Source organism: Peromyscus leucopus, chromosome 4, assembly GCF_004664715.2.
Source record: "Peromyscus leucopus breed LL Stock chromosome 4, UCI_PerLeu_2.1, whole genome shotgun sequence".
NCBI lineage: Eukaryota > Metazoa > Chordata > Mammalia > Rodentia > Cricetidae > Peromyscus > Peromyscus leucopus.
Window position 1 is genome coordinate 70,421,445 of NC_051066.1, and position 72,089 is coordinate 70,493,533.

Here is a 72,089-nt window from a genome sequence, read left to right on the forward strand (position 1 = left end):
CAATCTTGGCTATTGTTCCTCAGGTACCATCTACCTTTTTTTTTTTTTTTTGAGATAGTCTCTCACTGTCCTAAAACATGCTAAGGAGTCTAAGGAGTCTAGGCTGGCTGGATAAGGAGCCCCAGAAGCCTGTCTCTCTCACTTCTCAGATCCGGGTTTAAAACACATGACATCTTACCCAGCACCTTTTTCCCCCAACATAATAATGTTATTGATTATTTGGGAATTTGACATAGTGCACCATAATCATACTGACTTCTTAGTCTTCCCAGGTCTGCCCCCAAACCTTGTTACCCTCCAACCCTCCAACCCCAATAAATCCAATTTGTGTAGCCCATATACTCTTTGGAGCATGGTCAAACTCCTAGTAGCCAGACCCTTAAAGAAAACCAAGTCCTTCCCCACCAATACCCCCTCTAGAAGCCATATACTTCTATGTGGAGAAGTGGAGAGATATAATGCTTCAGCATCCATATCACAATTTTAAAGAGTTCTCTTCAATGGCTTTCTGTTTAGGCTGTTACTTTTTTGGGGGGTGGGGTGGGGTGGAGTAGGGGTTGTCACAGAAGCTTTCTATGTCTCTCTTTCTCAACTGCAGTCATCCACACCACTTTAAAAGGCACTTCCTTGCCCTTTACAGTCAGCAGGAACAAGGATCATAGACTTCCACATGATTTCTGGTGACAGCATGTGGACCATTAACATCCACATGACCTCCGGCATCAGCATGTGCCACAGACCTCAGCATGGTCTCCAGTGGCGGTACAGACCACAGACATTGACATGACCCTCTGCCTCAGCATGGGGTATGACATCAACATGGCCTCTAGGGCAACATGGATGAGATACCAATGTGGTCCTCAGTGCTAGCCTGGACTATGGACATCAACATAGCTTCAGGTGGCAGCACAGACCACAAACATCCACATGGCCTTCAGTGGTAACGTGGACCTCAACATGACCTCTGCTGCAGCAGAACCATGGGCCCCAACATGGCCCTCAGCAGCAGCGTGTACCACACACACCATCAACATGACCTAAGGTGGCAGTACAGGCCACACACATCAACATAGTCTCTGGTGGTAACTTAGGCCTTATACATCGACATGACTTCCAGGAGCAGCCCAGACCATGGAGATCAACACAAACCTAGGGCTTCAACTCGGCCTAAGCTATCAGCACAGAGCACAATTACCAACATGGCTCTGAGGGCAGCACAGACCATGGAGGTCTTTTAAGGAAGTCCAATCCAGAAAATGAACCATTCTTCATCTTGGACATATTGTCATTGTTCAGAGCCAGGGTCATTGGCTGGGCAGTGTGTTTGAAGGCTGTCTTCACAAGTTGCAGGCTGCTGCCCACCACCCTGATGGCCCAACTTAGCACCAAAATGGTCCCCTGTCCACCACAACCTTCCCTTGTACCTGTCACCACTGTCACATCTCTAGTTCCACCTGTCTCCACTGAGCATGCACCTCTCCATTTTTCAATATTTCCCAATTCCCCATCACTTATTCATTTGTCTTAGTGGCATTGGAAATTGCAGTGTGTCACACAATATATTTTCCCCCAAACACCTTTACATGCAAACATTCATTGAAATGATTCATTGGTCTGGTTCGAGGTTTCTGGTTTCTGAAGCACCATAAATATTGGACCATCACTGAGACTCATCTCAGATATCCCGCTGTTCTCCAGAGTGTGAGCTCTGGGCTCCTGCACACCTCCCTGCCCTTGAAGTCAGCTGCCCCGGAGGCTTGAGGCACGTGACCTTTGTCCCTGTTTCCCCATCCACACTGCTGCCCTACACTCCCTGTCTCTCAGCAGGGTGCAGCGGCTCCATGCTTCATGGCCAGACAGCTGGCCTTGAACTGGCTCTATTCAGTAATGACATGTTTCCTTGGGAGCTCCAGGCCACCACCCACCCCCACCCTATCCTTGACCTGGCAGGACTGTGGTGCTCTTTGCCTGTGGGTAGTGCTGCTGACCCCTGTTCTCCATCTCCCAGGCCCTATTCAGCAATGACCTGTTTCTGCAAGAGCTCCAGGCTGCTGAACATCACATGGGCGACTCTCTTCTGCCATCTTTCCTTCCAATTTTGCGAATCCACTTTTTAAAAACATCACCTGCAGCCACCCTTACCCAAGCCTTTTTCTGTGGGTTCTTGGGAGATCAAATTCAGACCTGTGTGCATGCAGGGTAAGTACCTTATCCACTGTACCATCACCCCAGTCCCATAGCTGTATTTCTTAAAAGGCTATCTGAAATCCTAAGTCTGGCCTGTGTGTCAGAGTAAGTGTAGCTCAGGAGGGAGTTGCCCTTTCTTTAGACAGGTTAGTCTTTGAGATGTCAGGAGTAGACTGGAACGGCAGCTGTGGGCACAGTGGGCCATGGACCACTGCAGTGGGAGGTAGGAAAGGGGCCTCTCTGGCCACTCTCATTCTGAACCTCGCAAGAGGCAAGGCAAGAACTTTGTGGCTTCCTGAAGGCTTCACTAAGCTTTCTTAGAGTTTAATTTACAGCCAGCCAGTGAGTGGAGCTCAAGTTTCATGCGACAGAGGCTCATCCAGTGTACCTGCTCAGGAGTTCCTGCCTTGTGTCTTATGTGAGTCCAGCTTCTCCCTCACCTCACAGAAACAGCTCATGGAGGAGCTTATCTCAGCCTGGTGGAGCAGAGGGTCACGCTTCCAGACTGTCTCTTTGTGCTATACCTCACCCCCCTTCCTCCTCCACCTTGTTCTGCTTTCACAGTCATGGCCCCTGGCATGCTTAGGGCTAAATCCACACAGTGTTAGCTGGGTTTTATTAAACTCCCTAGCCTGGAGATAACGGGGCTGCAGACATCTTTCATTCTTTGGTGCAAAGAATGAGCACATACAGGCATTTTGACTCTATAAACCAAGCAGTTTGTTTAAAGCAAGCATTGAAAACTCAAGTGTCTATAGGGCCAGGTGGGAAGGATCCTAGAAGAGATGAGCTGGCTGAAGACAATAGAAACCAGGGTCCTCCACACTGGAGAGCACAGGGCTTTCTCACTGTGGACCAAAGCTGTGGAGCTGCAGCTTGGTGGGAATGCAGGCTGATAGTGGCCCGATTCCTTGATATATCAAGGAAAAATGTACAGATGAATTTTTGGGTGGAATTTTCCAAATTTTCAAATATTTTCTGGGTCTAAAGCCACATCTTTGTTTTGTTTGCTTCCTCAGTTTGAAGGTGGAAAGGCAAGAGAGAATGAACCTGATTCTGCAGCCCCTTTTTAAAATAACATTGATCCACACCTGAGATACCTGAGATGGAGACCGAAACATATCCTCAAAGACTGATCTCGAATAGCACTTCACTGGCGATTAAGTTTTCAATGTGAGTTTGGGGTAGGGGAACATATTCAGACTGTACAAGACTGGTCCTGTCAACAATCAGTCATGGATGGGGAAGGGCTTATGGGGCTGAACTACTGGCTATTGATAGGTCCTGGGGGATAGGGATCGCTATTGTTGGTTGGATTACTATTAATGCACACATGGATGAGCCTGCCGGGTGCTAATGGATAGCACCTATCCCAAGGTCATCCCCAGTTATCAGTTGGCCATAAAACAAAAAAAAAGAGACAAGAATGTGAGAGATATTTATAGGGAAAGGGAGGTGTAGATAAGGGTGGGGGGAGGTAAGAGAGGGTAGAGAATAAGAGGGTAATCAGCATGCATTTTTATATATGTGAAATTTTCAGAAAAACATCTGATTTTGAAGAAAAGTAATCAATAAATAACTTGTGTTTATCACATGCAGGAGCCTGGGATTTGAAGTCAAATGGCTTTGTGAGTTTAAATCCTGTCCAAAGTATCATTAGGTACAGCATATTGGACACATTCTTCTGGGACTTTATGCTGGACAGAGGTAAAACAGAGGAGTGAGTTAGTTCTCCAACTGCTTCTCCAAACTGTCTCCTTGCACTTATTTTTATTACATTTATGTATAGGTGTGTGCATGTTCGGTGTGTGTGTGTGTGTGTGTGTGTGTGTGTGTGTGTGTGTGTGTGCATGTTTATGGAGCTCAGCACACAACTTTTGGGAGCTAGTTCTCACCTACCATGTGGGTCCTGTGTTCCAAGCCAGGTCATCAGACTTGGTGGCAAACACCTTTACTCACCGATGTACTCTACTGCTTCCCCATACAAGATTGTTGATGCTTTCTTTAAAAACAATGTTTTAGGAGTGGCTTACAGTTTACAAGAATTTCAAGAAATAGGGCTTGTTTCTGTGTACTTCACACCCAGACTCCCTAATCTGCAATGTCCCATGTCACTAAAACTCCCTCTTTTCCTCTTCTTTCTCATCCCCTCCTGCTGCCCTTTCTTCTTTTGAACGTCCACTGCTGTGATTTCCCCTTCTTCTCCTTTAACACTAACAGTCTACTCACTTTTTATTACTGTAAGTTAATAGCCAAGGTATATTTCAATGTCTCTCCTGTATGTCACTCTAATTGGACTAGTTTCATTGCTACTGGCTGGCGAACATATTCCAGCTTTGTGTGCCTTGTGCTGTCGTCACTGGAGTATTATGAGTATTTCTAGATGCAGGTTCATTTCCTGAGGCTAGATTACTGAGAATGAGCTTGCTGGATGGGAGGATCTGAATGGGTGAAAGGCTTTGGGTTGCTGTATTTGCACAGCAGTTGCTGAAGGAGAGAGTGAATGAATAAAGCTGGTGTTCTAGAAGCTGATGGTAGGTCCAGGAAGGACTCTGTAGCAGAAAAGGCTCAGACTGCTGCTGCATGTCTGCACATGAGACTTGCCTGGAGCCAGGTGCCTGCAGAGACTCAATCCTGTGAGAGGCTCACTCAGCTTCTGGACAATAGTGCAGGGCCCAGGGCTGTGGGTGTTTCTGAGCAGACTGCCCACTCACTAGCACCTGCGTCATACACCCCTCCCTTCTGTACCCAAGCTTGGGGTTCTTGTTTTTTTTCTTTTAGGCCATTTCACTGAAATCTGAGAAAATGATTGATGATTTTAGAACAAGAGGCAAATGGACGTGCTGGGCAATCAGACCTCCTTCCAGCCAGTGTGCATTGATGCAGCCCATCATGGTTACAGTGCCATCAGCATGCAATGCTTGGCATATTCTGTGTTGTGACATACAGGCAGAATGAGCCAGGAGTTTATCAGAGGTGCAGCTAAGGGGAGGACAGGAGCACCTTCAGACTCGGGGCCGGATGTTTAGCTCCTTTCCAGCAAACAGAAAGAAGGCTGTGGAGTGGCTGGTGCTGAAGTTGGGCGAGCAGGAGTGGACCAAAGTGGTGTTTGGTTTCCCTGACCCAGGTTAGAACCTGCAACTTGCTTGTTCTTAGAGAATTATAGGCAGATTGGGTGCCAGGGTTGGATTACAGGTCTGTTTTTGTTCTTTTGATTTAAGTTTGTTACTGCATACAACACACCGTTCCACAAATGCACTTATAAAAACCCAACTTTCACTGGGCATTAAATTCTAGCACTAGAGATGCAGAAGAAGGTGTATCTTGATCAATTTGAGGTCAGCTGGTCTACATAGCAAGTTCCAGGTCAGCTAGAGTTACACAATGAGACTATTCATTAAAAGAAAAAATCCAACTTTTCATCAACAGCTGCTGTTTGTCAATCCCCATTTCTCTCTCTCTCTCTCTCTCTCTCTCTCTCTCTCTCTCTCTCTCTCTCTCTCTCTTTCTCTCTCTGTTCCTCCTCTTTTACACATGACTGGACTACATTTCCCAAAGTTCCTTGTGGTTAGAAATTGACAAGTGAGCAGAAGTGATGCCCATCACTTCTTAGAGCTCTTTGCCTTGTGCTTGACTAGAATCAAGTTTCCCCGGAGTGATGAAATCACACCTGGAAGTGGCAGCATCTCTGGCCCTGAGGTATGGAGCAAAAACACTGTTAATATAGTCCTCTACTTCTCTTGATGTCTCCCCATGGACAGTAGTTGTAATCCCCAGCCCTGTCCTTTGCCCTGAAGGGACTCCAGAGGACGTGGTTGTGGATATTTACAATGTGCCTTTCCTAGAAGATGGTGTGTTTCTGGTGTGTCTGGCTTGCTTGCTTGTCCTGGCAGATGCCCTAGTTGCTCTTGCCTCACTTGTACCTGTCCCCCCAACCCCCACCAAAATAGACACTTTTCTAGCTTTGCACAGCAGAGAAGGTTCTGGTGTGTTGGTGCAGTGCAGTGGGACAGAGCATCTGAACACTTGACACAGCAGGGGTGGTCTCTTGACCCATGGATTCCAGGAAGAAGAATGAACTTCAACAGGCTGTGGGAAGGGATAGCCCTCTTGGATCAGCACGGTGGGGATCAAGAGACAGTGAGAGCAATGGGTCTGTGGGCCGAATCCCTTATTGTGATCCACGTGGATTTCCAAGAGGAGCTCTTATTGGTGCGTTTATGAATTCTATGGAATCATGTTATGGCAGGGAGGTGGTTACCATAGTGTATCTGCACAATGCATAAGTAGTGTGGGGACAGTAGGCAATTTAAATAGGCTGTATCAAGCTGTCCCACAACGAGTCAGTTGAATAAGGCAAATATCTGGCCCAGTCGTCTTGAGGAAATGGAGGACTGTGCAAGGTTGAATAAGCCCTGCCTCTGCTAACAGAATGGTAAATATGCTTAAAACGAAGTCTGAGACAATGTAAACTTGTGAGAAGCCACTAAAATCCTGCACACTCCCTCATCCATGCTCTGCAGTCCTGTGTATATACAGTTCTATAAATAGCACGTAGACTTCATTTGTATTCAGCCACCATATTTTTTAAGACTTTTGTTTTTTCTTTCTGATATTCGGTCATCCAAATGATGTAGAATGACAATATTCTTACTTTAAGAAAACACAAGTGGATCCAGCAGGGCTGTTTCAGTTGCACTGGGAGTTGGTCAAGGAATCTGCAGTTGAAAGAGAGCAGTTTCCCCAGGTCTGCACACAAAGCAGGTCGTGGGCACCCTCCCAGAGGTGCTAATGTTTCTAGGTACCCATAGCCTAATGAACTCAAAGCTGCAAAACAACTATGGAGCTCCTGACCCTTAGCCCTACATCTGGAATTAGCTTGTCCCTTTTCACCTTAGAAACATTCCCTAGCAGCAACAGTCAGATTTCTATTCCCATTTAGGAATTTAGTCTATTCCCATTGACTTTGATGTTGGCAGACACTTAGGTTATGGTAATTCATAATTGTTATAGGATTCGCAGGACTTTATGTGACTGTGTACTTTGAAAAATGTTCTGCACTATTCAAATGGAACCAGAAGGCCATTTTGTATCTCTGGGAATCCTACTGTGTGGCATATAGTAGTTTAAGAGGTCCAGGAGGAGATGGTCTTAAAGAGAGCATAGGTTCCAATGATAAGATTGGTTCTAGAGCCAATTTCCACGAAGCAATGGAGGGTGCAACCAGATATTGGACTGGAATTCCTTCTACGTAGCTTAGCTACTAGCTACATGACTTACCTACTTAGCCTGCAGAGGGGCTAGCAGTTGGAGGCCCTTTTCTCCATCTAAAGATGTCAGAAAGACCACTTCCTGCCTTTGTTTCTGCTTATTCTCTAGTGTACAGATGGCATTGGAAGGTATGGTCATGGTGGTGGGAATGTTAGTGAAATGAGGAGAGGAACAGAGGCCAAGTCATGTTATATGGATGTGAAATTCTTTGGAGTAGATTTTTAAAACTTTTATTTTATGGTGTGTGTGTAATAAATGTGTGCACATGTTTGTGTGTGTACAGGTGCATTTGTACATGTATGTGGGTGCCTGCTGAGGCCAGAAGTTGATGCTGAGTATTGTCTACTGCTGTTCTGTTCTCCACCTTGTCTTCTGAGACCAGGTCTCTCACTAAGTCCACAATTAACGACTGTCTTCTTCCCAGTTCCTGGGATCCTCCTATCTGCATTTCCACAGCACTAGACTTACAGATGCATGTGAGCATGCCAAGCCTTTATGTGGATACTGGGGGATCTGAACTCAGGTCCTCATGCTTGTGTGACAGACACTGGACCCACTGAACCATCTCCCCGGGCCCTGAAGTATATTTTAAGAATCACAATTCTAATTAAGTAATTGTGGTTTAAATCTCTATAATTAGAAGATGCCCAATTTTCTCAGGAATTTGCTCTTCATCATTACTTCTAGGATTTCCTGATAGCTCCCCGTCCTTCACAAGAAGCCTATTGTACCCTGTGGTATGCCTGAACCACAACCAGGAGCACACTTAGAGCAGCACATAGCCAACTAATTATTGCCTTCACTTATTTAATTTATTAGTCTGCCAAAAGTTTGTTGAATACCCACTCTCCATTAGGCAAAGTAGAGGACACCAGGGATACACCAGTGAATAATATATAAGTAGCTCACAGTTGGTAAGGAAGACAGATTGGATCATTTGAGAGAGAGCATGGTGATGGGTCACATGGCTGAATAGTGTCCAGGATGGATTGGGAGTTTGCAGAAGCCATCACTGTTTGGGTTTGAGAACATTTCTGGGGAAGTGATGACTCCTGTAAGAGTTTAATAAATCCACAGACAGAAAAGTCTGTTTAAGAGAGAGGTACCCAGGATGGGAAAAGTCATAGATGAGAGAGATAAAGAAAGAGCAAAATAAAATAAAACAGAAAACTTCAAAAAAAAAAAAAAAACACCTTAAATAACTCTGGAGGAGCTGAGGGCAGCAGAAAGACATGCGGCATGCCTGGCTTTCCTGTTTTCTTTTCTTATGTGACTTATGAATTCTGGGATCATGCTTTGTATTTCTCTGTGTTTCTTGGTGTTATCTGGGGATGGTGAGCTTCGACTGTCAACTTATTGGAGTGCCTAGGAGACTGGTAACCTGCACCTCTGAGTGTCTTTCCCAAGAGGGAACTAAGTGAGGAAGATACTCCCTGAATGTGGGAGCACCATCCAACAGGATGGTGCCCAAGTGGAATAAAACAGGAAAAGGAGAAGTCCCAGCAAGGTTCTCTCCTCCAACTGTCACTCCTGCTTCCTGGTTGCCATGACACCACCTTTTTGGCTCTATCTACCTCACCCTGCTCACAGAGTCAGAGTGAAATTTCTGCAACTATGAGCCAAGATAAACACCCCCTCCTTTAAGTTTTCCTCAAGTATTTTGTCTCATCAATGAAAAGTCTGACTGATACATGCATCAAAAATGACAATAATGTTCTCTTGAATGAATGAAAGCTGACTCTTACCCAGTTACAGATATGTCTGCTGGTCTCATCTTAGAGCTGCTGGGCCCCTGAGACAAAATGGGTGACATGGATTCTTTTTGCTTTCAAAGAGCTGGAAGCTTCTTTGCAAATGGCAAGAAAGGAGCACTAAATATTTAATGCTCCAAAGTTAAATATTATTACAAAAGTAATTTAATATAAATGTTTCAGTGACTCCTTATCCATATTTCATGTCAGCAATGGGTATCTGATTGCTAATGTTTGTGTGCAATTAATTTTAATGGTTACATACTCTCAATTTCTCTCAAGTTTTCTCTTTAGAAGACTTCAGGGTCTGCTGGGGAAAATGAAAGGCTAGACATTAGATGTCACCATGGACAGAAAAAAAAGACACAGACTCCTCCTGAGTGGAGGTCTCCAAATGACAAGTTAATAGCCACTCGGGAATTGCTCAGTGATATTAGGCAGGGATGCTGTAAATCTCTGCTGCACAGTGCTCACCACTGTCATGATGCCTTCACATCTCCACAATGGTAGGGCTTTTTCTCTGTGGTTTCATCATGCTTTCATTGCATTGCTTCATGGCAACCACCACAGTGACAGTACTGGGTGCCCACAATGTGCCAGGTATTACCATGAGATCATTATATCTCTCTTTCTTTTTTTGAGACTCTTATCACACTAACCATGAAAAGTTGGCATATATTCTGTTTTCCAGACATATAAACAGGCTCAGAAAATGGAATTGCTCAAAAGCCAGGAGGATTTTGTTTTCTGACTCTGGTTTGTGAGTCCCCAAACAACACAGGTATCATCATGTTTTTCTTCTGTAATTCCAGGAGCTCAGTGAAGGGATAGGGCACCCAGTCTGTGAATCATAAATGCTTGTGGAATGAATGAGCAGAGACAAGAATCAGTACTATAAAATTATTAATAGATGAAGGACTTGCCATCTCACTTTTTTTTAAACAAAAATCTCTCTGTGGTTGAGGGATGGTTGATTTTTCTGTAATGCAAATATTTTTAAACTGAAGTTTAAGAACACTTTGCATGACACTTTGTGGGGTTTGATGTATAAAAGAAAGCCTGTATCTTCTTGCCTGTAGCCATCAAGACTCACAGAGTGTGAGGGTGCTGTGGGCATAGTGATGCTAAGTCTTCACTTCTGCAGCCCCATTCTCTTTTCATGCTGACAAATGTCACCTTGTGACAATCATGGATTTTTTTTACATCTGTAAAATCCATAATACACCATGTGGAAATACTCTCAATGCTTGGTAGTCCACATCCATCTTTTTTCATTGAATGAATATATTATAAATTGATATGCATAGTTATTCAAATATAGTTGTATCACCTAAATGAATTACTAGAGTCATATGGACAGATTTTTTTTCCAGTTTTCCATTTAATGCCCATGATTTTGTTATATAAGACTTTAATAAGGATCAGTATGGCTCTTATGGGGTGTTTAACCCAACACCAGAGAACATGACCCAAATTCCCAAATCAGGTGTCATATCACATGGGGAGATCATAACATTCAGTCTGTAGACATTGGTTGTTTACTTTGGGCCAAGCTATGAGCTGGGGTCCTTGGCTAAAACCTGAAGGCCATGATGAGATAACAATGACAGATAGAGGCCAAACTGGGTAGCAGCAAGTAACAGTGCTTCCAAGAACTAAGAATTCTTAGCTGAAAAAGCATGGGTCAGAAACCTGATTATAGAAAAGGACTTGGGTTTCTGAGAGGTTAATTGCACATCCAAAGTCACATGGCTTCTAAGGAGCAGGGCTAGGACTGAACCCGTGGCTTTCTCTAAGAGACAGTTTTAGAATAGTTCAGTAATAAAGAATGTGGGCTTTGGAGCCATTAGACCTGGGCATGGAGTTAGCTTGTCTGATTACATATATGTCCCTAACAATGTTTCATAACTTATCCGAGCTGGAATTTTTCAGCCTGTCTTGATACTCATCTTCAGAGAGAGAGGCTGAGGATAAATAAGGCATAGATTGACACTTGCTGTGACCATCAGCTAAGTGGCAACTGTTGGAATCTGCTGACACATATTCCTCTGTCAAAGCCAAGTGTAGGATTGAAGGCTGGAAAGAAGGTTGTACAAGGCCCTACGTGATCAAGAGCCCGTGACATTCAAACTGCTGCCCATTAACAGTACCCAGTAACTTCTGAACTCTATGTTCATACTCTATTTTCTCTGCAATGTTTTCCAAAAGTTAATAGTGATTCTCACTGAGAATCACTGGATTGGATGGTCCTAGGAAGCAAATGGTGAAGCCTTGTCCTTCTCACCTGTGTTTCTCAATGTAACCAGGCCCCCATCCAATGAGCTATCAGCAATGGTCCTTATAGAGTAGTATAGATCACTTCAGAGTATCTACAGTGGGGTCAGATTTTAACTAACTCAGCAGCCACAAAAATGTCATTGCTGAGGTCAGGTTCAAGGTTGATATGTGGTATCAAGCAATGGGAAATCAACCATAGACCAGGAAGAGGCATCCAAGCAGTCATGGTCACAAGACCACCAGTGTACACATATAAGCTCCTGGGCCTTTTCCTACCTGACCAACCAGAATTAATTCTCCAGAACAACAGTTCCCAGACATTACATCACAGCACATTGCATGCTCAAATCTTTGTGATTTACACTTTGTTACAAAAATGAAGACACGTCTTTGCAAATTGTTAAATCTTTACTAAAAATAAATCTTAGAATAAGATGAGATTTTTTGTCTTCACCTTTGCAACCAGCTGAGGACAAGACATGAGTAACCATCTCTTGCTCAGGTATCTGAAAGGACCCCTTCCTACTTTTTCACATGGATCCTGACCCTCTTTTCATCTCCCAACAGCAGCTACTAGAAAATTTTCTTTTCTCTTCCTTCCTTCCTTTTTTCTTCCTTTTTCTTCTTCTTTTTCTTCTTTTTTTTTTTTTTTTTTCTTTCTTTCTTTTCTTTCTTTCTCGCTTATCTCTATTTCTTCTCTTTTCTTTTCTTTTTCTTGCTTCTACCTTCTTCTTATCTTTCTTGGGTCTTCTTCTTTCTTTTCTTTTCCTTTCACTCTCCTTCAACTTGCCTGGCCTTCTTCACCTCCTTCTCTTCGTCGCTTCCGGCTCCGAGTCTTCATCCTGTCGCAGTCTTCCTTGCTTGGTGATTAGTGTATTATGTTCAGAGTCGGCAGCTACGTGGATTGGCTCAGGGAGGCCAGAAGTTGAGTTTTATTTCCAGCCTGATTCTTTTTACTGTGTCTTGTTCGACATTTATATATATGTTCTCATCACGTACTAAGAGATCCATTCAGTATGGATGTGTCGCATGTATTAGACTGGAGTACGCAACACGATTAGTCCTGGAAAATCTCTCCACACATCTCTTCTTGTATATTACTTCGCGGACATAAGATCTATTTGATGTTTAGGGTACAACTTGAGCAACCGTACTCGGACTGGCTTGAGCCTATCACATAATTATCAATTATTACAAATTAGCTGACTAGCAAACTGAGGTATAGTCTGGGAAAGCTCAAGATGTCTTACAATAGAGGCATAATTTGTATTCGATTTCAAAATTCAACTATCTACATGAGCAAGTGAATAACTAGAGCTATCCATCTGCGGCAATTATGATTCGTACTCTTAATTCATAATGCATGTACAAATGGCTCAAGAAGTCTTCGGGATCGGATGTAGTATGTTAACTTCGTTTTGGGATGAGCCACTCCTCTGTGTTACAATATGTGAGTGTCACAACCAAACATTACTGCTCAAGATGGCATCCATCTCTCATTAGTCCTCATATTCTTGCTTTTTAGAATATTTTGAATAACTGGGTAGTACTCTGGGATTCCTTGCCATACCTCGAGGTTGTCAGTTGTTGGCATGCTGTCTTAATGCCTTTTTACCGAATTCCATATCTTATGTCATCCCTTATGAACTCAGGCTTCATTTTATAGTGGTGTGCTTTTCCTCTCTCACTACTGGCCAGCTAGAGTGGAATCGCGGTGGGCCGCCCTCCTCACTGTCCCTGAGATACTTTCATATTATCACTCAGTCCCTGGCTTGCCTTCATAGGGCAATGATAGGACGCATTCACTCATGACATCCAGATATTATCTGTTTAAATATTGTCAGTGCTACCGTAACGCTATTGGCTCATTCGTCCTAATACTATGGAGACTGACACAAAGTAGAAGACCGGTTAGTCTGACCGAGTTCGGTTGACAGATTTTTTAGCTGTCTTGTAGGTATAGCTATGGTATGCCGTGGAGCAGTGGTTGCAGATACCAGTCTGAGTGTAAGGAGTATTGAGCGGATTGAGAGATGAATGGAATGTTCAGACGTGTATAGGTGTCTAATCACTCTCCTAGAGGGTCTTACATACCTAAAATGAAGAGAGAGACAGAAAGACAGATTCGACACGGACAGCGGCCAGTACCGAGGGGCGGATCAGACTATTGAGTATTGATCAGACACACACCACACACAAACAAGAGAGGCGTGTGGGATGGATTAATGGAGGGAGGGAGGGGAGAGGAGGATAGGGAGCATAAAATTAGCTTTGGTATACGGTATACTATTAAGATAATCTCACACATTGAACTGGGTCTATCTGTGAAATGGTCGCCTTATTGCATATGGTGATATTTGCTCTTGTCCAGGTGCTGCAATAGGACATGGGAGCAATACTTAGTATATTAGCATCGTTGTGTTCTGATCTTAGGATCGTCACTTAGATGAAGAGTATCAGAGATTATTTTATAGCGAGGCAGGAGATACTTGAGGTTTAGATAGTAACTTTCTCAGTAAAAAAATGATGTACCATTTCAGAATGGAAGACTAGTTGGATCTATTTGAAAGAGGTAGCGTACCGCTATTACATTTCATTCTGTTTACCTATTGATAAAAACTACTGACAATTGAATCAATTCTCGGAGTAATTAAGAGTTTTTTTAGAGTTTACACAATCCACTCAATACCGAGTGAAGGGTTAATTCCCAGTGGCAAAGGAACTTGAGGCAGACCATAATCACGCGCAACGGATTGCTGCTCTGCCTCTCTGCATACACACTCTCATCAGCTTAGGCTAGCTTTGAACTCACCTAATGCCAGTGTGCGCACACTGGTACCGGAGATAAATTATGTAGAGCGCACTACAATGGGTTGGGCCCTCCTATACCTCAACAGACAATCCATCAGTCGAAGAACTGGTTGTAAAACTTAGTCTAGGATTTCTACTGGGGGGTGCTCTTCGTGAAGTAGACACACATGACCATACGGCGAAAGCCTTAAAGGAAAACATTTAGTTGGGGTAAATTACATATTGCTCAGAGGTTTAGTGCCATTATAATTAATGGCGGGCTGAGTGCATTTTGCCAGGTGTATCAGTAGTGCAGGACTATGGTGACTGTGAGAAGGGGGCTCTGAGGACCGCTTCGACATCTGATCCAACAGGGCATATAGGTATATTTTGATAGCGTGGTGTAGGCCTCACCATGTCATGGCCGAGCATATGCTTGAGCACTAGAGACCCATGCCAAAGCCCAAACCCACACATCTCGACTGATATTTGCCTCCATGAGCAAGTAAGGCATATACCATATACTCCAAACAAAAATGCCACATTCTAACATAGATAATGTTGCACATCTAATATAATCCCTTAATGACTTGATAAGATTGGCACATTATATTTCTCAAATATAAAAAACCCAGAACACAATTGATACTAGGCATTTAATAAAAAATTACGTGCTTTTCTCAGGCAGGTTGAGAGTGTTGCGCTGAGGTATGTTTAATATTATTCAAATTGACATCAGTGATGCAACCATCCAAATAGGAATCTCCTGGGAAGTAGAAGAAGCCTCCACAATCGAATTGTCTCAGTGCAGGTTGGCAGATTATTGGGTTTTTATTCGATAGTATTAGTAGCTGAGTAGCGCCAGGCCAGTGAAGAGCCATCGTGGCAATCATCGCTTCTGGGAAGTCATGTTTGGAAACTGGTTCTAGCTTCATGTGAGTGGGGAGGATAAGACAAATTTACTTAAATGATATTAGATATATGATATATAGCGTATATAGAATTTAGATAATGATTGTGATGATGATGGGAGTGATATGACCATATGAAAAGCATGGACGGCATAAAGAAGAGAGGTATAACATAGTTAAACTCGTTAGCTGTATCTGTGGAATAGTTTCTGTATGTCCAATTGGTCTGATTCGTAGATACCAATGGAACATAAAAACACGATCTGGCCAGCTGAGCTAGAGCAGATATTATAGTATAGGGCAGACAGAGGCAGAGAGGAGAAAGAAAGAAACAGGAAGGCAGAAGGAAGGTCGACTAGCCAGCTGCCACGCCTATTAATGAGATGTAGACCGGTAAGGTTCACACAAGCCACGGACCGGGTTTTGGAGGAGCAAAGCGTATCAAGATTTATAGAGAGATGGATTAATTTAAGCTATAAGAATAGTTACTTAAGGAAGCCTGCCACGGCCCTTAGTGGTGGGATCATCTTTATTACCAGTTTTGTAGCACATTATAAGTCCTCTGGTGTGTGTTATCTTGGGTTGGGTCATGTGATGGCTGGTGGAGCATAGGCGGAAGATGACAGAGACTTGTCCGTAAATGTGGGCAAGGACAGGAAAACTACTCAGTTAGTAACCTGCTTGCTCTCCTCCAGAGAGGTGATATCGGTCACATTGTGTTTATCACCAGCAACAGAATAGTGAACTTAGAATAAATCTCTTTTTGCGGGTAGCAGTGTGGCTAGAGGCTATGTGTCCCATATTGACAGGTCAAGTGTTGGAACCATTCGTTAGGATCGAGAGCTGGCTCTAAGGTGATAGCACCTGTGAAGAGAGGGGACTTGTTGTTAGGGGGGTGCGCCAGGAGGAGTTTATTGTATATTATTTCCAGAAAAGGAAACAAAACCAAAGAACATGCCACTTGTAAGATCCTTGTTGTATCAAAGGACAAAAACTTTGCAATGTCACTGTTTAGCAGACCACTGTTCAAGATTTTAAATTAGACCACACTTAAGTCAGAGCGTCTATTTGTTCCTTTATTTAGTGATTTAAACACAGTTGTGTATCTTAGCGCTATTAACGAGCTTCTTTAGATTTTGAGAGGAAGTAATTATATGTCTGACTTGGAATGCTGGGTTAACAGAGATGAAAGGTTCTGGGATTTTACTTGTGAAATAACCGATGTGTGAAAGGCTATGAGCCTACGGATCTACCTATGAGGTTCAGGAAGAGTACCTCATGATTTCATGCACTAGCAATGCTCTTCCAATTAGGTGCTGTTCTCGGTGTCTAGGAAACATGAGAGGTACCGATGGGGGACTAGCAGTGCTTGAACATCGGCTTTGACTGTGTCTCCTGTGTTATCTCATGATGGAGAACTTGTTCTGAATGGTGGCAGGAAGCTGAGACTGGTAAAGTAGTAGAAACCTCAATGAGGTAAGTGCAATAACTTGTACGGAAGTAATAGGTCCATGAAGGAGCTGTCTTTAGAAGGAAACGGATGTATTTTTTTTCATGGTATCCTTTGCTACAGGATCTCCACTAAGGCAAATGGAATAAGTCTAATATAACAGGTCCTGTGGGTGAGATGGCTGGGGTCTTCGCCTCATAAACTGCGTGTGCTCTTGCTTTGCAATGTCCCCGTGTGTGATGATGTTCGCCTGTACATAGTTCTTGTGGGGTGAACTGCCATGGATAGCCAGTAGACTTTCTGCCAAGTATTTTGCCTCATAATGAGAGGGACGCATTTATTAGAGAAAGGAGCCCAACTCTCCACCATGGTGTTTGTTGCATTCTCCTTCCAATAACTACCTGCTGGATCTGATATAAAGCTCTGTTTAAAAACACAATGGTGACCATAAGTTATATATTAGTTGTACTACTCATATAGGCAAAACTGTTTGTTACGAAAATTAGTACTCGAGAGTCATGGTGGCTGAGTAAAGAAAGTATCTGACAATAAAGTGGTGAGTTTAGGAAAACTTTGGTCATTGACACCGTAATAGAAAGTTTTGAGAGAAACTGGCCAGAAAAATACACTAGAATGCTAGCCAACTGGAGCATTGATGGGAAAATTTAAATGAGGTATGCAGATGGCACTAAGGCTAAGGGAAAGACAATCTATGCAGATCGTGTAGAGAATTAGCTAAACTTACGCTGTGAAGACTCAGACTTTAGTTGCAAATGAATGCATATGTAATTGGAACTGGGGTCACCAAACCCAATCCACTACATGGAACTAAAACCCAGATGAACCATTCACATGTTCTAATAAGCATTATCGAAGCAGAATTACAGGAAATGAAATTGGAATGCATAAGGGAGAATGGCATTAATATGGGTAAATGTTTGGATATTCTGGGGCCTTGAGCATGGCACACTAGCTACTGTCACTTCTATATCTTCAGCATGACTAATACAGTATCAACTGGAATTGAGCAGGATATGGGAGCTATATAATGTTGGAATCACAAAGAAGGTATTGATATAGATACTACAATTAAGAGAATGCAGATGGAGTGGTAAAGATTTGACAATTTTCTTGGCTTGCCGTTCAGAGGAGTAAAGAAAGACATAGGCATGTAAAGGCGGGTGGCTCTAGTAACAACCCTGTGGAAGAAGAGGATTTGCTGCTTATCAGTGTGCGAGAGTTGGAGGGGAAGCCATCAGGCAGCCCGAGTGCTGAGGTGCATGCCCTACGCCTGGGAAATTCCTTCGCTTGAGAGACTGTATATACTCAGATCCCCATCACTCGGGAGGCTGAAGAAAGTCTGGTCTAATCTCAGGAAAGGAATGACAGCGAGGCTCAGAGGACAGAAATTAGATTAAATTCCATAAAGGCAAGGAGTGAAGGGGCAGAGGCCATGAATCATTAAGACATAACCCTCTCCTGAAGACCTCTTGCACATAGTGGGTCTGAATGCTAGGAAGGTGCTGATCTCCCCCTCTAAGGGAGAGTCTGTCCTACCCTAAAGTGTGAGAGTGCTCCTCTTCTAGAGAAACGTTTGCTCTTTCTATATCTATACTTGCGCTCGAAGGCATTGTCATATCGAGTATAGACTCGTGCCAAGTCTTCTGAATTCTAATGTCTTTTTGAGATATTCGGGAGGTGTGCATTTAAAATTTTCTAATATTATGATTTAACGCCCAAATTTTATGAGTGCGATCCACTATACTACTCCTACAGATTCCCCGCAGCCTGTGGTTGTTCCTCACTCTCTATAGCCACCGGTCCAGCCTACCCGCTCATAGCTCCACCTTGCCACATCACGTTTCAATCACTACTAATTGAGGAATATATCCCATGAGGAGGTCAGCAGACCCAGGCACACTGAGCTAGGCAGAAATACAAGCCCAGTTCGCATCACTTTAGACTTCCTTGTTCTTAGACATCAGAAGCTGTGCAAGGTGTCACATACAGGAACACCGAGGGCCCGAGCAATGCCCATAAGATAGTGAGGGACAGATATCGTTGAATACCCCCTGCCTGGGTGGACCCCCCCCAACTAGACACAGATTTTTGAGCCACAACAACTGTCATCTGTATCCTAAGGCCTAGTCCAGCAACGGCATGGGGAGCTCCACAGCCACTGTCACAGTTCCATATGAGCTTTCACTTAAGGTTAAGCACAGTCAGTACTTATACAATGGTCACGCTCCTCAGGGTCTGTGCTGAGTCATAATGACCATCAATGATAACATTCTAATATCTCCTCCCTGCAACTAGTCTCTCCTCTGCTCACCATCAATTGGATTTCCCAGTAGCTCTCATAAGTGCGCGTATGGCTGTGAACGACTCATCTGTATCTGCCTCCTATCAGTCACACTTGGACGAAGGAGGCTGCGTATGATGACATGTAGGGGTATTTGCTGGGACTGAAGTGCACTCCAGAAGTACGACCGGATCACAGGCACCCTCTGGACACGGGCAGCACAAAAGATCACCGAGCGAGTGGTGGTCAACCTTTGGTTCGAGTTTTCTGAGGAGCCGTCCCCAGCACAATACGACCGTCTTATTTCGTGAATCTGTACCCTATTCGTCTCTCATTGAGTGTAACCCTCATAAACACGCAGTACATAGGTCTTCGATTCTCCAAGTCAATCAAGCTTACAATCAAGAGTAACCATCATGCTTCCTCTTACTGTACAATACTTAGTTCTGCCTCAAGAGTCTGCTAATGAAGCTGTCATCAGATGAGCTCTCTTAACCAGGTATCACTCAAACTGTGAGCCTGAATGAACTGCTTTCATTTAAATGTTCCTAGCTGGAGATATTGCATCATTATCCACAGAAAATGGACTAAATGCTTTTGTGTCTTGACCTAGCCTATCCTCTACATGCTATCACTGTGTTTGGTTGCTTCATGCCCACCCAGTATTCAGAGACAGGATAGGAAATGCACTGTAGCTGAGCCCTCCTTTCTTTTCTTTTTTTTTTGGTGGTTGCCCAATTTTATTTTTAATGTTTGTGTCTGTTTCACTGCATTCTTTTCTTTTTTAAAATAATTTATTTTTCTTTATTAAGATTTTTTTTATTCATTTTACATACCAACCACAGATTCCCCCTCTCATCTCTCCTCCCACTCCCGCCCAGCCTTCCTCCCGACCCACCCACCCAATCCCCTCCTCTAAAAAGGTAAGGCCTCCCATGGGGAGTCAGCAAAGCTGGGTGCATTTAGTTGAGCAGGTCCAGCCCCCCTCCCCTGCATCAAGGCTGTGCAAGTTGTCCCACCATAGGTAATGGAGCCCTCTTTTTTTTCACCTTCTCTGCCTAAGGCAAGCTTGGGCTTGGTTGGTCACTTCCTAAGCTGAAAAGTCTCTTTCTAGTAGGAGTGAGACCCTCTTCACACTCATCAGTTTCTTCTTATCAGTCTCCTCACAGCTACAGACAGACTGGAAAGTTGTAGATGAAGGAGAATGGATTTTATTCAGTCTTAAGATTTTTAAATATCTTTCCCTCTGAATTCCACAGCCCCCTGACATTCTTCCCTTTCCCTTCCACTTCCATCCTTGTAGACTTTCAGATCAGCTTTTGATTCTCTTTCAGTAGATTTAAAAAAAATTATCCCAAAGCCACACTGAGAGGAGACCAGTTCAGAGACTCCATGTGGCTTTGGTCACATCTGCAGATCATGTAGGTATAATCTCTATGGCAACTGACCCATGTTGGATAGGAGCAAATAAGCTCAGAACCAAAGGTTAATTGCTGTTTCATTTCTGCTTTTCCCCCTTTGCAATTTCAGCTTTGTGGAAAGAAGTTTTAATTAGAATCAAATTATCAGCAGATTGAACATCTTTATAATTTTGGTGGTTAAAAATTACACCAACTGCTTGAATAGTAATAGATGGTTTTCCTTGGTGTTACTGTTCTCTGTCTTTGTCTTTCTGTCTCTGTCTCTGACACACACACACACACACACACACACACACACACACACACACACACAAGTTTAGATGATTCAGCTAGATGGGCTGGATCTTTTCAGCTCCAAGGAGCAGCATGGAACCTTGTTCTCATTTAATTTTGACATTAGTATGCTTCTAATATGTTGACCAAATTGGGAATTCACTTTGTGCCAGGTAGGTACTCTGCCAAACATATATGTGCATGACTTCATTTGCTCTGCAAAGCAATGTATGAGTTAGAGAGCTGAACAGATTTTAGAGATGAGAATTCAACTTCAGATATATTAATTCACATGCCCAAGTTCATATAGTCATTAAATCACATAGTGTTTGAACCAATTTATCTCACTCTAATGTTCTTAATTATTAGCTAGATCCTAAAAATATGTCCTTTAAGAAACCAAGGGAGATTAGGTGAGAGTGTATCTTGGATATTCTGTTACCTGGTTCAAGTTAGATACACTCAGGGATTTGACTAAATTTGTTCTCTTTTCAATGTTCCTGAAATAGGAATTACAGAATTAGGGTACTGTTCTAGTTTTGATCTTCTTTTTGTGATAAACAGTGTGTTCAAAAACAACTGAGAGAGAGGAAAAGGTTTATTTCATTTTCTATTATAGTCCATCATTGAGGGAAGCCAATGCAAAAACTCAAGGCAGGAACTTGAAGCAGAAACCTTGGAGAGATGTTGTTATCTGGCTTGTTCCTTGGCCAATATTCAGTTCTTCAGCTACTTTTCTTGTATATCTCAGGCCCACCTGCCTAGGGATGGTACTGTCTACAGGAGGCCAGGCCTTTCATATCAATTAGCAATTAGGAAAACACCCACTGATATGCCCAAAGGCCAATCTGATGGATGGAATCCCTCAACTAATGTTGCATTTTTTGAAGTGTGTCAACTTGGCAACCAAGATTAATAAGCCCAGATACCATGTGTAAGAATATAGTATTAGAATCCAGCTTCTGATCAAGCCACAATATCTACCTGCACAGTTTTTCTCCTCTCAGATGCAGACAGTCAGACTTTTGAGACATTGTCTATGAATCTCTAGCTAACAAACTTTCAGGTGCCAGAGGTTTCCCACCTGGGGAAGCGAGTTTACACCATAAGGGGTATTGGTGACCACAGGTCCTGTTCTCACCTCCTTCCCTGCCCCCCTGCCTGGGAATCAGAGGGTCTGGCTTCAGGGTTGTGCAGTGAAACCACCCCATCCTCAGAAAGGTGTAAGAAGAGATTCTTCCTTCTTTCACATGGGCCCTAACCTCCTCTCCTCAGAGCCCCAGCCACGCTGTCTTTATCTGGTGCTAGGGTTTAAACTCTCCAGCTGAGTACCTGTCATAGTGTTGTCTCTCTGTTTATGGCATGCATACATCTTCTAATAAACTCCACGCCCCTGAGTCCATTTCAGTGTGTCTCTTGAATCCCATCTGAGACCTTTCACCATGGAACATATTAAATATTAGAAAGTATATCTCTATGTTCTTAGAATTAAAAACAAATCCACAAGACAGATGGGCATGGTGGTTCACAGCTGTAATCCTAGCACTCCTGTGGCCTAGCAGTAGGACTGTGAGTTTAAGGCCAGCCTGAGATGCAGAGCAAGATTTTGTCTCATAACAAATGAATCAGTCCAAGGTCTTCAGTCATGCTCTGAAAGTACAGAGCTATTCTACCCATTTCCTGCCTTTCTTTGCTTATAGTTTTTTATTTCCTTGAAGTATCCTCTTTCTCTTTCCAACACTTTGGTTTCTCATACTTTAAAGCACAGTTAAGTAAAGAACACCCATTATTGGATGCTTTTTTCATTTGACAACTATGGCTCAAGTTTTCCTTTTTTAGCAAATATCTATGAACCATTTTACTTCCCATATTATCCAGTAGGAGTTAACAGTATAGACTCCAGTCCAGATTTCCAGGATGTAGATCTCACCTCTGCCTTTAATATTTCAGTTTCTGGGTAAAGGGTACTTCTATGCTTCCTTCTTTATAAACTGAGCATCCCAGCCATGAACTTTGGATGGTCCTTGTAAGAATTGAGTTTCCACAAGTAAAATATGCAGAAGAAAGCAGGGCTCAGAGTATATACTCTAGTTGTGTTTTCTTTTGTGTCCTGCCTTGCTCATCCAAAGTTTTGCCTTGTATTATTCATGACATAATTTTGATTCAAGCAGATTTAAGTATGATAATAAAGGGAAGAGACAGCCTCTTTGACTCGCAGTCCTGAGACACTCCTAATGGCAACATCAATGGGCCTTGAGTGTTGTAGGAGACCAGCTCCCACATTCACAACAGGGTGCTCTTGAGAAACAAGGGATAAGAGATATTAGACAGAAGGACAGAGGGGAGAGAAACAGTTAGAAACACAGGATAGCCTTTCGAGGGCCTGGATAATTACCCACCAGCCCCTTCTGTCTCTTCTAAAAAGCTTTTTATAGGAATGCCAAGGGGTGGAGCAAAATACCTTCCCCTAGCACAGCCAAGTGCATACCCTTCCAATCGTCTGATAACCACACACATGGTCAAACAATCTTCTAATGCAGCCCTGCTGGGTAAAGCAGGCTCAGATCTCACTAGGAAATCTCTGTGGGCCTCCACTGAGTGTCATTGATTACTCATCAGTTGCCTGATGCCTCTGGCATGACCACAAGCCGGTGTTCTGCTTTTGGTGTCTCCACTTTTCTACATGTTCCCACTTAGTGGCTCCAGAAGTTGGACAGTAAGTCTTTCTTGCAGCTTCAGTAAAATGTCTGGGGTTGTTGGAATTGGCCCAGTTCAAGTCATAGAAGCCAGTGCGAGTCAATTACATCACTGTTCAGGCCCTAGAGAGAGAGGTCAGAGTTGGTTCTACCCACTGAATTGTGTGGTCAGGAAATTATCAGTGCAAATGTCTTTCTGATGTCAGCCACCTCACTTTTAAAACATACTTTTACAGGGAGGTTGAACACAACCTTCCTATTTAGCACTGGGTAGAAGCTTAAAAAAGAAATCTTGGTAATGAACTTGTATGTGGCTTCTTCCCTGAAGTAGCCTGGACACTTAGACTTGGAGAGGGAAGGGGTGATGGTAGATGGAGAAAAGGGGAAGCATGAGATGGATGACAAATGAAGGTGTCATCTGCATTTGTAATGTTCCTTTCCCCTGAATGAATGGATGGAAAACAAGCATGGATATTCATATCGTTTACATTTGCACATGTTTGATGTATTTCATTTAAAGTCAACACAATGACAATTAAACAGCAAAAAAATCAAATTAAAACAAACAAAAACCAAACTAAAACTTCAAATAAACAACCACCCTGAAGCATGACCCTAATTAGTCTTAACAGTAAAAACCCAGAGTCAGATATTGAGGGTGAAAGCTGAAAGATCAGAGAAGCAGAGCAGAAGCTACTAGAAACTTCTTACCTCTACAAATCTTCAAACCAAATGGGACCAAGATCCTGTCTCCATCTCCCTAGTGCTGGGATTAAAGGCATACACCACCACCACCAAGATCTGTTTCTCTTTTAGACTGGTTCAATCTCATGTAGTCCATCATGGCCTTGAACTCCTGATCTATCTGCTTCCTCCTCTCAAGTGCTGGGATTAAAGGTGTGTGCCACCACTGCCTGGCCTCTATGGTTAACTGCCCTTTGATCTCTAGGCAAGCTTTATTTGTCAGAACACAAACAAAATATCATACAACACTTCCCCAACTCCTTAAGTCCAAACTAGAGTGGCTAAGGCAGTTCCTTCCTCTTCTCTTCTCTTCTCTTCTCTTCTCTTCTCTTCTCTTCTCTTCTCTTCTCTTCTCTTCTCTTCTCTTCTCTTCTCTTCTCTTCTCTTCTCTTCTCCTCTCCTCTCCTCTCCTCTCCTCTCCTCTCCTCTCTTCTCCTCTTCCCTCCCCTCTCCTTTCCCCCTCTTTTATCTTTTTCCTTTTTTTCTTTCTGTCCATTTCCCTTCCATGTCAATGCCATTCTTTTGTATATAATGATTTTTTTGCATGTGGATGTTCATGTGTGTGAGTGTAGGTGTATATGAGAAATCAGAGAAAAACCTGAGGTGTCAATCCTTGCCTTCCACTTTGAGGCAGGATCTCTTATTCACCATTGCTAGCTATCCCAAGAGCTTTTAGGGTTTCTCTTGTCTCTGTCTGCCATCTCAGAGGCTTGTGCTACCATGTCTGTCTTTATACACATTCTAAGATGCAAACTCAGGTCTCCAGGCTTTCATGGCAAGTGTTTTATCCACAGAGAGGGCTCTCTAGCACCATAGGAAGCCTTTTTTTCCTTTAGAATTCTTGGCCAACAATGGAGAGCAGCATGGAAATCATAGAATCCTTTGGGGTTTTCTGACTAATGACATAAAGTCATCTGTCCCTGCTCATTCACCTAAAGGCAGGTGTTAGGTTCAGAGTCATATCAAAAGAAAGTTCAGCAGCCTCTGGACATATATAGAAGAAAGAGCTTCATCTAAACCCTGTAATAGGAAATAACAATGCTAAAATTTACAATAACCATATGGCTCACAATAACAATAGTGACCCCACATTTAAGGTTATTTTTTAAAAGATATCATGATAAGCACTTAATATACATGGTCTCATTTAATTATCTCTGCATTCCTTGAGGCAAGTGGTGCTATTATTTCTATAATACAGACCAAGAGGCAGAGGCTCACTGATTAAGTCATTCACCCAAATGCACACAATGATTGTGTAACTTGGTCTCAAATCAAGACTGTCTGATTGCAATGGTCCCATCTAAGTTTATCTTTTCTGTTTATTCAAGAGTAGGTCTGTCTGGATACTAAGAAGTTTTTGCAGCAATTTTTCTTCCATGAGAAGTGCCATTAAGACAATGCAGGAAGCTATGTGGTTCTTGTCTTTTTTAATTATTTTTTTATTAAGAAAATTTTTTCATTCATTTTACACACCAATCAAAGTTTCCCCTCTTCCCTCCCCCCAATGCATCCCCTCACAAGAAGGCAAGGCCTCCTATGGGGAGGCACATCCAGTAGAGGCAAGTCCAAGCTCTTTGCCCTGCCTTGTCTTTTTGTGTCTGTGAGATTTCACATTTCTAATGATGCTGATCTGAATGTAAATCAGTGATTATGAGCATCTGGGGAAGGTAAAAGGCAGGAGGGAAGGAGACTGAATGAGAAACACTAAGGAAAAGTTGGTGAGATTAAGTTCTAGTGTTCTACCCCATAATGAGTAACTATAGGCTAATATATTTTATCATACACTCTATAAATCATAAAAGGGAGAGGCTCAAAGCCTCCAAACACAAACTTGTGATCAGCAAATGGAAGCATTAGTTACACTGAATTGATCAGGGCATAAAGTACTAAAATATCACACTGGGTCCTGTAAGTACATAGAATTATTATGCATTAATCAAAAAAGTTAAAAAATGTGATGAGTTGGACATGCTAATTAACACAAATTGATCATTATATAATTGCTTAGTTATAAAATTACACTGTCCCCCATAAAATGTACAATAAAAACCATGGATTGTAAATCCCCAATGCCTGTGTTATTAGCTATGTGGCTTTTGGGGACCCCTTAGAATTCTCTGAACTTCAAGTGTCCATGAGGAAACTGGAGGGAAAGAGTACTTACTTCAGATATTATCCTCCTGAGAGTTACATGAAGATGCGCATGTCAACTGTTAAGCACAGGGTTTGGAAGGAGCATGTGCTCAATCAGTATTAGCATGTCCCTCCTTCCACTTGTTACAACAGAGGTGGCCTGAAGAACAGAAGATTAAATTCTTCCTCGAATCCCTTATATGAAGACTCTAAGGTTGTCAAATCTAGAGCAGATACTGGGACAGTAGGTGCCAGGGGCCATAGGGTGGGGGACAAGTAGATTTGGGTCTAAGAGTGGGGGATTTCAGTAATGGAAGAGGAGTAAGTCGTACAGATCTAGGACAGTGACGATCCCACAATCAATAGCACCATATCACATGCTTAAAGATTTGCTAAAATTCTGTTCACAGTGCCGCACATCCACAGCCTTAACTACTTAGGATTTGAAGTGGAAGGATTACTTGAACCCAGAACTGACACCCATAGCAAGGCAAGGCTCTCTCTCTCTCTCTCTCTCTCTCTCTCTCTCTCTCTCTCTCTCTCTCTCTCTCTCTCACACACACACACACACACACACACACACAGGAAAGGCCAAAAAAGAGGATCTAGGTTAAATGTACTTAACATAAATAATAAAGAGCTTAATAGTGAGACAGGAAGACACTTCTAGAAGAAATGAATATACTCATACAGAGATGGTGGTGGGTTCATAGTTGTGAACTTATCTCCATGCTTTATTAACTTGTATACATTAAATATATACAACTTTTTGCATGCCAAGCATATCTATAGTGGTTTAAAAAGGGTAAAGTAGTATTTTTGCCATTTAAATCTTTTTCATTGTCAAACTTAACACTTATTTTTTTCTACATGATTTAATATATTCTAATGACCTGGCAGTGAGTATAATGAAAGTGAGCCATCCTGATCTTGATTCTTTGTTATCTTTGACTCTTGCTAACATTGAGTCTATTTAGCTGTTTTTTGGATTGTGGACTCTGCCTTCTACACATAACACAATTGCTGCTGTCCTATAAGGAGAGCAGCTGAGGTTGTCTATACAAGAGTTTCATAGGACTGTGCCCACTAACTTCCCCTCATGGAAGTGAGGAGGGCACAGAAAGTACATAAGGCCATTTCCCTCCTGGAGGGTCAATAAGCCATTTACAATTGCTTAGGGTGGTCCTGGGGGACGTTAATCATATGTTGCTCATGCTTCTATAAGTTACCCGTCTCCCATGCTTCTTAAAGTAAACTCAATGGTTCACCAAGTTATACTTGAGTGGAATAGTTCTTTTTGTCTGTCATCAGGACTCTATCTGGGGTGACTGACATTTGTCTACTCCTCCAGGTAAAGTCATGAAACACTTGGTGTTCTAATAGGGACAGAACAAAACCAAAGTTGGGTTTGAGAGGAACAGTTGCATTGTGTCTGCTGTGGGTGATAAGGCATGCAAATAAAAACAAACTGTGTTGGGGTGGAGTATCCATGAGGGTTTTCCTGATATGGCTACCCTTTCTCACATGGTATGGAATGACATGTAGTACCTACAAGGGTTTTCCTGATATGGTCCTCCTTCCCTATGCTGTGTGGAATAACAGATTTCCTGATATGGCCATCTTTTTCCATGTAACATGGAATGGCCACAAGGGCCATCCTGACATGCCATCCTCCCTCGTGTTAGGTATGGAGTGGCTTCCCTTTCCTGCTGTGGTAGCATTTGTTTTGTCCTGCTGTAGGTTGTAATGCATGCTACTGAGGCTGCTTTATCTGAAGGAGTATCTGTGTGTGTGCTGGGGGGGGTCCCAGGTTGGCTTTCTTCTTTTATTATGTGAAATGGATCTCCATGTGGGTACAGGGATGTCTTCCAAATGGCTGATGTGTTAGAGGATGCCCTTGAAAGTAGGATGGAATTGAAAGAAGGCTATGGCATCAGTTGTGTGACCTGTGCTTTGGGGGATAATTCATGAGACTGAGGCTGAGTGATTAACTCAGGAAGAACTTGTCATCAGAGGAGGGGATTAAAATGAGAAAGCTGAACAGATGCTATTTGCCATACTCATCTCTGAAATGGCAGGGAAATTGAAAAAAAGAAGAATGAGATGGAGGTATTGGCTGGCTTCCTCACTGGTGGGAAGGGGCAAATGAAATAATGTAAAGATTAGGTCTGTGCTAGATAGGTCCTTCTGTAATCAAAACAACTATCCCAAACCAGAAAAACAACAACAACAACAACAACAACAACAAAAAAAAACCAAAAACATGGAACTCATGGAAAGAACTATGCAGAGAGTGAGGCAGAAGTGATAGGAGATATTCCCCATGTTGGACCTTTAATACAGACGAAAGAGAAAAAAAAAATCTATAATTCAGATGATGATCAGGGCCTTAAAAATGGTCCAAATACAGAAAACTGATAACCAAGGAATACTGTACCTTTAAACTTCTTGAATGAGGAAAGGTTTTAAAACATGGAATGGAAGAGCCTTTCACAGCCTGGCTCACGAGAAGTAAGGGGACCAGTCTGCTGTGAAGGCAGAGAAATTGAGTAACATAGCAATTCCTTCCTTCTCAAGGCAAAGGTTGAATAATCTCAGGAGATACAAAGTAAATCAGTTCATGATAGAGTGGCTCATAGGAGCCACTAGGGGGATTTGGTTATCACCAGCTGAACTCTTCCTGAATAGCAGGGTCTAGAGGACAGCAAAGAAAGGGCAGGCACTACTGAGGAAACCGGGCGTTGTGGCAGGTAGTGTTTGGTACCCAGTTCACCTGTCTGTATCGGACTGCCTTAAAAGGAGAGTTGAGAAAGAAGTCAATTTAGCAAGAGCCTTGAGCTTGGTGCCTTTGAGGAGCCCCAAAGTAGCTCATGATCTTTACAAAGCAGGAGCCACTCCTGAGAACCTCATGGTTTAGACTGGTATGCAAATTGAGTTTGTAAGACGCTAAAGCGGTGAGTAAGGAGAGAAAAAGACAAAGCAGATGAAGGAGTTAATCAGGATCACTCATAGGCAAGACCTCGACCCAGCTGGAGTTCCTAAATTCTGCTGTGAGCCTCTGGAAGCTTTTAAAACCTGAACAGCAGTTCATCAGAGGGATGAAAGGAGTAGAAAAGAGGGACATACAGGGGATCCCCACTATTCTCTCTACTATGGGGGAAGGAAATTTATTGGTGATGTGAAACAGCTGTTTCTCTAAGGAAGATTGCTTGTAAACAAAGACCATACAAGGGAACAAGAGGCCACATGTTGAATGTGGATTTTTTGGTTTCCTGTCAGTGTATAACATGATCTTAGTAGATATTGAAGCTGAGTGTTCCTTAGTTCATGTCAGTCCCCCAAAGCACCAGGGGCAATGAGTAGCAGTGGATGGAGATGGGATAGAACAGTACAGATGAAAAGGACTAAGCTTGTCTTATAGGTGGGCAACTCTTATCGCCTGAGAATATATTGTGTACCTTTCTTCTCTGCCAGAAAGTACACTGGTGGTGGATTACTGCTGGGACATGCCATGCATACCATGGAGAATTTCTTCTGAGAATGCAAGCTGTAAAAAAAAATAAACCAATTGTGCATGATTGGGTAAAGTGGAGCCTGAAAAGTTGTGAACTCCAAGGAGGGTAGTAAATAACGAAAATATTGGATGTCTAGAGTAAAGGCAAAATTACAGAAACTATCAAAGAATTCCAATAGGTGGAGATGATTTGCTTACACCAAAGCCCTTTCAACAACCTGGTATGGCCAATAAAGAGGCCAATGACTCGTGGAAAATGACCGTATGTTACAGAGATAAATAAAGTAGTGCCCCTCTTTATGACACAGCATTCAACATTCCTCTTTTAAGCAAACAATTGATACAGGTATGGGCCCTTTTCATGTTTTATAGGATCTTGTAGATAGATTAAACATTATTTATCTATTTATTTTTTTGCCATACCTTTAGCCGTTGAATCTTAAAACCAATTGGTACTTACTTGAAACCAATGGTAGTAGGCCTTTGGAGATCCCACTCACCCTTTGTCCTTTGTAACGATGTTTCAATATAGAGATGGTGCAGTGATGCCCTCTGAGTCTTTTGTAGATTTACAAAACATTTAGAAGGCCTGAAAGCACACTAACAGGGTAAGGCTGAGAAGTCATCACACACAGGTGGCAAGAAAACAGCTGAGAAATTCGCGTGAGTTTTATGGTTTGATAAATCTCAGATGCCACCCAACAGTGATTGAGAAAAGTCCTACAACAGCCTGTGCCTGTAAATGTGAAAATGAAGGTCAACAGGGCCAGTGAGATGACTGAGCATGTGCTTACAGCCAACCCTAGGGACCTGAGTATGATCCCTGTGGAAAGGGAGAACTAACTCCCTCAAGTTGTTCTCTGACCTCCAAGCACACCCCACACCAACACCCATACTCACACACATAAATAAATGTGAAACAATGGTTAATAATTTAAATGAAGGTACCTTGAAAATGTGTTAAAGCACACTCTCAGAAGTCACAGATTATTAAAGAAAAATCACAGGAATAGGGGTGTGGGCTTCCTCCCTACAAGGTATTGATTAGTGTTGCTCCTGGTCTTGACCATAAAAACTTCTTTTTGCTTTGGAATGGGGTTACTGTGGAAACTATTCAAAGCACTCACAGAACATGATTGCTGCTGAGGCACAGTGATCCAATGTTCAGTCACAAATGGAAGGAAATAATCAGGCAGTTGTATCACCCTCTCCAAGAGTCAGGAAAAAATCATGGAAGAGGAGCCACAGGACTTTAAAAGCCAGAAGAAAGAGTGCAGTGTTACAGGACTTTGTCACAGCATGGCATAGCAGGAGGGTTGCCTTCTTGCAGCTGCGATGATCTTCTCAAGCTGGTGAGGATCCTTGCAAGCTTGGGCCCATTAACATCCTTCCGGAAGGAGAGAACTGCTTACAAGACCCAGAAGGCAAGAATGGCTTACTAGACCTCTCAGGAGTCAGCACCTGAGCATATACCAGTGGTCAACCATTGCTGTGGAGAAAGGGACTCTTTGGTGTTGGAGCTGCCTATAATTGTTCATGGTCCTGTAAGTAGCCCTTTGCCCATTGGTTTGCTCATTGGCTCACCACCTAGTTTGAGTGGAATCTTGTCTTTAATATGTTGCCCCTATGTCCTTTCTGGAGTGAATATATATATTCTCCCCAGGAAATATAATATATGGCATTTTTTTAATTAAAAAAATTTTTATTTTTAAAAGAATCATTTTATTTAAAATTGTGTGAATGTGTGCATGTCTGTGTGCTTGTTGTATATATGAGTGCAGGTGCCTGATCAGGCCAGAGGCATGGAATCCCCCTGGAACTGGAGTTATAAGGAGTTATGAGCCATGCAGTATGGGCACTTTGAACTGAACTCAGGTCTTTTGTAAGATCAATACATGCTCCTGACTACTCAGCTACTTCTTTAGCCTCTGTACTTATTTTGAGGTAATTGTAGATTCACATGTAATTGTAAAGAAAAAAATACAGAGAAGTCTTAGAAGTCCTGCGATTCTTATATCCAGTCTTACCTAATGGCAACAGACAATAGTAAATTAATAAGACAATGCAATCATAGGAAATTAAGATAATATGATAATATCATTAACAGGATACGGACATTTTGTCACTACAAGGAGGCTTTCTGCTGCCCTTCCACAGCCTCACCCACTTTCCTCCAAACTCCACCCAGTGCTTATCCTCTGGCAACGATCTTGTACAGCACTCTATGAATTCATGATTTCAAGTGGTTTCATATGGAGTCACTTTCATATGGAGCCTTTTGAGGCTAGCTGTTTTTAGTCCATTTAGTCCTCTAAATCTAATGTAACACATTCCTGTGTATCAATATTACCTGCCTCTCTTCTTCAGCTTTGTTAAGGCACAGCTTATAAATAAAAAAATACTAATTTATGGTGTATAATAGGATGTTTTACAACACTGTGAGATGATTGCCATAATCAAGTTGATTAACACATAAATGATCTTAACACATCCATAGAATGGAGAGTCTAAAAATGTGGACATTGGCATCATTCTTCAAAGCATGGATTTTAGGGCCTTTATTAAGAGGCCTTTAATGTCTTTTACTTTAATAACATAAAAATTATGCCATAAATTCCCCCCTTTCATAAGGTAGAATCTCTTCATGTAATTTGTTGCAATTAAAAATTCTTTTGGCCTCTCCTGTAGAGCTCTGGGGATAACACTTTTTCTTGGAGACCTTAGCAGAGTGAATTAATCTACATTCAACTAAAATTAGAGATTCAATTACGTGATAACCTTTAAAAGGGTAATTATGTTCTTAATGCCTTTAGCTTTGTTGTCGGAGCTGATTTCTGCCCACTCCTGTCCATTTTGGCTTTTTCATTTCACTGAGGTCAGTGATGAAACTTCCCTAATTGTAACATGTGGTTTTGATGGTTTATAATGCATAGTGGCACCCTGCAGGTAGGCACTGAGGCCCAAAGAGGCCTAAAATATTGACTGTTAACCTAGATACTTCAAGATGATGGATTGAGTAAGAACAGTTGTAAGCAATGGTGATTGAAATAGACAGTTGATGAAATTGTAAAGCAAGAAGGCAGCCAACTGGTCAACCTTCACTTCTTGAAAATCAAATTACAGAGGAAAATGACTAATGGTTGTCCAAAACTAAAGGTCCTGCACACTGTGAAAATGTCTTTAAATATACAATTTCAATTTAAATATAATATATACAGTTGAATTACAATTAAATATAAATATACAATTGCTTTCCACAATTAATATCATTTCATAAATGAATAACCCAGGCTCAGAGAAATAGCTGATTACATATCATACACAAAGGTGAAATTATAAGGGGAAGATCTGATCAAAGACGTCTGACTCCAAAGCTCATACATTTTAGAAGAACTTGCTCTCTTGAGTGGAGGAAATAGGCTTACTAGGATGCAAGTTTTGACAAGATGCTGTTGTTAGGGTAGGAGTCTGGGAAGATGGCAGTATGAAGGTCCTTTCAGGACCTTCAGGACCAATTCAGAACCAATCAACTCTAAAACATCTACCCTCATTTTTGGGAATATTACTTGGGGCCAGCAGGTTGGTAAACAGAAACAAGGCTTTGTCTTGTGAGGTCTCACTAGAGAGAAATGGTACAAAGCCTTGTGTGTTGGGGGCTGGATGAAGGTCTGCATATCAGTGAAAGAGATACCTGAGGCAGAGATTGTAAAATTGGGATACTGGGAAGAATTTGGTCCAGAGGGATTTGTGAACTCTGGAAAGAACTAACTTCCCCTCCCCATCTCTTTCTCTCTCCCCATCCCCCCATCCGTGTGTGTGTGTGTGTGTGTGTGTGTGTGTGTGTGTGTGTGTGTGTGTTTTCTGGGTCTCCATGACAACTGAGATGTCAAGGAATAGCTAAAAATATAAGTTTGGTTATCACTTGAAGAGCAGGGATGCTTCCTACAGAGGATTACTTTGTCCTTTCCTGTAATGGAATTCTACTTGGTGTGTTTATTCTAATAACATCTGAGTCCCAATTATATAAAACAACAACAAAAACAACAGAATTCTTAAATCAGTATGTCAACATGAGAGATGGCAAGGTCAGACAGAGCATAGGGCACAATTACAATGTGTCTATGAAGGAGCTAGCTAACTGGGACAGAAGAGTAAGAAGTACACTCAAAGAAATTGGAGGACAGCACAGTTAGAAGGGAAAGTGGGTCCTCTGTCCACAGGTAAAGGGAGACAAAACTACTGGCTCAGAAGACGGAGTGAAAGACATTTCCCTCCAACTGTGAAAACAGTGTAAAACAATGCAAAACAGGAACATATAGAAGCTTTGGAGGACAGACCAGTGGAACCTGATGTGAGCCTGACAGAAGCTCTGTGCCATGAGGAAAATTTGTGATTTATAAGGCATCAAGCCAGAGCCCTAACAATACAATAAAGAAATGCTAACACATGCCGGGGACATTTGTGAAATGAAGCAATATTGGAATAACTCAGAACTTGTCTTTCAGAAATCACAGGTGTGTTCAATCAAGGCTACTCAGGAACATAGCCATTTATTGATGCCCAATTTATACACGTGAATAATACACATGTCTAATGATGTATGCAATATATTTGTGGAATGTTTGCAAAAATTGATAATAAATTAAGACACAAAGAAAAAAGTTATAAACCAAAGATATGCAGAGGTCTTATTTTTACCTTCTTAACCATTATTTAATACCCCAAAACCAAAAATAATCTTTAATTACTTACTAATTTCTTTTTAAAAATTTTCTTCTTCTCTCATACATTATACCCTGACTGCAGTTTCCCCTCCCTCTACACCTCCCAGTTTCTCCCCTCCCCCCACCTCTACCCCTTCCACCTCCCCTCTCTTTCAGATCTACTCCTCTGTTTTTTTTCTGAAAAAAAAAAAAAGAGAGCAGGTCTGCAAGGGATATCAACTGAGCATGGCATAACAAATTAGAATATGACTAGGCAAAACACTCAGATCAAAGCTTGGCAAGGCAACCCAGTATGAAGAAAAGGGTCCCAAGAGCAGATGAAAGAGTCAGAGACACTCCCCACTCCCACTGTTAGGAGTCCCACAAGAACACCCAACTGTACAACCAGAAGGTGCATGCGGAGGACCTAGCTAAAACTCATACAGGGTCTGTGTTTGCCGCTTCAGTTTCTGTGAGCCCCTATGAGCCCCACTTAGTTGATCCTGTTGACTGTGTTCTTGTGGTATCCTCGACCTCTCTGGTTCCTACAATCTCTCCTTCCCCTCTTCTATGGGATTCCTTTTTTTGAGACAGGGTCTCACTATGTTCTGAATGTCATAGAACTGGCTATATAGATCAAGCTGCCTTCAAACTCACAGGGATCCAAGTGCCTCTACCTCCTGAGTGTTGGGACTAAAGGTATTTTCCTAATTTCTTATATTATTACTAAGCATAGTCTTAGATGGCTATTACATAAACAAAAAAGAATAATTGCAGTACAACTAAAAGGCAGTGCAAAGGAGATCAGATATTTATTTTATTGGACACAAATAAAAGTGTTTTTATTATTGCATCATATGAACAAGAGTCGTTGGGTGTTGTGACTACTGTATATTCACACATAGGAAGAAAGCACACAGAAGCAAACTATTGAGTTTGGGCTTACAGGAATCGGTAACAATGGTTTTAAAAAGCCTGCTATTGTTAGGATCTTATTTTTTCCATGCATCTTAAATGCAGAACTTTAAAAATTCATTAAATTTTTCCTCACAATTTTATACATGTATATAATGCATAATTTTTTTTACCCTCATTCCCCCCTGTTATTTTTCTGCCACTATGTCAATTTCTCTTCCCTCTAAATTTTCATGCCTTTTTGCTGTGTGTGTGAATCACCAAATTTAATCATGGCCATCTGACTATGGATATGAGATATTCATATTTCTTGAGATATGGTCTCAGTTCATAGTCTAGGTGGTTTAGAACTCACTATAAGTCCCAGGGTGACCCTAAACTCATAGTAACTCCAACCTCAGCTTCCTAAATGATAGGATTTAATATCTCATTCTGAGCTGGTAGATTAACTTCCCAGCACTAACATAACAAAGTATCACAAACTGTGGGGCTTAAGACAAAAGCTTTCTTCTCTCAATTCTAGAATTCTGGAGAGTCCAACTCCAGTGTGGAGAATGGTAGCAGAGCCAGGCTTCCTCTAAACATCTGAGGAAGGATGCTTCCTTTTCTCTTCTGGTAGCACCAGCATTCCTTAAATTGTGGCAGCATCATTTCAGTCTCTGTGTTCTTTACACATCCATCTTTCTTCAATACCTGTTTGTTTCTCTTCACTTAAAAGAAAGAACACGGCCGGGCGGTGGTGGCGCACGCCTTTAATCCCAGCACTCGGGAGGCAGAGGCAGGCGGATCTCTGTGAGTTCGAGGCCAGCCTGGGCTACCAAGTGAGTTCCAGGAAAGGCGCAAAGCTACACAGAGAAACCCTGTCTGGAAAAAACAAAAACAAAACAAAACAAAAAAAAGAAAGAACACATAACATACTGGTGAAGGCCTAGCTTAATATAATTTTTTTTGGCCACATTAACACAAGCTAGGGGCATTTGAGAAGAGAGAATCTTTTTTTTTTTTTTTTTTTTTTGAGACAGGGTTTCTCTGTGTAGTTTTTGGTGCCTGTCTTGGATCTCACTCTCTAGACCAGGCTGGCCTCGAACTGACAGAGATCCACCTGGCTCTGCTTCCTGAGTGATGGGATTAAAGGCGTGTGCCACCACTGCCTGGCAAGAAGAGGGAATCTTAATTCAGAAAATGCCTATCAAATTTACCTTTATCTAAGGCAATGGGAAGTTTTCTTGATTGATGATTGATATGGAAGTGTGGTGATATATTGTGTATCCTAATAAACTTGCCTGAGGATCAGAGGACAAAGCCAGCCACTAGATTAGACATAGAGATCAGGCAGTGGTGGCACACACCTTTAATGTCAGCATTTGAGATCCTATGCCTTTGCTTGGGAAGCACATGTGCCTTTAATCCCAGGAAGTAATATGGCAGGGCAGTGTAGTAGAAGTTTTTCTGTGTCCCACCTGGCCCACGGTTGGGACAAATCTCTCAACTACAGTCCCATAGCCTTTTATAAAATAATTACATAGAGACTTAATATTAATTAAAACTGTTTGGCCATTAGCTCAGGCTTACTACTGACTAGCTCTTACACTTAAACTCAGCCCATTTCTGTTAATCTGTATGTTGCCATGTGTTTTGTGGCTTTACCTGTGTGTCATTACATGCTGCTCCCTGGACAGTGGGCTGGCATCTCCTGACTCAGCCCTTCCTTCTCCCAGAATTCTCCTTGTCTGCTTATCCCACCTATACTTCCTGCTTGGCTACTGGCCAATCAGCATTTTATTTATCAACCAATCAGAGCAACACACATTCACAGCATACAGAATGACATCACCCATCAGGGCAGAGAAAGGTATATAAGGAATGAGGAAACAGGAACTCACTCTTTTTAGGCTGAGAATTTTGTAGAGAAAAGAACTAGTGGCTGGCTATTGTACTTCTCTGATCTTTCAGCTTTCACCCTTCAGCTTTTTTTTTTTTAAATTAAGAGACCATTTAATATTCAAACAGTGTGGAAGGCTCAGCCCATTGTGGGTGGTGTCATCCCTGGACAGGTGCCTCAGGAGTGTGAAAAGAAAGCAAACCAGGTAAGACAGAAGAATCAGACCAGTAAGCAAAACTCCCCATGGTATCTCTTTCAGTTCCTACCTCCAGGTGCCTGCCCTGCTTCAGTTCTTGAGTTGGCTTCTCTCAATTATGGATGTTAGGGTCCTGGAGTCATTCTACAAAAGATCACCATCCACATATGCAATCATTAAGAGCACTTATTATCTCAAGAGTAAAGGTTCCATCATGCTGGGGCTATACATCCAGCACAAAGGCAAAATGGCAACCTTGAGAGAAACTTGTAGACTCCTTTTATACACAGCTAAAAGAATTCTAGAAGCAGTTAAGTCATCCTATCTATGATTGGACAAGCAAGCAGAGGTTACATTAGTACATCTCTGATGGGCTAGGGCTAGCAGGGGCAGGCCAGAGCTACAACTCTTCCATCTTTGGACATGTTTGGGCAAGTCCCAGGATCTGTCCCTATTGGTCATTGCCTTGAGATGTTGCAGGGGCCTGGCTCAGGCTTAGTACATGCAGTTCCCCTTGTCCCTGGAGTCAGCGGTATTGTTGATTGATTGCCCTTTGTTCGTACTTCCTCAGAAATGGCTTGTCTAGTTTTAGGAAGGTGGGACTGAGGCCTAGTTTTTAACTGGATATTAGGAACATGCTATGGTTTTGCTTGGCCCTTTCAGTGAACTATCATAAGGACGTAGAAGCCAGATAAATCCTTTCCTCCCCAAGTTGCTTTTGGTAATGGTATTTTATTACAGTAACATAAACTTAACTAGAACACTCATTCAGCATGACTTCATCTTTATTATATCTGAGAAGACACCATTTCTAAAGAAGACAACATCCACAGGTACTAGAGTTGTTGGGATGGCACACAAAATTTATCACATAATAGAGATAAGTGCATGTTACATTTGGAGGAAAAATTTTAGCCTTAGTTACCTTCATCTGAATATATACTGTATACTGAACTATATGCTGAAAAACCAGTGAGGTGAATCAGAGGACATAGGGAAAGGAAATAATTAAAAAGTTGAGATTATTTATAAAACAAAAAAGATATAGGATACATTTTAAAGAAATTTCTTCAGTCTCTCCTGGAAATAGCTCCACAAACATGACTGGAACAATGGCAATATCAATGGACATGTTAATGTAGAAGGTGGGAAATTTCACAGAGTCCCACCCTGAGACAAAGAACTGTAGGAAACCCATGGCTGCTGAGTGAAGGAGAATTTGTCTCTCCCAGGGAAGAGCCCCTTTATTGGTTGTCCAATTTAGACAGGTCAGCCTTGAAATAATATACACACAAACCAGATAAATGGACTCAGTGGGTTGTACTTATACATATATTTGTGTGTATACATATAGATGGATATGTGTACAATAATAATCAAAGTAAAAGAGACTATCAGCTTGAGAGTGTGGCATGGAAGGTTCTAGAGGAGGCAGCTGGGAGTGCCTGGAGGGGGGAAAAGAAGAGGGAAACTGGTGTAATTTTATTTCAGGTAAAACATATTAAAAATGTACCACCTAAAATGTTAATTTAAGAAGAACCACCTAAATCCCTACCAGGTCTGTCAAAAGAAAAACCAAATGAGACAAAAAAAAAGCTTCTCAAATTAGAAATCAGCAAAAGTAACATGGTCACAGGCATTAAAAAGGATAAAAGGATAGTATTGTATTTTAAATCTGGGGATTTAGAATTATGGGGATATTTTGAAAGTCTAGAGCAAGAGCTGGAAATTCATGATATATGGGGAAATATGGTCATTGTTGAGGGTAATTAATACTCACAAGAAAGAATGATATTTTTTTAGGGAGGATTTTTTTCTTTGTGACCCACTGGGTTTCTCAGGGCTCCTCCCAAGGGCATAGGTGTGATACTATCCACCTGAGTGAGGGTAACTCATCGGTAGCTATAGTGTGAGTCCTAATTGATCTTGATAATAAAAACCCAGAGTCAGATATAGGGGTAAATGCTGAAAGATCAGAGAGGTAAAGGAGCAAGACACAGCCACTTCTTACCTCTACTGATCCGAAGACCCAAAGGACCCTCCTGTGTCTACCCCCACCTTACCACTTCCTTTATCTCCCCAGCCATATAACTTCCTGTTTCTTCCTCCCAAGTGCTGGTATTAAAGGTGTGTGCCTCCCAAGTACTGGGATCAAAGGCATGAGATCCCAAGTGCTGGGATTAAAGGTGTGTGCCACCACTGCCTGGCCTCTGGTGGCTAGCTCTTCACTCTGATTTCCAGGCAAGCTTTACTTGTTAGTGCACAAACAAAATAGCACCACACGTAGCCCCATCACTGAAGACAGTTACTTTCTTCCCTCCAGCAGTCCTCCACACCCATTTGCTCCCTAAGTGTGTGAAGCTTAATGGAAGAATGAGATCACCAGAGCCGTGCTGAGGCCGAAGGACAAAGCTTTATTTTAGGCATGAACTGCTGGGCCGTTTCCAAGAGAAGGGAGAACAACCCACCAAAAAGGGAGTTTCAGATTTTATAGGGTGGTTTTAGTTGGGCAGGAGGGTGGTACTAAGGGTAAAGGAAATGTTGTAAGCAAATCTTCTTTATGAGAGAACTTCTGGTTGTTAAGATATCAAAATGTTGTGGTTAAGCTGCTTTGCTGAAATAAGGGTCAGATGACTTCTGAGAAGTACAGAACATTCAGTTTCTATTTCCTCAAAGGGGCTGGTTTCCACACAGGTTGTTCATCTTGGTGTCTTATGTGACTCCGTCTTCTGCTAGCCTAACAACATGGAGTTGGGGGAGGCCATGAACCCCTCCTCCCTCGATGACAAAATGTCCACTGGTTCAGTTTTGTATGGGTCTTACGTGGATGCAGACAACCACAGCTCTTGTGAGTTCATGAGTGTCATGGCCATATCATGTCCATCACAGAAGAATTTTAATACCACAACCTCATAAAAGCAGTTTGAAACCAACACTACTTTGAAAGGCAATGCAAACGTTCTGAATAAAATATTAGCAATTAGAAGAGTGACATAGTTATAAAAATAAACACAGCCATCAGAGATGGTTTCCTCCCGGGGACCCAAAAGTTATTCAACAGGAGAAAACCTACTAGAAAAAAAATCTTTTTATTAATATATTGAAAAAGAATGTGATAAGCACCACTAACATTTCTATTAAAAATAGGAAGATTGTTGTTTGTCATTGTTATTGTTCAATATTGTCTTAGAATATTGAGTAGTTTCAGTGTAGTGAAGGCAGTAAAACAAGAATATTAAGTACTTTTTAAAAATAGTAAAATAAAGGAATACCATCTTAGAGTCTCACTGGATAATGTTTTCCTCATTAAGGTGACCGACTATGGCAAAACCATTGGTAAGAAAGTTAACCGAATCTTGAAATAAGTCTGTAATACAATCAGCTATTCTCCATTTTATTGATAATCAATCAAAAAGCAAAGGAAAAAGACCCCCAACAAAAGTACAAACACTAGGAAGTGCTTATAAACACAAAAGTAAGTCAAATTTCCCTAAGTTTAGGCAGCTGTAGGTTCACCTTAGAGTTGGCTCTGTTAAGCCTTTGACCACATGTAAATAAGCAGAGTAAATAATATAAAGTTCTATGAACAGTTTGTCAATAGACAAATGGCAACATTACAGAACATAACTGTAATGCTGATGAGAGATTCCTATTTTAATAAACTGAGAGCTTTAAAATGCATAAAATAGTACAAAAGATGCAAAATCAAAACCAGAAAAAAAGCAGGACTATCTGGTCCAGAATTCAAGTCCAAATGTCCAACCAGCACATGAAAAAGTCAAACCCAATAGCACCCAGTGAAGTCATGAAAACAGCAATCGGCTGTGCTTCTCAATGGTTAGATAACTGGAAGGATAACATTATTGTTGATATGTGAAGGACCGGTATTCTCATGCAATGCATTGGTATGGTAAACATTATGATCTTTTAAAGAGTCATGTGGCAATGTTAAATTAAAAACACAGACAGCCTTTGAGTCTAAGATTTCATAGTAGGAAATCTATATTTAGCCACTGAAATTTCCACCCTGCAATAACATATGAAAATATTATCTATCGCTACCCTCTAGGTGGTAAAAATTTCAAAACCAAGTGAATGTTCATTTATTTGGGGACTGGATTCATATATGATTGTAGGTCCACACGATAGGTTGCTAATTAGCTTTTGAGAAGCATGGATAAAATACATTCTTTTTGAGAGAGAGAAGATTAATTAGTACACATCAAAGAAAATACCAGAATGGCATTAACAAAAAACTACCTACTTACATCTCTTAATGTGGAAGAATTCACAAGAAATTGGAGTAAAGCAAGATTTGCCTTTGATAGTCTATGCATTGGTATGTGGTTATATAAACACTAAACATGAAAAAAATTGGACTACTAGCCTATTCACTCACACATTCTAAGTGAGAGGACAGAGAGGAGTCAGAAGTAGTAAAAACAGGTAGAGGAAAGAACAGAACTAATATACTTTTGTGTTTATGCATGTTTGGACAGATATGTTACATTTTAAAAGAAATCACAGAACTGAAAACAGAAGGTGAATGTGAATAGCCAGCATCCTACCTCTTCTGTGCCTGTATTAAGTTCCAAACTCCCCAGCTGGCATCTGATAATGGTTCTAGCTAAGGGTGCAGTACTGGGTGAGCCCTGATGACTATCAGTGAGGGCACAGTGTGAAATTTACTGCAGCCTAGCACCAGAGATTACAGATGCTCAACCTCAGAACATGTCATCTTCAGAATGGGATTTAGACTCACTCTCTTGGACTTGCTTTGTCTTATTGCATTTGCTTTGCATGTATCCCTTCTCTGAAGACTCGTAGTCTGACGGGAAAGGCATTCAGGCCACTCACTTAATGTCTTTTTGGTGATTCTCAAACTCAAGCACACGCCAGGATCATATGGATACTGTAAAAACACAGATTTCTAGGTCCCTACCCCCCCCACGGCTCTTTGATTCTGTAGATCCTGAATGGGATTTGATAGTCTCAATGTCTTCTTTCAGGTGCTGCTGCCTGTGGTCCAGGATCAGTCCTTAGAAACCACCAAATTCATCTACGCTAACCCTTGAAACTTCCTTTTTGCCTCATAGACAAAAGTGAAAATAGTAAGAGGTTTATGGTCTATTGGAGTTGGAAGGAATTACTGTACAATCTTTCTTTGCAGACATTGAAACAATGGTTCAAAGAATGGAGGGGACCACTGAGTCAAGACAGAAACGAAACGATCCTCTGAGTTCTCGTGCAACTATTTAATGCTGTCTGTGTCTAGTACTTTGGATGCTGAATGTCTTATAAAGATCCATGTGCTGAAGACTTGGATCATAGGGTGAGGCTGTTGATATTTAAGATTGGAGCCTTTCGGGTGGTCTTTAGGTCACTGTGGCATGTCATTGAATTGGACATTGGTAGTGGAACCCTAGTACCTATGTGTGCCTTTGCTTTCTGGATCCTGACATGGGCAGCTTGCTCCACAGCATACCCTCCACAATTGCCTTCCTGAACACCCTCCAGGGGTCTAGAGCAATGGATTCTCCCAGTTTTAAACAGGAGTTTCCAAAACCATGAGCCAAATAAATATTTTTCTCTTATAGGTTAATTATGTCAGATATTTTATAATAGTAATATACTCTTGCCAGTACCATAGCTTTATTGGGGTATGAAGTAATGCTGATGAAAAGGATTATACTAAATTCTTACAAAGCAAAAATGATAGTTTTTTTTAATTTAATTTTTTTTTTACTAAGTCTTAACAGTTAGTGTGAAGAAGGGCTTTAACTATCTGATGAGCAATGTTTTTCTCTCATGGTTCTGTTCTGAACTAGTTAGTAAAAACACAAAACAGATGCCAGATGAAATGAAACGAACTGATAAGTACCATAAAACAGATGCTAGGTGAAAATTTGCTGAAAAACATAGCTTGAAGGAGGGTGGCATTGTTATCTAATGATACAATATTTAAAAATGCTAAACCCAAGGATCAATGTGGGAAATGAAGGTTTTTCTCCATAATGCTTTCCCTTTAAAGCACTCTGCTTGCATTTTTGATCTCATAACCATTTTCCCAACTTCAGGAAACACATTATATTGTTATCATCATTTTTGGCTGCTGAGGAAACTGGGTCTTGGGAAAACAAAGCCACATGTCTAAGGTAGAACTCACCCCAGATCAAGAAGCAGTATTAAACACTGCTTGTCTGCATTAGTTCCTTTTTTGGGGGAGTAGATTTTCACTAGACCTAGAAGGTCTGGAAACCATCCTATAGACAAGCCCAGCCTCGAACTCACAGAGATTCACTTGCCTCTGCAGCTAAAGCGCTGGATTCAGTTGTGTGCCATCATCACACCCTGCTTTATTAGTTTCTTTTCCTGTTGCCACGGAGACAGCTGGCAGAAGCAACACATAGGAGGAAAGGTTTATGTCATGGTTTCAGAGGGATTTCAGTCCATCATGGCAGGGAAGGCATGGGAGTCGCATTGTGATAGTGGAGAATGATGTGGGTATTGTGCACATTGGGACTGAACACCAAGGGCAGAAAAAGTATGAATAACTCAAATGCCCCTCCCCTAGTGACTTACCTCTACCAGCTACATCCTATGTCCCAACTGGGGGCCAAATGTTCTAACAGTCAAGTCTGCAGAGAACGTTTCATATTCAAACCATAACATTTCACTCTGTTTCCTAGTTGCTCATAGACATAACACAAAATGCATTTAGTTCAGTTTTAAGGCTCTCATAGTTATTTTTTTTACACGTCCATCCTTTCATTGGCATAGATTAATTATATAAAATGATAGATTTCATTATGCCATTTCCTAAATGTATATAGTGCTCTGTGATCATATTCATTCCTCATTAACCTCTTGTTCTTCCTCCTATAATTCCTTCTCAGTATCAACACTGTTCAAAACTTTGAGGTCTTTCTGAGATTCAGAGGAATCTCATGGTTGTGAACCCCTGTTGCATACTTCATTTGGCCAGCACAAATTGAACTAATTGCTTATTGAAAGAAGAAGGGATGGGGAGATGAAGGGTGGATTTGGGACAAGTTGGCAGAGTAGTAGAGTGTGAATACCATTAAGTTGCACTGTATAAAATTCTCAACAAATTAACAGAAGTACTTTATTTAAAAAAGTTATAAGAGCTGGAAAGATGGTTCAGTGGTTAATAATGCTTACTGCTCTTGATGAATTCTCCTTATTTGTATCAAGTGGCTCAGAGCTGCTTGTAAATCCAGTTCTAGGGGATCCATACCCTCTCTGGACTCCACCGGCACCCAAACACATGTGGCATACTATTTCTCTTACAAATACACATGAATATAAATAAATCTTTAGAAAGCTTTATATTATCAATATACAATGGCACAGCATAAACCTTTCCATTCTAAAAGGGAAGACTGGGGCATAGCAAGCAACGAGTGGAACCAAGCAAGAACGCCGCACATACAGACACTAGAGACACGATAGGCCCTGTAGCTCCTTGCCCATCATTCATGGTGGGTGATGGTAGCATCTGAGCTCTGATGGGCTTGACCCTGCCAAACACGTGTAGTGTCTCTCTTCAGCTGTTTCTGTTCAGTGCCTGCAACTTTCCTTGGTAGGTTTTTCATGTTCCTGCTATCTCAAACACACAAATATCTGTATTTTTCACATAGGCTGCTCCTCCACAGGTTCACGCACTGCTCATGCAGGAGTTCCATGCAGGGAGTGCTACTCTGTTAAACATCATCTACCCTCATAGGCTTTTTTTTTTGATCATTGGCAAAAGTTTCGATGACCCCATTATTCTTATATTCTATATTCTTATAAAACCTTACATTGACATCATGAAATTTGCAAGCAAATGGCTGAAACTAGAAAATATCATCCTGAGTGATGTAACCCAGACTCAGAAGGACAAAAATGGTATGCACTCTTTCATAAGTGGATACTAGATGTAAAGCAAAGGATAACCAGACTATAACCTACAGCTCTAGAGATGCTAGCTAACAAGGAGGACTCTAAGGGACAAATGGATCACTCTGGGAAGGGGAAACAGATGAATGAACTGGGGATGAGGGGTGGGCAATGGAGGGTAGGGGATGGGGGATGAGAACATAAGAGAACATGATGGTAGAGCTGGAACAGAGATGGAGTGGGAGAGCAATGAAAGAGATACCATGATAGAGGGAGACATCACAGGGATAGAGAGAAACCAGGTGCTAGGGAAGTTCCCAGGAATCCACAAGGATGACCCCAGCTCAGATTACTAGCAATAGTGGAGAGGATGCCTGAACTGACTTACCCCAGTAATCAGATTGGTGAATACCCTAACTGTCATCATAGAGCCTTTCTCCAGTAACTGATGGAAGCAGATGCAGAGATCGATCCACAGCCAACACCAGGCCAAGCTCCAGGAGTCCAGTCAAGGAAAGAGAAGAGTGAATCTATGAGCAAGGGACATCAAGATCATGATGGGGAAACTTACAGAGACAACCAAACCAAACTAGTGGAAACTCATGAAATTTAGATCAGCAGCTGTGGAGCCTGCATGGGACTGGACTAGGCCCTCTGTATAGTGAGACAGTTGTGTAGCTTGATCTGCTTAAGGGGCTCCCTGGTGTAGGATCAGAGTCCATCCCTAATACATGAGCTGGCCTTTTGGAGCTCACTTCTATGATGGGATACCTCGCACAGCATTGAGGCAGACAGAGAAGCTTAGATATGCCTCTACTAAATGTACCTTCCCATGGGAGGCCTTACCTTCTTGTAGGAGGGAATGGGGTGGGAGGTGGATGGGTTGGGAGGGTGAAGCTGGAGGGGCAGGAGGAGAGAAGAGGGGGAATCTTTGGTATGTAAAATGAATTAACATTTTTTCTTAAAAAAACCTTACATTATAAAATCATAATTCTATATTCTTATAAAACATTTTATATTCTTATAAAACAGATGTAGTTGTGCCCCTTTGGACAATGGCTACTGGGACATCTAACTACCTATACATCTGAACCTTGGAAAGAATGGCCCTAGATTAAGTTGTCCCTTTGCAGGAGGGACCAATTCAACTATACTATTTTATGTCTTTTAAAAAAGTCTTTCATATACTTTTGTATTTTATACCCTGGAGCCTTTGATAAGGCATGGTCTCTCTGACCCATCCAGTGTACAGTGTTCTCTCTAATTGTTCTGAGCATTTAACAGTGACTACACCACTGCCTGAATGCCATGCCCTATTGAGATTTCCTCCACCAAAGTCACTACTTTTGAATTCAGCCTCCCTCACTTTTTCAAGACACCAACAAGGCATAGCTAGATTTTTGTTTTTTGCCGGAATGTTACATGAATGACATCCAGTCCAACCTCTAATATAAAGTCCTCGTATCTGCATGAAACCTCACGAGCACAGCCATCACTGTCAGCAGTTTCATCATCACTCTGGAATTCCGAACTTCTGCTTTAATAGCTCATCAAGTCTGCTGACAGCATACTAGGGCTTCCATACCCTGCATCTCTAAACTCTTCCACATTCCTCCTGCAATTTATTACAAAGGCCTAAGAACCTCTTGGCTAGTTTTAACTATAGCAATAGTCCTACTTATGGTATCAATTTCTGTATTAATTATGTTTCTTGCCACTGTGACAAAAGGACTAACAAAAGAAACTTTAAGAAGGAAAGAGATTTTTTTTTTTTTGCTCATGATTGCAGAGGGATTTCAGTCTGCCATGGAATGGATGGCATAGTGGCAGGGATTTGTATTGAAGACTTGTTTACACCATGACTGCACATCAGGAAGCAGAGGATGCTGCTAGAATCAGAAGTGAGTATAACCTTCCGAAGCCTGCCCCTGTGACCTCCTTCTGCCAGTAAGGCCCCATGTCTCCAAAGTTATACAACCTCCCACAAACAGTGTCACAGCTGGGAAACAAATATTCAAACACATGGGGGACATTCCACATTGGATCCACAACACTGCCCTTAAATTATGCTGATATTTCATGCCCTCCTATGAGCATTCACTGCTGGGCACATCTTATCAAAGCCTCCATGGGCCATATGCAATCAGTTACTGAGAGTAACTTTACACAGTGTGGGAGTCAGAGAAGCAGCTTCTTGGAGACTGCTGCCTCTGTTGTAGATGGTGAGTCATCTATAGTTGCAAAGAAATATTTGTAAAGTGTGGGGCAAACTAGAATTTCAACTTTCTTTGAGCCACATGCACCAAGGAGGTGTGGGTGAACTATGTACCTTGGAGGTGTGGATGAGCTATAGAAGGGCTGAAATATGCCTGTGAATCAAAGCTGAAGAAATGAGCCCAGCTAACAACAAACATGGATGCTGGCAGAGCAGTGACCACATGTCTGGGCTTCAGTGTCTGGCACTTTACATTAACTCCCAGAGCTTCAGCAATTCCTGCTGCTTTGGCTTTCCAAACTTCACCCAAATTTCTTTGTCCAAAGCATCCTTACCCAAGACTATTCAACCAGAGCATTTTGGGAAATGTAGTTATGGCATCTGGCTAGTGACTTTGCCTTTTTCTTCCCACCTTTCTCTCTGCCCTGAAAATTCTGACTAGCTATTGGCCATTTAGCCTTTTATTAAACCATCACAGTGACATATCTTCACACAGTATAAAGGAATCTTCCACAACCAAGAAATACAACATACAAACCAGTGCAATGTGAAAAGTCTTTTTTAATCACCAGTTTTACAGAGATTTTATTAACAAACATAAATTTAAATTATAAAAATTTAAAGCATATAATGTTAACTATTTTTCAGTTTTGAGAGTCTAGTCCAGAGCTTCCTACAAACCAGGTACTCTTACATTAAGCTACAGTCCCAATTCAACAGTTTGATAGTTTTGATATGTATACATTACAAAATCAATATATCCATCACTCCATGAATGTGTGTGTGTGTGTGTGTGTGTGTGTGTGTGTGTGTGTGTGTGTGTGTGCTGTAAATATTTAAGGTCTAGCCTAGCAACAAATTCCATATATACAAGTGTGGTGATATTGTGTTCCCCAATGTATTGTGCACCCTAATAAACTTATCTGGGGTCAGAGAACAGAAGAGCCTCTAGATACAGAGGCTAGAAAATGGTGGCACTCATGCCTTTAATCCTAGCATTCCAGAGGCAGAGATCTACCTGGATCTCTGTGTGTTCAAGGATACAGCCAAGCATGGTGACTCACACCTTTAATCCCAGAAAGTGATCCTTTAATCCCAGGGAGTGATGGCAGAAAGCAGAAAGGTATATAAGGCATTGAAAACAGGAACTAGGCTGGTTAAGCTTTTAAACTTTTGAGCAGCATTTCAGCTGAGATTCATTCTGGATTAGGATTCAGAGGCTTCCAGTCTGAGGAACAGGATCAGCTGAGGAATTGGCAGGGTGAGGTGGCTGTGGCTTGTTCTGCTTCTCTTATCTTTCAGTGTTCACCCCAATACCTGCCTCCAGGTTTGTTTTGTATTAATAAGACCTTCTAACAATTCATGTTACAATGTTGCTTAAATGAGAGCAATGCAATTAATAGAAAGTCAGAGTATATGCAAGATTGGTTCTGGCATGCCTAGACATCCTGTTTCCTCAAAACGTTTTTCTTAGCTTTAAATTTTTTAAAAGCATGTGTGTGTGTGTGTGTGTGTGTGTGTGTGTGTGTGTGTGTGTGTGTGCACACGGGGCCTTCTTTGCTCTTGCTGCTCAAGGACAAGCCTCAGGTTGTCATCGATACTGGTTTTATCAGGAAAGCATTGCAGATACTGAAGGATGAGCGAATAACGAGCATCTCAAGGGACTTCATGGCAAAGCAGCAGTGTTTTTTACAGACGGGGGTTGTGGAGTAGAAGGCACTTCTACCTACCCCAGTGCTGAAGTCAAAAGAGGCTGGGGTATGAGCACTGCTCGTGGAGTTTGGGCTATCTGCAGCAACCGGGCATAGCTTCTCTCACATTGCTCTGCTATGGAGCATACTTGCTAAAGTGCAAGAATTTTGAGGTACAACTGATGTTGCCAATACGTTAGAGAGGCACATCATAAGAATTCTGGGGATAACTTGAATTTTTGTCTCTGAGACTCTGGTGTCAATTACTCAAGTTTGATTCACAGTTTTGCTGTTCACTAGCTGTGGATTCTTAAGCAGTTTTCCTGTTATCTGTGTTTCACTCTTCCTTTGAGTAGAGTGGAGATGCTGCACCATGAGTGTTCTTTTGAGATACAAGTCCTTAATCTGCCAAATAATTCTCTACACACAAAACATTATATCACACAATACAACTAATATATAACTCATATCATGTAGGTTAGACACGGATTGTTCAAAGACATCATGTTACTAGGCATTTTACTCCAGAGATATGGTTTCAACCATCATACAATACTTTGAATGCACATTGTGTTTTTTTTGCATCATCTTTTAGCCCAGACTAGCCTCAAACTCCCAATCTTACATTCACTTTTAGAGTGCCAAGATTGTAGGTATGCACTATCCCTGACATATACTTTAAATAATAAACAATAAAGAAAATTCATAGGGGTCATCAGCTGGGCTCTATATCCTAACTTAGCTGATACAGTTATCTATATGGCATTGACAAATGGCTGACACGTTTCAAGATTAGAGTCATATCTTCATTATAGGTTATTCAAAATAACATACTTAAAAACTACAGCAGAATGCCCAGTACAGAAAATATACTCAACAAAATACTACCATAGCACTCCTTACCTCCTCCCAGATCTTACATAATTTCCAGCTCTTCTGAGATATTCCTTGAGCCTCGGAGTGAGGAGCGTGTTATAGATGTTCAACTTAGGACTGAGTACTCAAGGTCACTTACTCCTAGCGTTTTGACTAGTTCTGAATCTCTGCGTTAGCTGCTGCACAATGCAGAAAGAAGCTTCTCTGGCTGGGTTTGATAGCAGCTCTAATCTATGGGCATAAATATAAACATCCAGAAGACAATTTGACAACATGATCATTTAGAAAAGCAATGGGATCCCCCCTGTGGCCTATGACCTCCTGAGCCATGGATTTTTGACAAAATTTATAGTACCTGGCATAAATTCCCCACTATGAGACAGGTCTCATCCCTATTCAGAAAGAAGTTGGTTACCATCATCAGTATTTGAATTGGTTGCTATTATATCTCAATTTGTCTATAAGCTAACCAACAACCAGTTGAACTGGTTGAACTGGTGCTACTCATTTAAGAATTAGTACAGTTGTGTAGATTGGTCTGTTTGTGGGGCCCCTAGCAGTGGGTCCAGGATCTGTCCCTGGTGCATGAGCTGGAATTATGGAACCTACTTCCTATGGTGGGATGCTTCAATCAGCCTTGATGCAGGGCGGTGGGGAGGAGCTTAGTCCTGCTTTAACTAGATATGCCATGCATTGTTGACTTCCATGGGAGGCCTTACCCTTTCTGAGGAGTAGATAAGGGTGAGTAGAAAGGGGGTGGGGGAAAGGAATGGGAGGAGAGGAGGGAAGGAAAATTGTGGTTGGTATGTAAAATAAATAAAAAAAATTATAAAAGAATTTATATTGTTTCTATCAAGTCAGGTAGCCTTGGGCTATTTGGTTCTTATTTCTATTTCATAAAAAAACAATGACCAGCTTGCTTTCCCCCTTGGGTGACTGTTCAGCCTTTACTTCCAGCTGTAGAAATCTCTCAGGTTGTTCCATGGCTACAGGAAGTCCCATTTTATTTGCTTCTTGCTGCTTCCTGTCCTCTTTCCCCTCTGCCTCCTCCAACCCCGAGAATTAGAGGGACCCCAGTGATGTTCTCCAGGCATGACAAATTATGTGCAATCATGGAAGTCTTTAGACAGTGGTTATTTGCTACACAACGCAATTCATGCCTGTAGATATTTATTGATTCCCTTTTCAAGCCAATACCTTATAAGATTTATTTCTTTGTCTCTGGAACACAGCAAATAAGCTAGCTCTGTTTTAGCACACAGCACAGCTCCAGGTCACAAGCATTCTAGTAAACAATAAAGGTAACAGCTGCCCTATAGCAAGCACTGTTCTTCACATGGACCTTACTGGCTCTTTGGAAACTGCCAAGCAACAACTATGGTTATTTTCCTAATTGCATTGATAAAGAAAACAAGTCAGAAAAATGCTTTACTCTGTAGAGCTACACACCTGGCAAGAGCTGGGGAGAATGATCAGTGAGCACGAACCCTTGCTCTGCCAGCATGGAGACCTGAGTTCAAATCTCCAACACCCATGTGAAAAGCTGGGTATGGCTATGTATGTCTGTAACCCCAGGATTGGGGGATGGAGACTGGTTGGACCTAAAAGCTTGCTGGTCAGCAAGCTGTGTGTGAGCTTCCAATTTAGTGAGAGTCCCTGTCTCAAGGAATAAGGTGGGCAGCAATGGAGGAGGCCACCTAATGCTCTGTTTTGGCATCCTCATGGATTGGCACACGTGGGCATATATTCCCACATACTCACATCTACACATCAGAAACCACACACACACACCACACACAACACACACACACACACACACACACACACACACACACGCACGCACAGGATTTGAACGCAGGCATGTCTGCATCTAAAGATTCTTTTTTGAGCATTTTGCCTTCTTGTATTGCTTAGCATTTTTTGTATAACAAGCCATTTTAAAATAAAGAGACTTAAAACAGCTATTACTGTATGTGGCTCATCTATGGTCTTTTGTGTGAAATGGGAGATTTTTCTGATCCACTTCTATTTTCTGATCTTTACATAGCACCTCATGTCTGTGGTCTGTCTTCACCATTAATCTAGATGAACTAAGATGGCTCACTTAACATGAAGCTTGACTGGCCATTTGTTGGGGCTCCTTGACTCTCTAGCAGGTACTCCAGGATTAGTCATCTGGTGATCTCAAGGTTCAAACACACCAAGAAAGTAGCAGAGAATACAATATCACTCAGGTATCTATCCTGCAAACCATGCCTCTTGGCTAGGCATGGCCTACTCAGATTCACTGCTCACTGGTAGACAAGGTATTAGGATTTACTAGTTCTTTCTATCTGGTGAGGAATAGCAATGCACAAACTGACAAATAGCAGGATATGTTAGATCTGCTTATAGATAAAGTGGTGGTCTCTTTCACTGGCATCTAAAATGCTCAGGCAGCATAGAGCTTGGGATTGTCCTCAAGGGCATAAGGTTATTTTTGGGAAGGAGCTAGGCGGGTTCAGAGGGCATATGTCTTCATGGCTGTAGTGACCTAACCTCTGAAGCCCTTCACAGTTTTCTGAGTAAGACTTCACATCACCTCTGCATCACTGCCCCATACCCTGTCCCAAGGATTCTGGCACAACTGGAAGCCCAGCTGGGCATCTGTTCCAGGAAACAAAAAATTAACTTTATGGCCAGAAAGTACCAAGCCTGTGGTACAATGCAGCTTCAAACTACTTTGGGTGTTTAACATCCTTGGACCCAGACCACTTATTTTGTCCTATTTGGGAAGCTGTGTCTTTTATTGCTATGGTCTTAGTGAGCCGTTTACCTAAACTTTGAACAGTGTGTCTTACATCTTTCTGTAAGTGAGCAAGGGGCTGGTGGGGCACATGGTGGGAAGCCAGTTAAGGTTTTATTTAGGCAGTGATGATGCAGCTCTGTGTGCCTTCCAATGGGCTCCCATCCACCCATCACGTATCTATCACTGGAAATGAAAACAGACAGTGCAGTCTACTGTGTGTGCTGAGAAAGACTTCGTTCAAATCCTTGGTCTAGTGTGGCTTTTATCTGTCTCTAAGTTTTTAGTCAGTAAAATAAAGACAATTACAAGGTTATTATGAGCATTAGATGACAATGTGTTTCAATCAACTTACAACAAGGCTAGGTATTCAATAAAGACAGATATAGCTGATATTACCAATAGCATTAAAAATTCACATTAGCGTTCACATTAGTGTTATTCAACAATGGCTCCAGCACCTGGTAGCTTACCAGCACTGTCTGAGAACTTGTTCAAACATTGGTGTCATATTCCTGGAGGTTTTGATTGCAGCATGCCCGGGCTGCATTTTACCAAGGTTCATTTGAAGGCAGCTAGTGTTCAGAGATGTATGTGATAATCATCATTTATCTTGTAAGGCTGAGCACATCTCTCTTAACACTCAACATATGAGGATAGTGAGGTTGCCTAGAGAGTCTGTTGGGAAAGACATGTATGAGCCAGTCTCTTTTCCTGCACCTCCAGACCCAAATATAGAATGCACTCACTCCTCCAAGAGCCTTTATAGGAGCTACCCTTGCCTTCAAGATGTCTAAAGTCAAACCTCCTACTAGGTCCCACCTCTGAAAGGTCCATATTACCTTCCAGTATTGCTGCTCTGGAGATCAAGTCTCCAATTATAGTGGGCTTTGAGGGACACTCAAATCACACCTGAGTCATAGAAGTATTTCTGAGAAGGGGGAATCTAATGTGAACTCAACTCCCTATTGATGTTAGTCAAAGTTTTGAAGTTACTAAGTACTTACTGGGGGCCCAAAACTATGTTAAGAAATATTCTTGTATTAACATTTTTGATCCTGCCAATAATCTAACGAAATTGGTACTGTGTAAGGGAGCAGCAACTTTGTGAATCAAATATCTTTGCCAAGGTCATCTGATGACGGATGGTTTATCTAGAACCTAAGCCAGGCTCTCAGCCTCCAGGCCCTTGTTTTTAGCTAAACTGCTTTCTTGGCAGAGAATCCTGTTTCTTCTCTGTCCTCAGTTAATTATTATAATGAAAGAACTCTGGAGTTCAACTTGGTATCATCATTCCTCAAGTAAAGATATTTCTTAGTGTCCATATGGCTAAGTCCTGGTTAGTAGGACAGACAAAGATGAAACACATCTCAATCATATTCTTAAAGGGAAAGGGTGTGCTTTTCCTCCCTTTTAACTTTTTCTTTTCTTTTCTTTTCTTTTTTTTTTTTTGCAGGAAGGAAGTTTTCATGGTACACTACCATAAGACTTAGACACGATGGTGATATTTTAACAAATGTCAGGGACACATGAAGAAGGAGCTTGGGCTCCTGATAATGACAGATATGGTGGGCTACATGTGCACATGTAGATTATTAAAAGAGAGAGAAATAAACTCTGAGACCAAATTTTGTCAGCAACAATTTGACCCATGTTAAAGTTGGAAGGTCAGTCATACTGCTCTTTGATTTGGATCCAGAACTGTACAAATGAAGAAAGGGGACTGAGCAGTGCCTTGTGTCCATTGCTGTTTGTTCCTGACTGTGCATGTCATGTGACCTGCCATTACCTTGACTTCTCCATCACGATAGACCATACCCTTGAATCTTGAGCTAAAACAAACCCTTTCTCTGTGAAGTTGCCTATCAGGGAATATTACCACAGCACCAAGAAAAGAAGCAGAGACAGAGCTTACTAGCTAGAAAGTCACATTTAACTAAATCTGGGGAAATATTAAATATGGTCTAATTTACTTAATAAATCCATTTAGTACTCAGAGGATTCAAAATACACACATTAAAAAAAGTCTAGCAAGAAAAAGGCAAGATCCTCAAAAGGGATAAATTAGCAGAGTCTTATGTAGAATTCACAAGTTGATAAACACTCATTAGAAAAATAAATCTCAGACAGATGTGCCCTTAAACTAATTGAACAAAAATCCTTGAAAAGCTCAGTAGTAGGCATAAGTGGAAAAGACAGCTGAAAGAATAAAAAATATGACACAGAGGAGACTATTACTAATGATTAGTATACAAATTGGATTGCATTCTTTAAACACTTAGGGGGCATATAATGTCATACATTGGCATCATATAGGGATGCTCTCTGATAAACGGATAGCCATTGAACAGCAGAGAATAAGCACGTGGAGTCTGAAGGCCTGAACTTCGTCCAAGTGGGCTGAGACTGTCACATTGGTTTTGAAATGCTCCTGTGATATCAAAAAATTTAGCCAATGTAGTATGAGAATTGAGTTAAGTCAGCAGTTTATCCTTCCTGCTTGTCCACCTCTCAAATCTGTGCTCAGACTTCTCTCATCCAGGTTGACTCTCTTTGTTCAACATTATAATGTTTAAAAATAATCTCACAGCACCCAAACAAAAGACATAAAACATAAAGTAAACTATCAGAAGTCATGGACCACCTTGTACTCTTTGATCCTCGTTTTTCTGTCATTGTATGCTGGTGATTATTTCCTTATCTTATTTTTTATTTCATGAGCAATAAGTGAAATTATGCACATAAAATGCCAAGCATAGTGACTGGCAAAGAATACAGAATAAATGTAAGTTCCCTCTCAGTCTCTCAGTTTCTAGTCGCTAAATTGACTCTGAAATCATCAGCATAATGATTTTTTCTTGGGTCATTAGTCCACTTGAAAAGCTGTGGCAGTTCCTCCAAGCCTCCTTACATAGTTGGAAAGGCACCCTCTGAAGTAATTTCATTCCTTAGTCTCAGCTACCCTTCTTTGGGAAGTTGAGAAAAATACTGTATTTTGTTGTTGTTGTTGTTGAGATTTCCAATAAACAGAAATGTATTTTTACATTGATAACAGAGGAAGCCTGAACCATTCCCAAATTGTGTTTGGTCCAAGTATTGATCCTTTCCTAATGGCCCTGGAGACTATAGCTATTTATCCATTTCTCATCGAGACCAAAAGTTGTTTTGCTCCAGGGGTGGCCATAGCTCATTTAGACCAAAAATTCAGACTTTAAACTAGGAATTGCAAGATCACAAGGTATTGGAAGATCAAAATACTTGACTAACTTCCAGTTTCTGCCTTCATTACCCAACCTTGGCATTTATGTTCACTGCTCCCTGCTTACCTAATATCAACTCAGTGGTCAGCTCAGCTATATTGAAAACTGCAGCAAAACCAGCGCTTCAGCGAATCCCCACAAGCATTCAAGACGGATCATTCATCAGCATGCACTGGCTCTCTGCCCTGGTGGTCTTTCCATGGGTTATAAGTGACTAAGCTCAGGGGAAGACCTCTCCCTAGGATAATTTGTCTTCCTTCAGCTCCAGTGAATTAGCATATGTATTTTATTGGGCCATTGGGTTGCAATGACTACTAAGTTACAAAATAAGCAAATTATGATTGCAGGTCTGCAGCAGATTATTCTGAAGCCCCTGCTGTTTTGAGGAAGAGGACTTAACTCATCAGGGCGGTTTGACCTTCAGTTTCTTGATTGGAGGAATAGTTATTTTTTTAATTTTCAAAAATGAAAATAGCCTTATGTTTCTTTCTGTTCACAAAGCTAATAAACGTGCATGTTTAAATGTCAAAGAATAGAGAAAACCATAATGAAGAAAGACAGCAGTAATTAAATCCCAATACCCAGAGACAATCATCGGTAACATTTTGCTGTGTGTGGTCCAGACTTCCCCTTCCGCTCATTCGTATAAATGGAACTATTTTATAAAATTATTCAATAATTACAGAGTATACTTTTTATCATCAGTTTTATGACTATATAGCATTGCTTTGCATGTGAGTTACAGACTTTATCCTCAGTTGCTTCCAAAGAACTCCCATAAGCAATGAAACTGCAGTGGGTGCTTTGGTCACGTCTATGTAGGCATTAGCTTATGTCCTTAGGATACATTTCTGAAACTGGAATTGCCAGGCATACCAGAAGGCTTTGATACTCAACTCATGCCAGTGGTTTGTAAAGGATATCCCAGTTTATAGACTGACTAGTTGTTCCTTAGAGCAGGCAAGAAACTACGAAAAAAATCTACTGAGGGGGACTGGAGAGATGGCTCAGAGGTTAAGAGCACTGACTGCTCTTCCAGAGGACCTGAGTTCAATTCCCAGCACCCACATGGTGGCTCACAGCCATCTGTCATGAGATCTGGTACCCTCTTCTGGCCTGCAAGGTTACATGGAGGCAGAATGTTGTATACATAATAAATAAATAAATCTTAAAAAAAAATCTACTGAGGGTATGGACGTCCAGGTCCTAAAATGAAGTGACCTGGAAACTAACTTTAAGATCAGATTTGAGGATCTGTAGAAGTAAGGAACAAAGGTGGTAAATTCTGGGAAACAACAAAGCCTTGGGAGCTCCGGGGGACAGAAGGCCATCCTGAGGGTGAGTGTAGGATGTGGGCACAAGGGAGAATGAAGCTAGAGGAAGTCTTTACAGGGTCAGCTCTTACCTCCCTATTGTTTCCACAATCCAGGCCTGATTCTGCTGGTGCTGGGCTGCCCTGTAAGTGAAGGTGAGGAGTTGATGAAAACAGGCTTGGGACAAGCTATACTGGGCATTTGGGCCTTCCTTTCAACACTCCTCACAGAACCCTGGAAACTAGTAGTCTGGAGAAATGGCAGCAGACACAGACTGGCTCTGTTGGTGTTTTCTGCTTTGCAACTCATCATTTGCCTTGTCCTTAATCCCTGCATATTGTGACAATGAATAACTTTGTGGCTGATGCTTTTATCAGTTCATATGATCAGAATGACTCGCTAGACCTCTAGGGAAGCATGATCTCACAAGCCAAGATAACTAACTGCACACTCGAGGCATGCAATGTCCTCAAAAGAGAGCTGTTACAAAGACGTTTCACACTCATCATCTAAAACACAAGTGTTGGAACAGACAGCAAATGAATCTACCACATGCACAGAAAACATGGTAGGGTCTAAGCACATGGAACCAAATGAAAATATCAGACTGGAAAAAATAGTATGGCTGAAAAGGGGAAAATACAACTGCCTTAAAACAAAAAAACCCAAAACCAAAAACCAAAGCACAGAGCATGCATATGGCTATAGTCCGAAGAGCTTAAGGAACTGACACACAGGAATCCCAGTGGGCAGTTCTGTAATGCTTTTGCTGCACCCTTCTCAGGCAACTTAGGCACTTCTGTCTTGGAGTGCTCTTTAGCAATTCAAGCTTTCATTTAAATAGACAGTCTTGGCTAAGTTTGGAGACAAGTTGGCTTGCCCCTTCTCCCACCCCACCCTCCTCTCTCTGTTGTGTGAACATGCCCATGTGCATTTGGTGCCTTCCTCTACTATTTTTCACTGTTTCCCCCCCCTGAAATGGTCTCTCAACTGAACCTGGAACTCTGCCAGAAACCCCCCTACCTCCAATCCCCAGCATGGGATTCCAGGCACCAGTGCCACTCCCAGCATTTATACCAGTCCTAGGAATCCAAATCCATGTCCTTGCACTTGTGTGCCAAGTATTTTACCAGACGAGTCATTTCTCCAGGCCCTCATCTCATTTTTTATTGAATTTATTATTGATTCCAAATAATATTACCTTGATTAGATATACTTTTCTCCTTATAATTGCTTTATATATTTTACTTTGGTTAATTTATCAGTGAACAGGAAAACACTTATAGATCACAAATGTTATTGATTTATTCCATCCAGACACTCAACATTTATTTGATGAGTGACAGTCACAGCAGGGGCTGGTGAAGATGTAAAGAAAAGAAAACATTGTCTCTGCCATCAAGGGTATATTTGCGTGATAGTGTTTAACATGCACATGAATGTGCCATGGTGATGTTATAGTCAAGATCATACAGATGACTACTGACAGGGTTAGGACTCAAGCCTGGTCTATTTTAGCCTTAAACACTGTTCTTTCTCAGGTGTAAAGTACATTATGAGTGTATTTCAGGAAGGATGCACACATTTGTGCATTTCCAGTATTATGTAGCCCAAAAGAAAAACCTGAAGCATGTTTTTTTTTTGCTTTTCTTACTAAAGGGCAGCTCTCCATGAAGACTCATAAGACCTGTGCTATCAGTCTTTCAAAGTTATGGGCACCTACAGAGAAAGCTACTCCATCACAGGAATTTTAAAACCAATGGGGCAATATTTGAATTCCTGGGGCAAAAATCAATACTCTAAATGCCAATGTATTGTAAAAGTAAATCAAGTCCAAGGTCATACACAATTTGGCTTCAATATCATAATAAAGACTTAGTGTCTTCTCAAGGAATACATGACAGCATAATTTCTATAGCCTGATGATGGCTGCTCTTTATCATCTTGAGAATTCACTTCTGTTTGAAGAAGATGGATTCTTAGCTTGAGATTGGGGAAAGTTGGGATTACAGGTCCCTTCTGCTTTCTTTTCAGTAAATTTGTATTTATATTTTCATCCTTCCATAATATCACTAGACTTCTTCTTCAAACTCTCCCAGACATCCAAGAATATCTGACACACCTCAAAAATTTTTATCAATGGCATATTAAGTTTATTGAACATATGTCATTCTGTAAGACACATATTTCCTAACACACTTCTATATTGCTTTGGTTGGAGTTGTCTTTTTCCCATTTATTTCCTCCATGACTAGCTTCTCCCTCCATCTTTCAGGTGTCTGTTCAGACACTACTACCAACACTGTTCTCAGACCTAGTTAGTGCTCCTTCTTTTAGCTCCTCCTCATTCTTGTATGTAGCTCTTTATGGACACTTCAGCAGCTCTATGCCAGGTGCTGTTGTCTACTTTCTTATGGTGCAAAGTGATAGTAAAGGAGAATAGTGCCACTAGCTTGGTGTTGAGTACTCAATATGTGGAATTGTGCAGAACATTTCATATGTAATCTCTAACATATAACACTGTAGGAACTCAAAGGTCATGGGACTCTCATAATGAAAAATGCATTCAGTCCATCTCCAAGGGTCCTCAAAGTGTTAATATTCAACATCTTTTCTAAGATAAAGATTAAGTTTAATTCTAAGCCCCAAAACTCAAGGCAAATTCTTAGTTGTGGGCCCTATTTAAAGAAAGGTTATTTGCTTCCAAGATAGAATGACACAGAGTAAATATCTCTATTCCAAAGTGGAGGAATTGGAGAACAGAAGGGATGGTGGGACCAAAGAAAGACTGAATTCCAATGAAACAATAATAAATCCCGTAGCTCCATGCTTAGCCTCTGGGATAGATAATGGCATGGTGTGATCTCCAGTGGGGTTGGTTGCTTAGCTCTTCACCCGTGTAATCTGCAGCAGTCATTGTAGAAGAAACAGCTCTCTCATTAAAGAGAGTTTATTCTGGAGCCAAGTTTGAGTGACCATGGGTTGGGGGGACACAGATTTCAGTTACCTCCAAGTCCATGGTCCAATGTGGTTCGGTTTCATAAAGATTTTATAGTTAGAGAATAAAGAAAAACATAAAGTGAATATTTCCCAATACCTTGATAGGTGCTACCTGCATCAGACAGATGGGTCAGAGTAAAGTGAAGGAAACTGCTCTGAGCTTCAGATGCTATCTGATAATCTTTAGTGTTTGGGTTGGTGGAAACTAAGGTCTGTGAATATATTCCAAATAATTTCCCTCGTAATCACAGATGTTAGGTTACATATAGAGGTAGGCAATGAACTTGGAGGGACAGTCAGAGGGTCAAATACCCCAAGTTTTTCTTTTGGGTTACATAATACTGGAAATGCACAAATGTGTGCATCCTTGCTGAAATACACTCATAATGTACTTTACACCTGAGAAAGAATAGTGTTTAAGGCTAAAATAGACCAGGCTTGAGTCCTAACCCTGTCAGTAGTCATCTGTATGATCTTGACTATAACATCACCATGGCACATGGTGTTTCTGGACTTGTAATGTTTCAATCTCTCCACAATCAGCCTCAGTCAAATTATGTACTGAATCTGTGATGTACTTTACATGGCCACTATGAGCTCTTTCTGGGGCTGGATCTTCTCATTGCCTTTGGCTCTCCTGGGCAGATGTTTCATGCTCCTGATGGCCCCACTGTCCTTGTGTCTCTATTGCAGCTTAGACTTCACTTCTCCCATATTTTCCTCTCAGAGATTGCTGAAAGGGACTCTGACCCTATGGCTAATTTCCTGGCTTCCCCCATCTTTTGAAATCAGCACAGAAGAAAGACTTCATGATCTTACAACTCTTACATTCTACACACCTGGCAGGACTGCATCACACGAACAATGGCAAGGTCCATTGCCAACTTGTAATTGGGCCCCCAAGCAATCCTCCTGCATCAGCTGTCCAAGTGCTGGATTACAGATAGAACCTGGCTTGCCTTCTCCAAATAAATTTCATTATGAAAAATCTCTAACATTTCTATTCCACATAGAGAAGTATTATAATGAATTCCCGTGTACTACTTTAACTCATGTGGCCATTCTTACATCGCCTACATTCTTAGATGAAGATATACTTTCTGTTGACAGAAATTACCTCAATTTTCTTTTTAAGCCCTGTTATCCTCCAGTTAATCTGGGTAAAAGTATTTTCTGTTGTTCTGTAGTGACATCTAGGTTCATATATATGTCCTATTTATTTTACTTCTTTACTTGAAACATAAGTGCAATAAAACTTTATTCACTGAGCTTAATTGCATGAGGTTGGAATCTAATTTAATAGAAATTTGTCAGCCATTTAAAGACAATTTAGTTTTGTTATTGTTAAAGATGTATAATAACTTAAACTAGCTATTGGGAAGCCAATGTCTTTTGGGATCAGTTTTTAAAACTATAGAGATATTCAGGAGGCTGCCTTAACCATCTGTAAATATATGGTTGTAAAAATCATGCTGTTCTTAACTGGATGTCATTTTGCTTTAAAAATTACATTATGAGGAAATTCTGTCACCTCAGGTCGTCAGAAGAACTGGGGGATGGTGGTTTGAGATGAAATGGCCTTTCATTCACTTAACAGCTATGTAAACATTTGAAAAATTTACCAACTATATAACATCTGTATGTGTTAGTGCCCAACACCATCTCATTAAGACTTTCACTACAGTCTCCCTTACCGCGAGTTTTCAACAAGGTAAATCAAACTTATAGAGGTTAACTAATTTGACAGCTTATACAGGCAAGAACAGAACAAACTAGAATTTGTACCAGTTTTTGCTAACATCAAAACTCATGTTTTCTCTAGTCTTGTTCAACTTAATAGTAGAGGAAGCCTCAAGGTGATTGTCCACGGCCAGGTGCAGTGATAACTTAGGGAGTGTAAGTACAACGTGCTATGGGACCACAGAGGAAGTAAGATACCATTAACGGAGCCTAGGGCTGCTGTGAAGGTTTCCCAGAGAGAAGGGTGATGAGCCTTGAAAGATGGGAGGTCTCTTACTGACCTGGAACTCACCAAGTAAGCTAGGTTGACTGGTGCTGAGGAACAATCTTTGTACACTGTAAATATGTATTATTCTCATTTGTTAATAAAGAGCATAGCTGGGTAGCAGTGACTGGGTGGGAAAGCCAGACTAGGAGAATTCTGGGAAGAAGGGCAGAGTCAGAAGAGTCTCCAGGAGATGTAAAGGGAGCAAGGCATGCTGGGGGACAGGTAAAGCTATGAATCATGTGGCAGCACATAGATGAAGAGAAATGGGTTAATTTAAGTTGTAAGAACTAGTTAGTAATAAGCCTGAGCATGCTTTCCCTCTTGTTGAGCAGGTCTTAAGTTCAGTTCAGCTGTTGGTTACTGCAAAGATATGAGTGTTGCTATTGCATCATTAGGAGTATTTTACAGGATGTCACAGCTAAGTAGGACCATTGATCACATCCCCCCTTTGGCAGCTTACATAGCACCTCTGGTACTGTGAAAGGTAGTGCTATTTATGCTTCCTTTCTCCCTCTCCTCTTGCACTGGTCTCCCTCTCACTTCCCAATTAAAATCTCTCTCCTCATTTTTTTTCCATTTCTCCTTCATATCATGTGTATCCTACTATTTGTTTCTAGGGATCCGCCACCCCATGGTTCCTTTTTACTTTCTTGGTTTACAATCTTAATGAGGTTCATATCTTTCTGTCTTCTGGTAAACTTCATCATTGTCTTCAGCTTTTCTACCCTCCTTGACACCTTTATATCATTTATTCATCTTTCAAGATACTGTCAAACACCATCCCATCTATGAATACTTTCCTAAAGCTACAAGGATGGAACAGAAAAAAATTCCTGCCAAAACCTGAATCAGGGACAGCATACAGCTTTCAGTTCGAATGCTGACTTAAACCAATTGCTTGTGGCTCAATCTTAATGTGATGAAAGATGTCAAATCTGAAACCTATTAGAAGGAACAAACCCTTCCCTTGAATGGGTAGGAGTATGGCATGTGAGTCACTCGTGAAATATTCTTACAACAAAGAAGCTCATCACAGCAACTATATGACATTAGTCACACTCATTTGCTATTTATTCATTTGATGAATAATAATTGAACAGTCAGGCTTTCATAATTGTAGGTTCCCCTTCTGTGCAATCAACCAACTGAGGAATGAACATAGCATTATTTTTATGTTTTGTATTACTATCAAAATAATACATTATGTAAAAACATATTACTGGGATTATTATTATATCTTATCATTATTTCCTAAATTATATAAAATAACAAGTATTTTAAAATCTTTAGTATTAAATTTATGTATAAATTACTAAAAGTATATGGGAGAATGTGAATAGGCTACTTAAATGCTATGGTATACCATATTGTAAAAGAGAATTAGAGAATTGAGCATATAAGGATTTTGACACCTTTAGAGGTCCTGAACCAATTCTTCATGGGAACTCCTCAAGGAATAGCTATATATGTGTACAAGGCTCAATGTGGTGTTTTGATACACATCTACATCAAAGAAAGAGTAAATCAAACTAGTTAGCATATCTATCACCTTACCAATTTGTCATGATTTGCTTGCAGATGTGTCTTATTTTGCACACATAAGGCCCTGGAATAGTTTGCTAGTTTATTTGACTTTTCGCTCCAGCATCAAACATAATGTTTTCACTTGTAGTGACTATACAGATTGGTTTTGTCAACTTGACACAACCTAAAATTGCCTGGGAAGAAGGTAGCTCTATTGAAGAATTGCCTCCCTCAGATTAACCTGTGGGCATTTTATTGATTGCTAATTGATGTAGAAGGGCCCTTTTCACTTTCACTGTGGATGGTACAGTAGCTAGGCAGATGAGCCTGGGCTGTTGTATAAGACAAGCAGCAGACTGTGAGCCAGAAAGCAAGCTAGGAAGGCAGCATTCTTCCATGATTTCTACTTCAAGTTCCTGCCATTCTGGAGTTTTTGCCCTGCATGAGCTCTTGCCCTGATTTCCATCAATGAGGAACTATAACCTATGAGATGAAATAAACCCTTTCTTCCACAAGTGGCTTTGGTCATAGTGTTTACCACTGTAGAGCAGTGACCATTTAGCTTGCTGTATGAATGGATGCTTTCCTCAGTCACCCTTTCTCTCTGCCTTTAATCTGTACAATCTCACATGTTGACACAAGCTGGAGAAATTGTTTTCAAACTGTGTTTGCTACTGGAACCTTGATCCAAGTGAAATTTCACACTGTGATCAGATGTGTGACGTGCAAAAAGAAAAAAAAAATCTTGTTTTGGTTGAAGGAAGAGGAAGAATGGTGCTAAGCTTTGTCACCTCGTGCTCTTCAACTTTCTGTCCCTTGAATTGCCTGGAGTCAGAGAAGGGTTCTTCTCAAAGTGTCCTTAGTTCTAGCATGATTAGCATCATGTTACCTGGGAAAGTCCATTCTCCATCCTTCATTTACTAAGCTAGAATCTGCAGGAATAGGATCTGGTGGCCTGTGTTTAAATAATAACCAGTGCAATTCTCAGACATGTTGAACTTTGAGAACAGGGCATGGGAGCATTTGGCAGCTTTCTGGAGACATCTCCATTCAGGAAAAATTGCTATTTCTCTGAGAGGTTTTACTTTTCCTGAGATTACTACAGAAATATTCTTGAAACAGGGACTGATACTCTTCCAGGTCTATAAATATTCAGTGGTTATCAGACAAGTCACTAAATTTGCCATTTGTTTAAGAATTAGCCCAACAAAACTGGGGGTGCTGGAGTATAACTGTAACCCCAACACTTAAGAGGTAGAGATAAGAGGACCCTAAGTTCTAGGCCAACCTGTGGTAGAATAGCAATATCCTTGTCTCAAACCTCAGCCAACCAACCAACCAAACAGAATTTCCCCAAAGGGGCCTCAGGGAGCACATACTGTGTTGCACTCTGAGTGTGCTGTGTAAATCCCATCATGGGCTGCAATACTGTGAACCAGGAGCAAAACTTCTCTATGAAGTGGCACTTCCAAGCCCCAAAGCTGCTGTAACCTCCAGATGGCACCTTAGGGGGCTAAACCATGACAGAGTGGAGGCCACTTAGAGTGGGAAGACATGGAAGGTTTATCTGAGGTTCAGTAGAATCTTAGCCTTTGAGAGTAGGTGTGCACCATTTCCTCATATCACCACCAGAGAGCTCTGACCCATGTATTAGCAGAAGACCTAAAACATGCCAATCTCCTGGCTTTAAAGACACCACAGAAAACAGTGAATAATGTGGGAGATTTCCCAGACTTGTACCTCAGGTTCCTGGAAAACATTTTAAAAAGAGTCCACTTACCCTGTAGATCAGAACCCTCTGTAAAGATTTTTGAAGTGGTGTGTGTCAGGTGATACAGAGAAGGGGAGAGGAAAATAGAGTTAAGGTTACAAGGAAGATACCATTCTAGAAAGTTCCTTGCTGGAGAGTATCTGTAAGAGCTTCAGGAAAATGCCTCATGGAAAACCTGAGGCCTGTGTCAGTCTTTGTAAGAGAGGCGAAAACTCAGGAAACAAGAGTTGCCTGAAATGAGCACCTCAAAAGCTGTGATGCTTGTTTCCTGTCACTCATGGAAAGTACATGCCCATTCTGTGCTAGCCTTGGTTCAACCTGGTTATTCCTCCCCTTCCTTTCTTGTTTGAAGTTTTTAAGCACTGTGAAAGGAACTGAAAATGTCATATTTTGAGTTAGGGAAGAACTTCTTGAAGTAGCTCAGGTCTTTCCCAATTTCCTTCCAGAGAGTGTACCATTTCAGTCAGCCAGGACTGACCCTGACCATTGCCTCCCTCTCCTGGAAGTGAGATCTCTTTCCAAGCTTTGCTCAGAAGACCTATCACCAGAGATTCTTTCAGCTGTGACATTGGTGGGCAGTCACAGTTGAAAGTTCATTTATCCTGTGCATCCTTCTATAGCCTTGTGGGGCTCCACTCACAACAGATCCTAGATTTCCTTTGTGTCTTGCTGCATAGTCATGTGCAATAAATCTGCTTCATGTAACTTGTTGCATACAGACGTGTTTTGTCTTACAACACTCATACGATATGGGTACCAGTGAACAGTAAAACTGCTTTCTAAACAAAGAATATAGGAAGCCATGGCAAGTTCAAGTCAGTATCTAAATCATTCAGTGAGACGCCTTGGCGTAATGATTTTTGGTGCTTTGCACAGCAAGTCATTAGATCTTCAAAGGGAATCTGAGGAAGCCAAATGATGGGTGTCAGATTAAAGTTTCCAAGATGGTTGTGACAGTGTATACCTGTGATCCCAGTTACTAATGAGGTTGAGGCAGGAGACTTGCAAGTCAAGGGCTCCTGGGTTGCAGAGTGAGTTCAAGGTCATTCTGGAAAATTTAGGGAGACCTTGTTTCAATTTAACAATTAAAATAAGGGTGGGGCTGTAATCCAGTGACAGAGTGTTCCATGAGATGTACTAGCAGTTTTAGATGGGTCATTCCTAACACATGAATTTCAAGATTAACCCCAAAGACAATGGGGATGCAGAAATATCTCATGAACAGAAGCAGTGGAGAGCTTGTTCTCCTTGTGTTGCTTCAAGGGAACAAGAAATAGTGAGGATAGGTCAGTCCCGAGAGAGTCCCCATGAGTGTGTCTGAATTCCTTTGTGTGGTTATTTTCTATGGATAATCTCCAAATTCTAATCTCAGGAGAAATAATTGTGAAGTTCCTTTGTGGGAGGAATCCTCATGTGCATCTCCTTTGATTTTCCCAGTGACTCTCTTTTAACCTTGATAAATACACATCTAACATGGAGGCTCTCTCCTTACCATGTAGAGTTTCACTTACAAGAACTGGAACAAGAGCCAGTATAAGAAGCAACATGTAACTTCCAATCAAGAGATCAGTTTTTTTTCCCCCTATGTTCAGCATTACCTACAACGGGGCTTTATTTTCTGAAGGTCATAGATGGGCAAGCCAGCTCAACTGCCTCTGGGAAGATTAGTCACCTGCTAACTTTCTGGGCTGAAGATGTCAAAGTATTGTGGGCCAGCTGGAGCCCGGGGCACCTTGGAAGGACAAGTGTTAAAGCCATTTCAGGGCAAGCATTGGCTTGGCTTTGAATCCATGCTCACACATTTTAGGTGATAATTCAGGCTGGCTTTGGATTGCCTCTGTGTCTAGGTTTTCTAAATCAGGATCACTATGTGGAAAAATAAAGTCAGCACATTTTTGATTCATAAGGAAGAAACAAAATTAAAAAAATCTACCAACAACATGAAATTCTACTAAACAGCCTGATTTGTGTTTTCAATGTGCTTCTCTGGGGAGGGAAACTGCACTACCATTGGAAGGAGAGAGTTGCACATAGCTGATGACAGCATCCTGGGACCCTGGCAGTGGAAGCTAATGGGGAAGGCAGAACCAAATTAAATATAATGCATGCAAGGATGTGGCTCATGTTAAGCTTGGCAGCTTGTCATTTAAAAAGATATTAAGGAAAAAAATTAATTGGTTGCAACTCTGGTGACACCTGCCCGTGTCAGTCTCAGTATTAATTGAGTTAACACACTGTGCCCAATAAAGTTTTAACAGAGCGAAGCATGGCAGAATTGTAGGCCCAGCAGGTTGCTTATTGGAGCTGTACAACCTGGCCTCTGAGATGAGCATGGAATGATGGGTGATCAGCTTTACATCTACCCTCCAGCTGGGCTCTCAGGGGTGTGGAAGAGCTGTGAGCCAGGTGACTAAGCAAATCTCATGCCCTTTAATAGTGAATGAGTGCTTTAATAATTTTTGGGGAGGGCTAGTGACCAATTTGAGAGACAGTAGGCAAGAGCCTAATGGACATCATGAGGCTCTGTGTAGAGTTTAAATTGCTGTTCCATGAATAGCCTCTCATTCTTTGGTAGACCAATACTAGCAGCAGGTTTCCCTTGCACCCTGATGTTGGGCTTAATTATGTGAAATGTTTTGGGGCATATCAGCACAAGTGGTAGGAACAGAGGTTTGAACTATGCTGATTGTTGGGCCTGCCCTTTTGTGCAATGGCTATCTACATAAGAAGAGGTCTAGAGTGGGAGGTATAAACCTACAGTTTGTAGCCTGAAACAAAGTCATCCAATTGAGAGAAGCCAAGACTGGCTGAAGTACCTTACCTGAAGGTTCCTGAGAGCAGACATGAATGATGCTGTAAGTTTGTTATGTGGCTAGTGTTGACAGTTGAGTACAAATAGTCCTTTGTTGATGTCTAGATGTATAATTCTGGAGACATAACTTGTACCAGGCTTTTTCTTTTGGGCCACGAACCAGCTCCCAAATCATGAGATGGAGACTTCTTATTAGTGATGAATGTGCAGCCTTAGCTTAGGTTCATTTCTGGCTAGCTCTTTTAACTTACATCAACCTTTAAGTTATTTATTTACCTTTTACCTCAGGGCTTTTTACGGTTCTTCTTTCTGTATGTCTTACTTTCCTGCTTCCTCCCGTGGCTGGCTGGCTGGTGGCTGCCTGGCTTCTGGCCCTGGGTGTGGCCCTCCCATTTTTCCTCATTCCCTTCTTCTTCTTCTTCTTCTTCTTCTTCTTCTTCTTCTTCTTCTTCTTCTTCTTCTTCTTCTTCTTCTTCTTCTTCTTCTTCTTCTCCCTTCTCTTGCTATAAATTCTTCTTCCTATTTATTCTTTTTGCCAGCCAGCTCCACTTATCCCTCTCTTGCCTAGCTTTTGGTCATTCAGCTTTTTATTAGACCAATCAGGTGCCTTAGGCAGGCAAGGTGAAATAAATGCAACACATCTTTACACAACTAAACACAGACTTACACCATTAAACAAATGCAGCATAAACAAATGTAACACACCTTTACACAGTTAAAGTAATAGTCTGCAGCATAAACAAATGCAACACATTTTTATATAGTTAAAGTAATTTCCACGACACATAGGCCTTACCTATATTATCTGAAAAGTGAGCATTATAATTACTTCCACACAGATCCATTGTATTCACTAAGCAGTAACTGTATATTGGCTTCATTTGAGTGTGTGGCCTCCAAAATCCATATTAAAACTTGGTCACCAATGTCATAGAATTAAGAAGTGGGGTATTTCAAAGTTTACTCAATTGTGAGGATATAGCTCCTATATTTGAGATTAATGAATTTAAAAAAGAAATATGAGGGAGTTCTTGGTCCCTAATGTCCCTTCTGTTGTTTAGCAAGACGAGACAAGCCATCTCTAATACTGAACGCCTTGCTGGACTACACAGCCTCTAGAATGATGAGAAATAAATCCCACTCTTTACAATTATCCACCCTCAGCTGTTTTGTTACAGCAGCAAAACAATAACTAAGGCAGACCTATAAGCAGCATAATAGCTACAATTTACTAAGCACTTGGTAGTATGTGCCTGGAGCCAATGCAGATATTTTGTCTATGTCATTTTGAGATTCATCCAACTCCAAGTGATTGTTATAAATACTTCTCTCTCTCTCTCTCTCTCTCTCTCTCTCTCTCTCTCTCTCCAACTTACAAATGATTTTTCAGAGAGGTTAAATAACATGAACAAAATTACAGCTCATCAGTTGCAGATTGAGCTTATTTTTCCAGTTTCCTTATCTTGTGGCTTATGTCTTTTTTTTCCCCACTAGGCTAAACTACTTCATCCATCTTTCTGAACTACAGCTACTGACAGAATAGTGTGTTGTGATTAATGAAATATTTTCACATTATAGCATATGATATTTTCAGTAATAAAGTTGGAGATATAGGTATGCAGTCCATAAAAGATTGTGGGTATTTTTTCTGTCTTTTCTTTCTCTGGGTTCCAGGAAAATCACATTGGATCAGAGAAATCAGGTCACCTGCAGTCAGAGGATAGGTGTGATCCCTTTAGCATCACTTAGGGAATACACCCTTTGAAGGGAAGAGTCCCCAGGGTCAAGTCCTTAGAATGGTAGTATTTCCTCCCTCCAATATTTGGGTGGCCACTCCTGGGGGATGAGATGAGAAACTCTGTGTTCTTGTGTCAGAGCACTTATTCAGACTTTGTTTTTAGCCTTTAGAACCCTAAAAGATAAACACCTTGCTTACTAAGACTGAGGGGAAGATGGATGAGTGACTCCAGGTCTGAGAGGCAAAGGGTGGTAAACCAAGCACAAGCCAATGCTCTTGGGGCCTTGAAAAGCAGGACCATCAAGTACGAGTCTCATACTCATAAGCTCATAGGGAGTGGCACTAGTAGGAGGCGTGGCTTTTTGGAGTGGGTGTGGCCTCATTGGAGGAAGTGTGTCACTGTGGGGGGTGGGCTTTGAGGTCTCATGTGTGTTCAAGCCATGCCCAGTGTCTCAGACCACTTCCTGTTGCCTGCTGATCAAAATGTAAGAACTCTCAGCAACTTTCTCCAGCACCAAGTCTATCTGTATGCTGCCTTGCTTCCTGCCATGATGATAATAGACTAAACTCCTGAACTGTAAGTGAGCCACCTCAATTAAATGTTTTCCTTTATAAGAGTTGCTGTGGTCATGGTGTCTCTTCACAGCTGTAGAAACCCTAAGACAGTGTCCTTCTGAGGACCACAGGTATGGGTCGATAGACTTGTAACTGCCAAAAGCTCAACTTGGGACATCACTGACTGAGCCTAACTTTGAAGGGTCTAGGGTTCACCTTCCTTGAAACATCACTGTAGTAATGCTTGGAACTGGAGCAGTGAAGAACCACAGAGGTGGATCTATGGAAGCTTTGGTAAAGAGCCAAATGCAATAGAAAAAGCATAGCAGAGTGGTTGGTGGATCAGACTCTGTTTTCCACACCTATGAGTGAGAAGGATGCTTTTAATGTGTCTTGAATCCCTTGGGTTTCTTTTAAAAGTAACTTTATTGTCAATTATTTGAATGCTTCATACATATTTACAATGTACTTTTATCATATCAACCACTATGTCCCCTTCCAATTCCTCCCTGATATCTCTTCATACCACCATGTCCCCCTAACAGCTTCATGTCCTCTTTTGTTAGACCACTAAGTCTAGCCAATGTTGTTCATATGTGCATGGGCAGATTCACTGTAGCATGCACAACTTAACAGGGGCCCAATCCCTGAAGAAAGCTGACTCTGTCTACTCTAGCAGCTAAAGCTTTTGAGATATGGGTGGAGCTTTGTGAACTGTCCTGTCTATGCTATAACTCCATTGAGTTTCTTGAGTAATTCCAGAGAACGGGCATTTTAATAGCTTGGGTATTTTAGGGTTTTTTTTTTTTTTTGGCTGATAAAGCCAACAAAAGTGGCATGGATACATTTGTATCTCTACAGTGTTCATACATTTTATGTAGAGTTGTGGCAATCAAAGCTTGGAGACCTGTAAAGGACTTAGAAGTAATAGGTGCTGAGATTCTGGTATTTGGGGGTGGTACCTTGAAAATGTGAGAGCTCTGCAGGAGCAGACCCTGAATCATTTGCAATGTGTGGATTGTTTAGAATCACTTTTTGGCTTTTAGCAAGGAGCTGTCTTCATGGTGACTGGGAGTTAGTAGGCTGCAGGACAATAGGAGGGTAAAGACAATTGTAAGACATGCCAGAAAGTTCTGCCTCTCTGAGAATGTCGGATGGGTTTCAATTCTGTTCATCCAGGTAATGGGGGATTGCTTGAACAATTGTCAAGCCATTAATCT

The 72,089-nt window shown here is 41.4% G+C and overlaps 1 long non-coding RNA gene across 1 annotated transcript; it reads left to right on the top strand.

Moving 5' to 3' along the window:
• Positions 1-3,211: 3,211 nt before the first annotated feature.
• Positions 3,212-43,063, top strand: LOC114699738. Its single transcript, XR_003735576.2, has 3 exons — positions 3,212-3,360; positions 3,787-3,894; positions 42,590-43,063. It is a non-coding gene; the product is annotated as an uncharacterized LOC114699738 (long non-coding RNA).
• Positions 43,064-72,089: the final 29,026 nt, after the last annotated feature.